The sequence below is a fragment of the Chrysemys picta genome, chromosome 2 (genome assembly GCF_011386835.1).
Source record: "Chrysemys picta bellii isolate R12L10 chromosome 2, ASM1138683v2, whole genome shotgun sequence".
Classification (NCBI taxonomy): domain Eukaryota; kingdom Metazoa; phylum Chordata; order Testudines; family Emydidae; genus Chrysemys; species Chrysemys picta.
In genome coordinates, this window is record NC_088792.1 from 162,496,780 (window position 1) to 162,567,995 (window position 71,216).

The window sequence follows — 71,216 nt, forward strand, 5'->3', positions numbered from 1 at the left end:
GCTTGCTTTTAAATCATGTGTAATATTTACAAAGGTACACTCACCAGAGGTCCCTTGTGCGCCCTCAGGGTCTGGGAGCACGCCTTGGGTGAGTTCGGGGGTTACTGGTTCCAGGTCCAGGGTGATAAACATATCCTGGCTGTTGGGGAAACCAGTTTCTCCGCTTCCTTGCTGTGAGCTATCTTCATTGTCTTCATCATCATCTTCCTCGTACTTCGAACCTGCTTCCCTGTTGCGTGTTTCTCCATTGAAGAATGCCGTAGAAGCGGCATGTCTGCGGCTCTGCCCCGGACCTTCTGTTTGCCTCTCTGGCTTTGTGGTAGGCTTGCCTTAGCTTCTTAATTTTCATGCAGCACTGCTGTGCGTCCCTGTTATGGCCTCTGTCCTTCATGGCCTTTGAGACTTTTTCTAATATTTTGCCATTTCGTTTACTGCTACGGAGTTCAGCTAGCACTGATTCGTCTCCCCATATGGCGAGCAGATCCCATACCTCCCGTTCGGTCCATGCTGGAGCTCTTTTGCGATCCTGGGACTCCATCATGGTTACCTGTGCTGATGAGCTCTGCGTGGTCACCTGTGCTCTCCACGCTGGGCAAACAGGAAATGAAATTCAAAAGTTCGCGGGGCTTTTCCTGTCTACCTGGTCAGTGCATCTGAGTTGAGAGTGCTGTCCAGAGCGGTCACAATGAAGCACTCTGGGATAGCTCCCAGAGACCAATACTGTTGAATTCCATCCACACTACCCCAAATCCGACCCGCAAAGGCCGATTTCAGTGGTAATCCCCTCGTCGGAGGTGGAGTAAAGAAACTGGTTTAAAGGGCCCTTTAAGTAGAAAAAAAGGGTTTCGTCGTGTGGATGTGTGCAGGCTTAATTCGATTTAACGCTGCTAAATTCGACCTAAACTTGTAGTGTAGACCACGCCTGAGTGTCTGGCCTGTAAAGCCTAACAAGGGTTAGCTGCCTCTAACGTATTGCCCCTTCATTTGTGTCTCCGTCTCATCCAGGGTGGACTGAACTGAATTCAGTTGCACTGGCTGGAATGTGTTTCATGAGATGCCAGGGCTTTGCAGGGCAGCGGCATGGACTATGGTTCTTTGCAACGGAACAAAAAGTAGTTTACGTCCCAGGGAGTACAACAAATAAAAGCCAAATCCTCCCCTTAGCTTATAGTCCCTGTATTTAGCCATGATAAAGACGAACATCTCGCTGTGAAAACAGGAGATGAATGTATGGGAGGGCTGTGACCATGGTGGTGAACATCAGAGACAACTGTAGGTATTTCTAATGTGCATGCACTCCAGGGCACCGCAAAGAACAGAGGCACCTCCATGGGATGTATAGAGGACATGGGCTGGTTCATTTACAAAGGGCCAAATTCTGAGAGCTGATGAGCACCCACGACACCCACATACTCCCCTTGGAGATACAAATGCTCAGTATGTTCTCAGTGCCGTTGGTGGATTGAGCCCATTGACTTTAATGATGCATTTCTTGCATTCCTGTTATGTTTCCCCAATCCGCTGTATGACAAGAGAAGGAGTTGTGAGTCCCATGCTGACTCCCAGCCTGCAGAGCTGTCTGGGTCCCGCTGCCCGACACAAGTGGGCAGATGTGCACCCCTACTAGCCCAAGCTGTCACTGGACATTTTGCTGCCTTTAATGTTGCCCTGCCCTAGGCCATCTGGTCTGTCCTAGGACAGAGCCAGACATCAGTGCATGCGCAAAAGGAGGATGGTGCAGTTTAACTTGGAGTAAAATTTTCAAAACACCTACGTGACTAAGGAGCCTAAGACCATTGGAAATCAATGGGACTTAGGTGCCCAACTCACTTAGGTGCTTTTGTAAATCTGACTAGGTACCTATCTGCATCTTTATTCACCTAGATATCTTTGTGAATTTGGATCTAAGTAATTTAGGAGTACAAATACCGTTGGCCTTAAACAGAAAGTAGGCTCCTAAATCACTTTGGTAAATCCCATCCTATGATAAAACTCACATTGATTTCAATGAGAGCGGAGATAAATCAGTGCTGAGCACTTTTGAAAATTCCACTCTGAAGTTCTAGGGTGAAATCTCTGCCCCATTGAAGCCATTAGAAGTTTTGCTACTGACTCAATGGAGCCAGGATTTCACCCCTAATGGTTGCAGAACTTGCACTAGTGTTTCCTGTTGAACATGATGGAAGACCGAAGCACTTGTCCACTGTCTCAGATATCCATCAGAGAGGTTTTCCTAAGGCTCATCCTAAATTTTCCAGCTAAATTCGTTGGATTATTTCTGGTTGCTCCACCCTAAAGAATGCCTTTCTTTTTTCTTTTTTTCCCCTTTGGAGATCACAGTTTACTGTAAGTAAGATGTACACTTCCTTAAGAGTGAGAAAAAGCAATACATTCCTAATAGATATATAAATAAATGACTAACAGATATTCAAGAAAAGGGCAAGAACCTAAAACAATGGATATTAAATAAATTAAAGGTCTATCAGATACAGAAAACAAAAGAAACTAGTAATCAAAGAATGTAACAATTGTTCCCATCAACATCTTGGAACTGACTGTACAAAATGAATGCAATCGGATCCAATGCCTTTCTTGGTGTTTAAACCCTTCACACACATGTAGTCTAGCATGTCCCCCCCACACCCTCGAGTTGTCACCTATCAACCTATCAACATTTTGCTTCTATTCCTTCCTCATGAGTCGCTCCCTTTCTTGCTGTTCTTCTCTGAACTCCCTCCAGCTTTCAATGTCATTCTAGTTGTGGAATGTGCTGAGTGGAAGGTACTATCCCAGCTGCATCTGGGGACAGCAAATCTCCATCCATAGGTATAGAAATTAATTGTTTTCTTGGAGCTGTACTAGAGCAATGTGCTACAGCAGCCGACTGGGATAAGCTCCAGCACTCCTGCACGTTCTCGGCCATCTCAGCTAGCCCTCTTTCCTTAGCCACATCACCCACCCTGCCTGGACATAAAAAATAACCAACCAGTTCTGAATTGCTCCCGCCGAGTTAGAGTTTTGAAAATAAACCTGCGAAATCAAACTTTTCCTGTAGCCTTTAAAGGAGCCCAGCATCCAAATTACCTAGCTTCTATTCTTAAAGGCTCCTTACAGCCCTACTGTGGGTGATTCATGGAACGTGTATGGGAAGAGTCAGATCTGGGGCCTCAATGGGGATTATCTGTCTGGGGATCCATGCAAATCCTTTGGTTCCTGAAGGTCAGCCTTTTTCCTGAAATATCTCTCTCAGCAGCCTTTTTTTAGGTTGTTTTTGCCTGGCAGTGCCTGCCCTGCCCTGCGTTATATATACAGAACAGCACAGATATGTAATACTTTTCCGTCGCTGCGTTACACAATGCCTTCTGTTACCAGTGGAAACATGGCTGATTTATTGCCAGCTACTGATCATTCCATGCCACCAACCATGTGGGTGGGGTCTTTTTCCCATCTGTGGGAAATAAGGGACAGAATTGAACCAAAAGGAAGAGCTATTGTTAGGAGTGTTGGGTGTACCATTCCAAGACCAAACTCGGCTTTGCTTGGAGCCAAGTCATTTCTTTGGCGGTCTGATGCACAAAAAAAGGCTAGCGATAGAGAGTGTGTCAGCAGGGGACAGAGAGGAAAGTACTACCAGCCTGAGATCCCATCATGCTCTCTGCCCGGGTGTGGGAGATTTTCAAGACACAAATATTAAGTAGTAGTTAAGCACCCAACTCCCTGCCTTTGAGTGGGAATTAGGCACCTCTCTGCAACCTGTGCCTTTGAATATCTCCCCCTTTATACAGGACAGTGGATTGGTTGGCCCCAGCACCAGAGAAAGGGGCCCAGCTCTGCCCATCCACATAGGTGTAAATCAGGAGTACCTCCCCCAAAGTCAATGGAGTTACACGGTTATGAAAAGGGGATGACTGACGCCACAGACTCAATGCATTGTGCCAGCGCACCCAATTCAAAGGCTCTGAAAGTTTGCCAGAGCTATAAACGTTCTGCCTAAGCTATTCTATCCGTCAGTTTGCCTGTGTCTATGTACAGGTGCTGGACATGTACCCAGTAAGAGACAATCCCTGCCCTGAAGAGCTTGCAGTCTAAATAGACAAGACAGAGGGGGAAGAGCTTTGCCCCTGGGTACACAGCAGGCCAGGGGCTGAGCTGGGGACAGAACCCAGCTCTCCTAAGCCCCCATGCAGTGCCCTGCCCACTGGCCCAACCCACCTCTCAGCCGAGCCCATAATATGTCAGTCCTCTGGGTGAGCGTCAAGCATCCTGAGGTTCCCCCTCCCTGCTGGGTGATAGGCTCACTAAGCTGGAGCTCAGGGGACACAGGGCCCCTCTGAGGGCTCCCTGCTCGTCCCTGGCATATCTTTAGAGTCTGACCTCGCACTGGCTCCTTGACCCCCTTAATGGTCCATTCAAGGGGAGGAGGAGGAAATGCCACCGGGCCCTTGTTGTTCAATAATATCAATGGTTTGCTTGGCTTGGGGGGTCACTGCTGATGTCATTCAGCTCAGCAGGATGTGTTCTTTTCCTGCACCAGCTCCCAGTAATCGGCTCACCAGCTGGGGCCAGGAAGAGCGGTCCCCCTATGGTATAGCCATGCACAATTAAGTACATGATAGCCAGGCTAATGCCTTCCTCTGAAGTATCCAGAATTGGCCACACTGGAGACAGGATATCAGATTAGATGGGCGACTGGTCTGACCCACCACAGCCATAGAAAGAATCAGCACCAGCCTGCCACTGGAATGGGGCTATAAGTCATGTCTGAACACCTGAGAACCCCAAAGATAAAGGTGTTCCACGACTAGCACAAGCTATGGCTGGTCACCTCACCCTCTAGGTTAAGAGACTGTTGAAAAATGTTTCAGTTAGCTGTTAAGTACTGATTGAGCAGCATCGTTATTACTCTTTAGTTCCCTTACTGTCTATCTTCCCTGAAGTTTGGTCCCAGCCTGTGAATCTGAGACATCTGGACTGAGAGGGACTTAGGGAACATTTATAACTCTGAATAGAATGCATATGAAATAGCAACATCAAAGCTCCTCCAGGTCGCTTATCTAAGCATGTCTGACCAGCCACGGTTTTCTCAACAGTCTATAGTGCCTATATAAATAGCTCATTAAAAGACATCACAAGCGCACCCCCCTTCAGAGCATTTTCCTACCTAGCCCCTACTCACACATACCCCAGCCCAAGGATGCCCTTTTATAGGAACTTTTTCCCAGCATGCCTTGTTGAGGCTGGCCCTTTAAATTTGGCAGGATAGGCATTGTGGCTCAGGTATGGGGAGTTTGTAACTGGTTTCTGTTTGTAGCAGTCTGCTCCATGCTAGCTGGTAAGTGCTCCTGTCTTGATAGGTTTTCCCTTTCTTATTCTGAGGGTGGTAGGCTGGTACAGTCTCATAAAGGGGTTAAAGCAAATGCCTTGAGAGGGTATGAGGTGGAAGATAAGGGGCTTGGTGTATAGTGACTGGTGCATTTCATGGTCTAGCTCAGCTCATATGGCACATGAAGCATCAAAGACAGCCATAAATCTAGGAAATGGTTAGAGATGCTGAAGTACAGCAGCTCCCTTGCCTGCCTAGAGCAGCTCTTCTCCTTCTCATGAGGTGATTCCACCAATGGCTTTGAGCTAGAAGCCAGAAGACCCCTTGTTCCTATTGCAAACTGAGAGGTGGTAAGGGGAGTCACTGCTAATAGTCTGCTATGGCCTTGTGGCTAAAGCAGGGTGTGGTTGAAAGCCTGTGATGGGTAAATCATTTGGCTAGTTAGAGCAATACTGAATGTCCCTGGGTCTCTCTGATGGTGCTGGCTTTGCTAATGGGCTCTGACCACCTTTCCTCATTTGCTCCTCAGATATAGCTGGCACCTCCTACTTTATACCTGCAATAGTTTGATGTCACATTCCCTGTTGGAAACTCACTGGCTGACTGACCCTGTAAGAAGAGTTGGGCTCAGCCTTGCCTGTGATGTAGCAGTTATCCCCCAGCTGAGCCTGATCTGGTGGCTTAATTACCATTAGTGACCCCAGCTGTGACTGGGTGAGGGAGGATTACCTAGAGAAGGGTGTCTGTTCCTTCTCCCCCTGTCCCTGCCCAGGAAGGGCCTGGTGAAAACAACAGGGAGTCCCTGAGAGAAGTTGCTGGAATCCCTGGTGAGGGGAGACAGTGGGCAAACATGCTGTGAAGAAGCAGCATAGAAGAATTCTGCAGGGCCAGGGAGTAAGGCAAAGTGCTTCCGTGTGGCCCAGGAGGGCAGAAGAATTACTGGTTTGGGTATGTATTTGGATCTTCAATTGCCCTCTTGTTACTCCTGAAGGGGTCTGAGCTGGAAAAGTCACGTGGCTGGAGGGTGCAGCCATGGTAGGCCTAGCCGGAGACAGGCCATTGCAGGGCTAAGGGGGTGCTGTGGTGTCAAGTGGAACCCTCCACAGAAACACAATAGCTCTGCAGCAAACTAATCATTAGGAGACAATAAGAGCAAGGTGTTTGCAGCTGCTGCTCCCAGGTGCTCCCTGGAATCCTTTGGGCTGTTCATTGCACCATTTGAAAGGTGTGTGAAGGATTGGTGCAATGGTTTATGGGTCTCTGACTGGACTGCAAGTAACAAAGCTAAGTCAGTTCAGGGCAAGACTAGAGAAAGGGACTAGGCAGATGAGGCATGAGAGTGACACAGAAGGAAAAAGAAGCTATGGGTAAATGGCAAACTTTAAAGTTCACCGAGCTGTGTACTCGGAGTCTGAAGGCCCATCACATAGTAAACAAGCGCCATCTATTGGCTTAAATGAGCGCTTGTGGATGCTGTCTGAGCAAGGCAGAATGCTCTCTAAGCACAGCCAAATCATGCCCTAAGTAAGTGGTTGGGTGTGTTTCTCTTGGAACAGAACTGCTCATGTTCTATTGATTTGTTCTTTAAGATCTGGAAAAACTGTTTCAAGTGCTGTGTATGTGCAGGTATCTGTATAAAGGCTCAGAAGTAGGAGACTGTGTATGTACCATGCCAAATACCTGCTCTTCTGAATGTGTCAATGGATAGGAAATAATTTTGTTTTTACACCTTGCAACTAAGACTCTTAAAGCACTTAATGAACAGTGAGCATCCCCTCCTCCCACAGTGCATTTGAGTAAGTGGTTCAGTTTCTTTAACTTCTCCAGCAGGGAGATGTTGCAGTGCAAACGTGTAGTCCAGCCAGCCGAAATGACGGCTCTTGGATGCCTCTGTTTTTAGGTGGCCTGTGTGAGAAGCCATCCTGCTATCAAGGAGTCTTAGCAGGAGCTCAGCGCCGTCAGCTGCTAGAGACCTGGGATTTTGGTGGCTGGGACCTGTGACAATCTAGCCCCGGGCTCCTCCGTCTCTAATGTTTCTGTGCACAGCCTGCTTTTTAATGCATAGCTGTATGGCCACTACTGTATGATCAACGGTACTTGCCCTAGTCAGGCAAAATGCATATTGAATTTGGTGGGTGCTTTGCCTGAGCAAGGGATAGCTGGCTAGGGCCTGATTCTCGTTTACACCTAAGGGCCCTCTGGGCCACTCTGGCAATGGAAAGGGGCTCCAAGGTGGGAGTAAATTACATTTACATCTACTCCCCGTGGTGCAATGGGGTGTGCACCCCACACAGGCAGTGAGAGGCCTCATGTGGGACTGGCTGCACCTAGGGGTGGGCCAGGCTTAAAGATGCAGCCCAGCTGGGAAGGAACTGGGTGCGGATTATCAGGAAGGGAAGCACACATGAGAAGGGGTGGCCGGTGTAGAAGAGGAACAGGAAGAAGCAGCAGGAGCTGGTGCAGAGGGTTGTGCATCACATACCCTGCAGGGCCTTGCAGAGTAAGGATGAAGAACCTGTTCACCCAGGCAGAGGCCAAACCCCAGAGTAGGAAGGTGATTCTGGAGAAGCTCGGCCAGGGTAGGGAGCACAGGCTGAAGGGCCTGCAGAGTGGAACAGAGGGTGGTGAATTGGGAATGCAGCCACAGGCAGGAACTGGACCTCCAAGGAGAAGCACTGGGAGGCCTTGCTCATTACAAGAGCCCACAAAGGGGCTGGGGAGCAAAGCCTGGAAGAGAGGCTACAGTAGGAAGGTGTCCACGGAGGCAGCAGCAGAGAGTCTGATGGAGCAGAGCTTGGCTGCTGCTTATAGGGTCCTTGGACTGGGAACTGAGTGACTTGGGTTCCCCTACCAGCTGCTGAAGAAAGTGGTGTGAAGTCCCTGGTGTATAAGGATATTTGAAAGCCCTGGGACAAGAGGGTTTAAGGACCATGGGCCCAGACTGAGGGCAGACCCCCAGATGTTAACAATTGGGACCATCACTTGTTGGACTTCTGGTTACCCCAAAAGGGGTGAGACTGAGTGACCTGGTTGGAGTTAGGTAGACAGACCACTGTGGGGCCAGAGCTGCTGCTCCCAGGGGGTGTGAAAGGAGAAGAGCCTGTGCCACACCCAGCCACAAGGTGGTATGCCTATGCTGAGTGCATTCTCCTACAAGTCCCTCTTACACTACCAGAGTGGTGGCAAGAGGCCTTGGTGTAAATACAAATCAAGTGTTAGAGTTTAAGGGACCATTATAATCACATCTGACTCCATCACTTAGCCCCATGTCCTTGCATGGAGTGTGGTACGCAGACCTATTTAAGGATATTTGCCAAAATGCAGTTAAATTCCAGGAACTAAAGAATTTTAACCCCCCCAAATATGTCTAATGCCTCTCCCGCCATGTCTGCTGGGGTGCGGCTGCTCTCCGTGGCTATGTGCATTCCAGACGGCACGCTCGGCCACTGCACAAGAACATGCTCAAGTCCTTGAAAAAGTCCCCAAGGAAAGGGGGAATTAAGCCCTTCAGGCGTGTTCTGTTTTCTCTCTGCCTGGTCTCACACGAACAGATGGGATGCCATACTTCAAGGGTGGCAGCTTTTGTAGTGGGGGAGGGGGAAGTGTGCAGGAGCTTTCCCAAGGTAAGCGATAATAGGGGAGAAAGCATGCATGCTCACTCCAGCTCTAGTGTGTTTGATGCAATGAATCAAGCTCTTAATTTTTCAGTGGTAGCATTAACATCTGTTTGCAAAGCTGTCCTGCAAAGACCCGGGAGGGCAGGTTAGCTCTGTTTGACAGCTGCTGGTACAGGGGTGTCCAACAAGGTCCATGAAGCGGCCAAACACTCTGCTGCAGCCAGGTTCTTGGGTCTGGAACTCTTATGGGAAGAGATTTGTAGGAGGTTTCTGGCATTGCCCAACCATGATAGGGTTGTTACTATTTATAGGCGGAGGGCTCCCACTAAGCCATAAAGTGTGGTTGTGAGAGACTTGAGAAAGTCTATGTTCCCTGCCATGTTTAACTTGGCTGGGGGCAGGACCAATTCTACGAGGGTGAGAGCAGACAGAGCTGTGGTTGGGCAGGTCATGTCCCTGCTCTTTCCCAATCTGTAAAATGGGGTTGTGGATGCTGCTTCCCAGCCTTAGCAAAGGGCTTGGTGTTGCCTAAAATACCCAACCATAGATCAGGCATTCTCTGTTTTATGTTCCGTGGTTTGGCAGGGTCCAACTGCATCTACAGCAGACCCTGAATTATTAGTTCTTTCTAGGATGAGGACCCCAATGTGCACAGGAGACCCTCCCCATGAGGAGAGACCTTGTGAATTTGTAATAGTTGTACTACCACAGTTAGCGAAGCCACACACATGCCAACCCAGCCAACTAGACTGAGAACACAAAATGACCAGCACTGTGTGCATATTCACATCCTCCTTTGTGGGGACCTAACACCAGGGAGACAGATGATCCATTCCACGAAGAGCCTAACAGCTTAAGCCATGGTTAATCCTTGTATAGGGTTATGTGGCCACCTTGAATATTCATGTTCAGTTCTCTATCCATATCTGTACTTCCACATCCTAATCACATTGGGGTGCTCTTCTCCCATTATTTGCTATGCTGTTTACCTCAAGCTCACGAGCATGTAACTCCTTTCGTTACCACGGTGCTCTTATGGCAGAACATCAGCACATGTTCCTATTATAAAATATCCAAAGCTAGCATCAAGTGGGATTTTGTAGCTCTCTATCAGCACTTTGGCTACACTTGTTTATGACAACAGTCTGTCTGGTGAGACCTTAGGAGCTAAGGCTGCTCCTTTAGGCTTAGGTCTCAATTAGTTTGGCTAAGCTATTGTCTTACAGGCTCTGGGGACTGTAGGCTTTCAGTGTTACTGCTTTAACTGATACCTATACCTGGCCTAGCAAATACCTATGCCTATCGGCTACAAGGGAGACACATGGGAGGAAAGCTCTATAGGAGAGCTGAGTTTCATGACCAAGGAGGTTTGAATGTGGAGATGAACCCATGGCATCTGGGAAGAGGGAGGTTATTCCAGGCACATAGGACAACATCATAGAAGGTGTGAAGTCAAGAATAGGAGGTGTGAATCCATGTCCCTGTACTGGGACCTTCTGACCGTCAATAGCAAGGAGCATGATTGGGCCTTTTATTGGTTGTGGATGTTCCGTGGGCAAGTCAGTAGCTCTGTGCCCAAGTCTGCCCAGTCTCCATTCCTCCCCCAGTGCAGATGACCAGTTCATGCAGCAACTCCTGCAAGAACCTGGAGTGGGAGGACAGTGGAGCACAGGAGCCCTGCCCCATACAGGACTGGGTAATCCACACAGGAAGTCGGTCACTGCCCTCTGTGCATGGATGTAGGGGGCACAATTGGGGCTAATATGCTCTGGGTGAAACTTGGGAGTGGAGTCTGTAGAGTCTTTCTGGGTTGTTTCAGTCCTGGTTGGGAATTTAGAGGGACTGTGTCCTCAGGACACTAAATGGGGAGAGGACTGGGTGGTATGTAGGCAGGGATGGAGCTGTATAAGAATACTGACCAAGCCTGCTGTGGGATATCTTGTCCTCCCACCACCTCCCTTGACTGAAACCAAGAAGAGCTAAGAAAGGCTTTTTTTCCTTTTAAATCAAGCTTATTGTTTCAAACTTGAAAAGGGTGGGTGCGTGCATGTGTGTGTGTGTGTATACATACAGATTCCCTACCCCCAGCAGTAATCTATTCCCAGGGCCGGCTTTAGGCCAATTCAACCAATTCCCCTGAATCGGGCCCCGCGCCCAAGCCCTGGTATGGCGTACCGGCGTGGCCCGGCTTCCCCAGGGAACAATTTAAATTGCCACCAGAGCCCCACTGCTGGAGCCCTGGGGTAGGGCTGTGGGGCTCTAGGGGCTATTTTAAAAGTCCGGGGCTCCCGCTGCCTCTACCGTCCCGGCCCTTTCAATAGCCACCAGAGCCCTGGGATAGTGGGGGGCTCGGGCTATTTAATGGGCTGGGGCTCCAGCTGCCCCTGCTGCACCCCCTGCCCTGCCTTCAGCCCCGCAACCCCTGCCCTGCCCGCAGCCAGCCCCTGCCGCACCCTCTGCCCTGTCTCCAGCCAACCCCTGCCGCACCCCCCTGCGGCCCTGCCCAAAGCCAGCCAGCCTCACGCACACCCCTGCCCGCACCAGCCCTGCACCCCCCTGCCCTGCCTGCACCCCCTGCCCTGTCTCCAGCCAACCCTTGCCACATTCCCCTGCCTGAAGCCAGCCAGTCCCGCACTCCTCTGTCTCCAGCCCTGCCAACCCCTGCCGCCAGGGCCGGCTCTTGTTTTTTGCCACCCCAAGCAAAAACATTTTTGGCTGCCCCCAACCCCAGCCCTGGGCTCTCGCCACCCCCCCCACCATTGCCCGCCACCCCAGCACTGGGCTCCCCCCCACCAATGCTGACTCCACCCACTACCTACTCGCCTCCAGCAGGTCTGGCCCTGGCAGGGTCTGGATAAACCCTCAGCCCAGGGTCCCTCCAGCCAGGGCTCCTGCCTCCAGGACCAGCCAGGATTCAGGAAGGCAGAGCCGGGGGACCGCCCCGGCAGGGGGCTGAGGAGCCAGGGCAGGGCAGCCCCGGAGAGTAGGATGCGGGCCCCGCACGGCAGCGCCCCGCCCTCTACGGCCCCACTGCTGCTTCTGGCCACCCTGCCGCAGTCCCTGGGTGGCTCAGGCTGCTTAGCCCAGCCCTGGCTGCGGCGCTGGGGGGGCGACCGCCCTGTGGCACCTGCAGGCAGCTCTGTGTGCCCCACAGGGAGGCCCCCAGCCCAAGTGTCCCCCACTTGGAGCCTGCCCAGCCACAAGGTGCAACCGTTGCTCCCCCAAGGCGCAAACCACAGCGGCCCCAGGGCACCCCCGCGCAGGACGCGCTGCTGCCAGGGCCGGCTCTAGGCTTTTGCCGCCCAAAGCAAAAAAAAGATGTCCGGAATGCCGCCCCTGAAAATGTGCCGCCCCAAGCACATGATTGGTTTGCTGGTGCCTAGAGCTGGCCCTACCTGAAGCCAGCTAGCCCGCCCCACATACCCCTGTCTCCAGCCAGCCCCACACCCCTTGCCCTGCCTGCAGCCAGACCCTACCTCCAGCCAGCCCCTGCCCTGCCTCCAGCCTGCCCCATGTCCACTGGTTCCCTGCAGTTCCCAGGACAGTAACCCTGCACACCTGCTTCAATGAGGGGGGCAGGGAGCAGCTGGGACCCAAACATGTGCACACCTAGGGTGACCAGACAGCAAGTGTGAAAAATCGGGACGGGGTGGGGAGTAATAGGATCCTATATAAGAAAAAGACCCCAAAATCGGGACTGTCCCTATAAAATTGGGACATCTGGTCACCCTAGCACACCCCCAGGGAGTGGCGGGGACCCACACATGTGAAACGGAGCTCATTAATAACTGATCAGCAGCATATATGATGCAATGTACATAATATGTAATTTTATTTATATTGACAGGTTTCAGAGTAGCAGCCATGTTAGTCTGTATCCGCAAAAAGAACAGGAGTACTTGTGGCACCTTAGAGACTAACATTTATTAGAGCATAAGCTTTCGTGGGCTACTGCCCACTTCTTCAGGTGCATATAGAGTGGAACATATATTGAGGAGATATATATACACACACATACAGAGAGCATGAACAGGTGGGAGTTGTCTTACCAACTCTGAGAGGCCAATTAAGTAAGAGAAAAATTTTTTTTTTGAAGTGATAATCAAGCTAGCTTTTTTCCTCTTACTTAATTGGCTTCTCAGAGTTGGTAAGACAACTCCCACCTGTTCATGCTCTCTGTATGTGTGTGTATATATATCTCCTCAATATATGTTCCATTCTATATGCATCCGAAGAAGTGGGGCTGTAGCCCACGAAAGCTTATGCTCTAATAAATTTGTTAGTCTCTAAGGTACCACAAGTACTCCTGTTCTTTATTTATATTGTTATGGAACAGGTTTTTTTAGTCATCCCTGCCAGGGCCCCGCCAAAAATGTTCAAATTGGGCCCCGCACTTCCTAAAGCCGGCCCTGTCTATTCCCATGCACCCACCCCCGGTTTTGTCCTGTACTCTCCAGGCCATAATGCTGATTGTGACTGCCAGGCACAGTCCATATAAAACCCAGTTAAACTCTAAGTTAGCACTAATTATTACCTAGACAGATGGGCCATGAGAAGACTTGTCCAGAAGGTGACTTTAATGAATACCCTTCCATCTCCCTGCAAATTTGGAGCTGAGAAGTCAATTAAATGTATCCAGGTTTCTCTTCTCTCCTATCAGTAGGTGTCAGCACTGATTCTAGACTTTCCTGCATGGAATGAGAAATGCGAGGAAGACTTTTTTGCTTTTGTGGATTGAAGCGTTTGTCTTTCATTGAAACCATGAGAACAAGGAAGCTTGTGAAATGCAGCTGTATGTGTGGACTGAACTGTTTGAGACTAGATGTTGCAATAGCCGCTGTTAACTTGCTTCTCCTGAAGTTTTAACTTGCTGCTTCACCCCAGCCATGAGCATCATTCTGAATCTCCGGTTGGGCAGGTGACTTCGCTCTTAGCACATCATGCTGTGGCTGGGTCTCTGCATCAGCTGCCTGTTGACATCTGAATGCAGCTGGAGTTGTTGATTGACAATATTGAAAATGTTGAATGACCTGGGACCCAGTCACCTGGCAGATGCCTCTCCCTCTCCCCCTTCTGTTTTCACTGCACTTAAGATCTGCTGGGAGGTTCTTGCTGTCAGATCTTGGGACTGAGTTCGCAGGTCCCTAGCTGGGAGGTGTATTTGCAGAGCTCCCGGAACTCACTGCCCCCGAAGGATCACTAGAGCCCCAGATTAGCAAATTTCAGGATGCAGTACAAGAAGCATTTGGGGGGCAGGGATAGCTTGGTGGTTTGTGCATTGGCCGGCTAAACCCAGGGTTGTGAGTTCAATCCTTGAGGGTGCCATTTAGGGATCTGGGTCAAAAAACATAATTGGGGATTGGCCCTGCTTTGAGCAGGGGGTTGGACTAGATGACCACCTGAGGTCCCTTCCAACCCTGATAATCTATGATATGCTTAATTTTCAAGCAGGTTTTCCCCACTCCCTGACAACATGGGTGCTTCTGAAAATCTAAGATTTAGGAGCAAATTCCCAAATGGACTTGCTCAGGCACTTTTGAAATCCCCACCCACATGGGTGTTAACATGTGCAGTACTGGGTTTGAGAAACACACTAGAGAGCCTTTGAGGACAGGAATACAGGCTCAAGCTTCATGTGGAAAAGGAGAAGGTACATCCTGAGACCGCCCCAGAGGATGTTAGGCATAGTTTACACAGCTAAATGAAAAGAGGATGCACCAGGCTTTTTTTTTTTTTTTTTTTTTTACTGCTATTCTTTCCTGGGTTACTTTCAAGGAAATATCAAGGTTTTGAGGAGATTGACTCCTTCCTTTTCAATGATGAGCCATGTCCTATCACTGATCAGAGAGGCTGCTGTTCCCTTGCATAGCCCTTCTGAACTTTCAGCATTCCTTGCTTTAAATTTTTGAGGAGCAATTTTGAGCCTTAAGACATTTTTTTTCCTGTCTGGCTGTTCACAGCTTTTTGCATTGCTGAACGGAGTACCAAGCCAACTCCCCATGTGCGTGTGTCATCCTCTGCACACACGTCCATGCTCCAGGGAGAGACACCTGGTTTGACTGCTGTGAAGAGAATCTTAATTACAGAGCATGTTGCTGCTACTTGTCTGGGATCCAGTTCCAAATGGTTAATTAGGCAAACTATAACTTTTTGAAAGTTATAATAACAGGCATTTGAACTTTGCTGTGTTCCTGTGAGTGCAGCCATCAGAAGCCAGAGGAGGACTTCTGGAGAAGGCAGTTTGCATTTACTGCTCAGCACCTGCTAGCTCCACGGTTGTGCATTAGCAAATCACAAGGCTCTAATCAGCACCTTCTCTTGCAGGTGCCAGACGTGGTAAACATGGCTCTCACGTTGCACACAATGATAGGTTATGTTAATGCCAAGATAAGAACAGCATAAATTGTCAGATACAAAATACTAACTTTGTAATAGAGCTCCTGAACAAAGGCAGAGTTTATCATGACAGATGGGGCCCAGGCATACAACCTGGATCTAGATTTCCAACACTCCATAGTTTGGAAAAGTTCAGAGCCAGGGGTTTGCTTCAGGTCCATCCCTAACTGTAATGGACTCCTTGAAAGGTGAATCACATGGGGCTTCCCAGAAGGGTGGGAGACTCTGGGGAAGCTTTAGGGTGTCCGCTTTTTTTAATGCTGGGTTTGGTGAAATATTTCCCAGGCCCTTGTCTTTCCCTCATTAGAACCCCTGATTTTAGTTTTCCCTTGGGGTGGGGGGGAATCTAAAATGTTTCTAAATGTAAGTCAAAAGAGGGTCCATCTCAGCCTTCTGATACAGGAGCACATCTTATTTTGGTTGTCAGGTGCATGCATCCAGAAGTATCCTAGCCCAGAGATGAATGCAACTACTTGCTCTGCTTCTAGGAGTAAACTTAGACCTACCGCAGCCCCAAATTTGCGTGTGTCTGAGCCAAGCAGAACTTGTACTTCCAAAGTTTCAAATTTTCTTTATTTAGAATCCATTTTTGGATGACATGAGTTTTTCCCCCTTCCTTACCTGCTCCACCAGCCTGACTTCAGAGGCACAAGCACCTAGAAATCCTGCTGAAATAACTGGGAGATGTGAGTGCTCAAACCCAAGTGCTAGAACAAGAGGGATCTAGCCCCCTTCAGAAATCCTCCTTGCTTCCTTTCTCTAGACATGCTTTGTCTTAGTAAAGCCCACCCCCAGGCCATGCTGGGAAACATTTTCCTGCGGGTTCACGGGCCACTTACAAAGCAACATGGCCTGATTGTTATCTTCTGCTAGGCTCATCTTGGTGCAGCATAATCTCCTCCTGTAGATGAGCCATTCTGGGTGGGTTCACTAAGGCAGCATGTGCAGTACTGGGATCACAATCGTATTGCTTCCCTTTAATGTTCACCTCTTTACCTTTCTGGGCCTCTTCTGCATTCCCCACTTCAAGCTCCCTGCCCCTCTGATTTTCTACAGCCATTGTGCATGTCAGTCTGAATTCAGTACCGAAGTGGTGGTTTTGTCTCCTCTGATCCCTAACATGCTTATATTTTCCTTCGCAGATTGAGAGCTTCTTGTGCCATCTCTTGAAATGTCAGATCACCGTTTTCTCTTCCTTGCCAGGTGCACATGACAATATTTGCTTGTTTTTTACAGCAAATTGTTTATTTTTCCCTGCCGGCTGGTTACGGGTGCATTGTGTGTTTGTGTTGTAAGTAACTAATGCAATGTTCTCCCATGTGCTCTCTAACTCTAGAATGTTAATCATAGTAAATGACTGTCAGTAAAACTGGGTTTGTTCATGGCAGAGCCAGAACTTCAAATGCTTTAGCACAGGTTTTAGAACGTCTCAGGCTTGCAGAGACTTTTCAGCTAGACTGTAAGCCTTTTATGGATGACAGTCTTTGTTATCTGGGTGCCATGCCTAGCACAATGGGGTGTTACTGATTAGGGCTGCAAGCAATACACATAATAAACAGACCAAGGTCTCAAACTGCCTGCAGCAAGCAATGTGGAAATAGATTGGATGTGTTAGACCTGCTGGCCTCTTACCTTTGAAAGATTTCAGTGATAGCTGTGTTAGTCTGTATCAGCAAAAAGAATGAGGAGTACTTGATGTACCCTAAGGTGCCACTACGATCGATCGGGGATCGATTTTATAGTGTTTAGTGTAGATGCGATAAATTGATCCCCGATCGCTCTCCCGTTGACTACTGAACTCCAGCTCGGTGAGAGGCAGAAGCAAAGTCGACAGGGGAGCCACAGCGCGCCGCGAGGATGCAAAGTAAGTAATTTTAATTCGATCTAAGATACGTCAACTTCAGCTACGCTATTCTCGTAGCTGAAGTTGCGTATCTTAGATCGATTTCCCCCTTCCCCACACAGTGTAGATCAGCCCTTAGAGACTATGCCCAAATAAATTTAAGCTTTTGTGGGCTAAAACCCACTTCATCAGATGCATGCATGAAGTGGGTTTTAGCCCACGAAAGCTTATGCCCAAATAAATTTTAGTGTCTAAAGTGCCACAAGTACTCCTGTTCTTTTTACCTTTGAAAGTTCAGCCTTAGGTGTTTCTCAACCAGTCTCCTCTTTCTGCACACAATCACTTGCACACATCATTTTTGTGCCCTAAGGCTTGCATATACGTGAACATAACCTTCCCCCCCAAGATCTTGTTTGCATGCACAAGTGAAAGGAGGTGGAAAAGATCACACACAAGTGATCTGCACACCCAACACACAGAATCTATGCTTTGAAAAATCCTCCCTAGTGTCTACACTTCTACAAAGAGCCCCTCTCTAGGCCTGCTATCCGTGCTTGGTTGAGAAGACTGGAGGTGTGGGTGGGTTGTTTGATTTTTATATTTATAAGCAGTAAGATGTTTTTGAAAAATCTTTGTAAACCGCAACACTTTGTTCTCTGCAATTTACAGGTATTGATGTGGCAGGAAAAAGAGGGAGGTAAGGGTTTTGTCCCTGAGAAGCATAGTCTAATAGATGAAAACGTTAATGAGCCACTATTCCAGGATGAGGAGCCTTGGTACAGGTGTCCTTGTAAGAGATGGACTCTGTTTTGTGGCAATTCACAGAGCAGAAACGGGATTTGGAAAGTCTTCAAAGGACCTGCCTGAAACCTCATTATAAAACACACAATCTGCTTGTTGGCATTGAGGCATAGCCAAGATCTGCCTGGGTCTTCAGTGAATTCTAATCAATGCTAGGGACCATCTTGGGACCCCAATTAATAAATAAAAGGGTGTTTCTTGTATTAGGCTACATTGTAAACAGTTGAAGGATGGTGCAGTTGCTAGGTGTGTTACTAAATGGTTATTCCATTTGTTTGGGTCCAACAGATGAATAATGTTGCTTATAACAATCATCACGTGACTCATCTGTGACATGCTGATGAAATTAGACCCTTTTCTAACCATTTATAATGGTATCCTATTAATGTAAAATGTCACCAATAAGACACCAAACCTGGCAGCCTGAACATAAGCACCTCAGGACGTAGACACTTGGGATGCGATTTCCAAAAGTTTCAAGGACTTGGGGGCACATAATTCCCTCAAATCAAGGGATTTTGGCATTCAAGACTTATTATTTCCTTCTGGAAATGCTACCCTCTAAATAAGAAGCCTCACTTCCAAAGTGCTGAGACCCACAAATTCCAGACTTCAGTGGAAGCTGTTGGGTTCTCCTTGCATGTGAAAATCAGACTGCTTTGATTCTAGTGCTGAAATAGGCTCTCAAGGGCATATCTTCAAAAATCTTGGCCTGGGCATCCATATCCTCTATGCAGCTCTGCAAATCCCACACATAGCTCATTGTGGTGTTCACCTCCCTTTGCAGTTCTGGGGCCTCTGCAGGACTTCTTCCTGCTGAATAAATCCTAGACTCTATATCCCATTTCTGTTTCTTTGCACCCTCATCTTCTCTGCATCTGCTTAGCCTTAAAAGGATTCCCCCTGCTGCCAAAGATCCAGACACACTCTTAAGCTCATTTAAAGCCCCCCAAAAAGAATTCGCATTTTCTGAAGGGTCTGGCAATGTTAAATCCCACTAGTCAATAGACTGGGCGAACTAGGTGGTGAAGCAACATTACTCACATCTTACTGCTCTCAGATGGGGCAGTGAGCTGAGAAATCCTGTATTGCAATATCAAGAGTAAAAGCACTCTGCATGCTGAGCTGGGGTGGGAGACTCATGTGGCTGTATTTCAAACCCTGCCTGTCTGTTGAAGGATTTTTTTTCCTCCCATTGCTGTAATAACTAAGCGCCTTCTGTAAATCAATAGCAATAACCAGCTCCTTAGTGGAACTCACGGTCTCTTCTCCCTTCTAAGGTAAAACCTTAGAGGTATTTCCCTTTTTTCCCCCCCCTGTAGCTCACTCCTTGATTTTTTTAAATGGGGCTTTTAACTCGTAAGGGGTCATGTTTGATAGGTAGGGATCAGTGTTGAACATCTCTCTTGCACTGGCGGAAGGGGTTTTTTTGAAGAGGAAGGTTCTGCAGTCTCTCCTAATGACAGTTGAATGCAGTGCCTGTCAGATATTTTTCTCTCCGAATATAAACATCGTTGTGGATGTTTGCCTGCTTGGATTCTGCTGCTGAGATGGGGCTATGTTTTAAAAACCACTCCTATTTCTTTGCGAAAGTGAATCCGTGGCACCCAGAGACGCTCAAGCTGGAGTCTTAGTCATATCAACATGAGGAAGCTGCTGCCCATCAGTGGGGGCACAACAGGGGTTTGGGATTCACTGCTCCCTTTGGTCCAAAATAGCTTGACTCAGAGGTCATCGAGGCCTGTTGCAAAGCCTCTTTCTCCAGTCACTTAGCCCTCTCCCCTCATTGCTGACTAGCTCTAAGGGTGTGTGTTGGAGGTGGAGCGGGATCTGAATGCTGGACTATAGTAACAAGGTGTCTAGTCTGACACTTGAAAACACTTAAAATGCACATTGTCTGTTCCAGACTAGTAACTCCCGGGAGCAGAGTGTTTTCCTCTCCAGTTTGTACAGCGCTGAGCAAACATCCAGGATGTCTCTCGGAATGAGGCGATGGCTCCATCCCCTTGTGTGGTTGTCAGTAGCTCTTGTTGAGCTCTGAGATGTACCAAAAGCGATATGAAACCCCAGCATGTTAGAACCTCCATGACCTGTGAAGCTCCTTTAATCTGAGTCCCACTTCTGATATGATTCATGGAGCTGGGGTGTTCCTTGGCTCTCAGATGTCAGATTGCAGGGGCACAGGGCATGCATAATTAGGAGTGGGGGGAGGGTCAGGTTTAGAAGAGGCAGGTGACAAATTAATTCTTTTTTTTTTAATGCAAGAGAGACACATCTCTTGCGTTTCCAGGCACAAGAAGAGAACTTCAGTGGATCACTCAGTGCCCTCCCTCATGCCCTGCTGTGTTAAAGATCCTCCGTGGCATAATTACCAGCTCCTCATTTAAACGTGATGGTTGAATGGAGCCTGAGAGACTGAAGAAACAGGACTCCAGTCCTGAGCAACACCTCGCTCCATGTTAGCTTGTTGTTTAAGCCTAGGTATGGCTGCCTAATTGGATCTGTTTGCCTGGCGATTTGCCCGCAGGCTGCAAGCATTGCTGAACACGTCTAGCTAAATCCCCAGTGACTACAGGCATCTTCCACTGCCATTGACTTACTGTCTGTGACTCCTTATCTGTCTGACTAGCGGGGAGGGGGCAGGATTTGTGTTAGCTGCTGAGGATTGGTAAAGAACTAGTCCCCTTGCTATTCTCCACCCAGGTTCCAGAGTGGAAAACAGAGAATAATAGACATGTAGGGCTGGAAGTGACCTCGAGGTCTTCTAGCCCATTCCCCTTACTGAGCCAGGATTAAGTATACCTAGGCCATCCCTGACCGATGCTTGTCTAACCAGGTCTTGAAAATCTCCAGTGATGGGTATGAGGGATATGGTAACTTCCTGCAATATCCTGGACAAACCTTAATTTAATAAGACTATGTATCACTGTTTACCAGGGATCGTATGTAATTCCATAGGGAAGGGGGACTACAGCCCTCCAGGGACTAAACCATGGGGGGTGATTGGGCAAATTGACTTGGGTTGTTACCCTTCCAGGTGGTGGTACCTTCCTGGAGAGGATTGCATATGCTGCTTGAAACTGGATTCTCTAGAGACCAATAGACCAAGAAAGGACTTTCAGTAAATAGCCTGAGTTAAAACTGACTCAGGATCTGCTTTCTGATCCACCAAATGGACAGGACGTTCTGTCCAAGGGAGGCCCCAATCCTTCCTGAGAAGGGATAGAAGGACTTGATCTATTCATGGGAGGGGGTCTTGTTTTGAGCAAAAGCCATTATGAACTTGTAACCACAGAAGAACCCTGTCGTGGGGTTTGAAGGACTGTTGACTTGCCAGACCCTTGTTGGGGGTTGGGTGACCTCCTGGTAAGCTGTATGCATGTTGGCTCTTATTGTTTTAAGGTAAAAGCATTACAGAGAAAACATTAAGAATAAATGTGCTTGCTTAGAAAGAGCTGGGTGGTGACTTCACTGTAGGCAATTAAGCTGTTTATAGCTTTTGAGGAAAAACCACAAAGCAGGCCTACCTAAACAGGCTGGCTCGCTGGGGAATTCACAGTATAGGCAGGGAACTGTGCAGCCATAGAAAACCCCAGCCAGGGGGGAGAGCTGCACATCTGCCCAATGAGGTGATGGCTGGGGAGACCAAGCCTGAGAGCAGGTGCCCTTGGTGGACCATAGAGGGGGAATATAGGTGTGATTGTTCTGAGCTGTGACAATGGGGATTCCACAACCTCCCTAGGTAACCAGTTCTCATACTTAACTATACTTCTACTTAGCCAGAAGGTAAAACCTTTCTAACTTCAATCTCCCTTGCTGCAGATTAAGCCTATTGGTGCTAGTCCTACCTTCAGTGGACATGGAGAAGAATTGAACGCCGTTCTCTTAGAACGGCCCTTACCATATTGGAAGACTACTACATTTTATTTCAAACCCAAAGGCAAAAAATAAGATGGCCTGGGCTGTATCCCCAGCTGGTTTAAGTCACTCCATTGAAATTGACACTGTTTTTACTCCAGTTTACACCAGCTGGGGATCTGACCCATGGTCTTGTATGCTTCCTGAGCCAATAGATCATATCCGCTGGAGACAGGCTCGCACTCAACCACTCACTCTGAGCAGGCCTGGACTTTGGGATGGCAAAATTCAGCCCTTTGAGCTCATCTCTAAATTCTTCACATGATTTTAAAAAAAAAAAAATCTTTCCCTGTACTCTGGACAAAGACAGCCAGCTCACCAAACACTTGATTGACTGACTTGCTATCACCTGTCAAATGGCAACTGTTTGCAACAGAAGCATCTTCTTCTGAGCTCAAGCACAGTTCCTGGGCAGCAACTTGACTAATACCTCCCACAAGTAACACTCTCTGCCATTCAAGTGTCCTGATGAGTGGATATGCAAGGATGCTTGAGCTGTTTCTGAGGCGATGCGTTTTTCCATTGCACTAGTCTCTCTAGACAATGTTCCCTTCCTAGCAAAATGCAGAAGGGCTGCAAATGCTTATTAATAAATCATTTGCATAAAATTGCAATTGCATCCGTGTTCTGAGCACTGAAGGCTGAAATGCTCCCCTCGAAGTGATAGTGTTTCTGGCCGCTTTTCCCTCCAAGGACAATTTAAATAAAAATCCAGCAGTAGCCAGCTGGCTTGGATCTTAAAGGACAACTATGCAATTCCCAGAGGGAGGCATGCTGTGGGTACTTGGACATTTTTAGGCACCTGTCTAAAACTTCCAAGAGGATCAAGACCATCTATCAAGAAACGTTCCTACTCCCCACCCCCCCATATAGCAACCCTGGATGCTTGCACATGCCTTGGAGCACGTGCTCACTCAACGTTCATGTGCAAATTATCTGTCCAATGCCTAAAGTATGCAATGTGCTGTACAGGGCAAATAGAAGGCCCCAAAGTGCTTATGATCCCTGTGTAGACAAGACCTGTTTAAGAGCAATGGTCAGTGGGAGAGGGGGAGAATAGGTCTTCCTGCCCCTTTTCCATGTGTGGATCTTGGACTTCAGAGGGAGGCCTTTACAAGCCCCAGGTGCGGGAGTGCTGTTGAGGACTCTCCGTGTTTGGATGGGGAGGAGGAGTCAACATGCAGACGTAGGGGGGCACAGTAATAGTTATGGGTCCAGACCATGTTGTGGTGTTCTTTGCTTGCTTGTGTGGCTAGAAGTGTGTCATGAGTATGTCTGAGAATCATGCTGTAACCCTGTTTGATATCTGTGTTAAGAGGGTTACGATGTGTGTTCTGTGTCACTATTCTAATGTGATTTGGCTTAAGGGCTAGCTTTTCAAAGGTATTTATGCACTAGAGATGCAACAGGGGAAGGGGCATTAGATACCTGACCTGCTTAGGTCCCTAATGCGATTTCAAAAGCTCCTGTGACAACTCCCTGACTATCTTTAGGTGCCCAAATAACTTTTCCAGTCCATAGTGACCAAATGTTGCAGTTTCACTAGGGCAGTCCTAGTTTTCCATATGGTGTGCCAGGCTTTTCTCTCAAACCATCTGACATGACCCAGTTTTTAATGTCGTCAGCCCACACATTTGTTGTAAAATTTTCTAAAATGCCAAAGTGAGTTAGGCTCATTTTCAGAAAGACGCTTAGAAGCTTATTTAGAGTTTATTGCTTGATTAGAATTTGCTCTGTATTTACCAGGGGTGGAAAGTGCAGTGGAACAAGTGTGAGGAACAATGTTTAGAATTAAGGTGCAGGAGAGACCCTCTCAGAGCTGTTCTTTTGCTCCAACTGATTAACTAGACTTGTTCAGTGTTACATGACAAACTCATTCAGCCACAGTTACTAGGAGTTAGAAGCTATTGTTTGTTTGTGCATGTTCTCCGTTGCTCATCTCATTTCGCAGGTCCATGCCCCTGAGATGTGATAGCAGGTGCTATCTTTCTAGTTGTTTTCCTGCATGCTGATCACTGTTTTGACCTGGCTTATAGTGTTTCTTGTGTGACCTGCCAGGGTCGAAAATGTATGTTGTTTCTCAGCTCCACAAAGACTGCATGAACATAATATCTAACCTCAGCCTGCTGTCAGAGAATAAAGCGGAGAATAAATTTGTAATTGCCTGTGTTCTTGACACATTCCCTGACACTACACGTACTGACTTCACAAACCCTGGTTTCAATTCAGGTATTCTGTTCTGTGTCTCTTTAAAACAACATCCCCACAAGTGCAGAGAAGACAAGTGATCCAGCAACCCTTTATCCTTGGAAACCCAGAATGCTACATAAGAGAAATGGGAACATGTTCAGTCAGCTGCACCTAAGCTGCTATTGGTAGAGATGAGTAGGCAAAACTATTCTTCCCCCTTGCCGGGGCAAGTTCATGGTTAAGTATCTGCCAACAACTCCCTGACTGTCTAACCCACCAGTGCTTTCACGGGGTGCCTTCCCTATCACCACCTCCTTGCTGCAGGGATGGTCCTTGGAAGGGTGGGTTTGGGGTGAGCGTTTCTCATGCTGTAATGATGAATGCTCCAGATGTTCTGCAGTGTTAACAACGGGATTTGTGCCCCATGAGGGCCTAAAGGCCCCACTCAAGGATCAGTGCCCCTTGGTGTAGGGGATGTACAATAAGAGTCCCTGTCCCATTGAGTTGAGGGCTAGAGTTTCAATCTAGCTCAGGGCATTGGGCCATAGGTGTCACAATGGGAGCTGCTGGGTGCTAAGTCTGAACAGGAGTTTGACGCCATGGCCCCTAACACATATTACTGACGCTGTCCTGTTTTCAGCCCTAGATCTCTGAGGACATGACAACCTGTCCCTTTTTTGTTATCCCCATTTCCAGAGGGATAGTCTAAGGCACAGAGAGGCTAAAGGTGTCTCTACAGTTGAAAAAATTAATCTGAATTAACCAACAGTGTATTAGTTAAACTGTGTTAACCCCATGTGGATGTTCTTGTTCAGAATTAAAGTGTCCTTAATTTGGTTCAGTTAATTTGTTTTAATTCTGAATAAGAGGGTCCACACAGGTTTAAGAGGTGGAAATGAGGTTTGACTAATCTGCTTTTAAAAGTTAATTTGGATTAACTTTCCTGAGTGTCCTTGGCAGCAGAATGAAACCTTGCTCTGCTGCTTATCTGTCCCCTGCCCTATTCAGTGGGCCCTGGCACCTAGCTCCCCCTCGTTTTCTCTTAGAACAGCTGGCCAATCACATTGCAATCTTTCTCATCTCTCCATCTAAGTATTTCTACAGCTCCTATCACTGTGGTACCTAAGTACTGGAGTCCCCCACTTTCTCCTCCCCCCTGCTGGGAATTATTTTAAATCACAGTAGGAAACACAGGTTTCATGTCTCCCAAATCTCTGCTCTGGCCAAGTAATGGCAAAAGTAGTGAACTATTTAGGTGATTCTCTGTTACACTGGGGTAGTGTAAAAGGGCCTTAAACTGTCTGCAAGCCGTCCGTCCGTCATATTGGACAGCTTCATCTTCAAAGCCACAGTACCTGCTGTTCTCTACAGCTAACTGAGAAGTGCAGCATCAGAAGGGAGGAAGAGGCAACATGCCAGAGCCCTGTGACCTATTCTGTACTGTGACATATCTAATTACTAGGGCTCTTTACTGTTATAACACATCTCCTAAGCAGATGCGAGGCTCCCGCTGTCGGCAGTGACAGCATTTCAGTGGACGGGGCAGACTGCGCAGGTGCTCAGCGTCTTGCCATTGTACTCTTTACCCGCAATCAGAGTTTCACCGTACTCTGGAAGTCATGGACCCAGGCACGTGCCCTCTTGAACATTAATTTAGTGGCTGTCAGGGAAATTCCTGCCTTCAAAGGGTTGACTATTTTGGAATTTTGTTTGACATGCAGACACAGCCTGACCACTGCCAGATAGCGGGTGGCACTAGTGGTGTACCACCGCTCCCAGGGGAATGTACCTTGCCCGGCTACCTGAGCAAACCTGATAGAGTGATCAGAAGAAGCCCACATTATTACACGTAGGGAACCTGCTTGGGAGGCTACAGGATTCAGCGCCCTAGGGAGACATACACCAACCAGATCTGTGCATTTATTAGTCCAAAGTGGATATGCCTGAATAATGTGGACGTGCTTATTTCCCCCTGACACCTTTAAATGAGTCAATTTAATTGGGCCTGGCTTGTTCAGACCACGCTGTATGGATGTATGCTTGTTCTTTAGATCTTATTGGCCAAATTCTGCCCTGGTGTAAGCAGTTCCAATCACTGATGTAAATGGCATCAAGTCCTCTTATACCAGTGGTGAATTGAGCTTTACCGTATATATTCCGCACTAGCTCTATCCCCCGACAGCAGCTTCCTGTGTCTGAGTTAGCAGCGGGAGGGAGGCTGCCAAAGCATACATCACTGTTTCCAAGGCCGTTCCCCTGGATGTTTTTCTAAAAGATCGGCTCTAGGAATTATTTTGGGGAAGTTCAATGCTGGGGTTATGCTGGAGGTCATGATCACACTGGTCCCTTCTGGCCTTGGAATCTATGAACCTATTCTTGTTTATAGTTCGTTTTTTGGAAGCCTGAAACTGGCCTGTTTTTCTTATCCATGTTTTCCTCTCTGTCAATGCAGGGCTGTCAGTGGGCTGGTTGGTTGCTGCAGGGTGGGCAATGCATTATTGTAGAGTTGCTGTGAAGAGTGTTTTGACTCGGGTACAAGAGGGCCAGGCTAAAGCCACACCTGGGAAATGGGATAGATCTCAGCATGCACTTGGGAGAGTTGCAAATCCCACATAACGGCAGAGGACTTGCCGCTGTGCTGTGAGGTTCGTGGATAGAATCTATTCCCAAGTCTAGGGGCAGGCTCAGAGCTCCAGTGCAGGCCCTCTGGGCCCACTCATGGCTTCAGTTTATGGGCTGAGAGGCACCTATTGCTTCTCACCATGCCTTGTGCAGAAACCCCACATCTTCACCCAAGCCCCCCCCCCCCTCACTGTACCAGCCCGCTAAGAGCCAGACTAGAGCCAGGCCTTCCTAGGGCTTAGGAGATGTAGAAGCCTCCCAGTGCAGCGGCTCTGCCCATGCACTCCTGGGGAGACCCCATTGAGCTGAGATACTATGCTGCAGGGATGGGAACATGGATAGAGCTTTGCAGCATCTCTGCCAGCTGGCAAATTCCACAACACCAATGAGAAGTGTCCTTGCTTCTCTCGCAGACGGTAGCTGCCAATGGAGGACACAGCATTCTCATTCCCTTGCATCCACGAGTTTACCATCTTGAACAAACCCCGGGGGCTGCTCAGAAATGACTGCTGCGTGATACATATTCAGCACTGCGATGAGCACAGCATATCAAGCCATGCTGGGCAGAGAGGAGCAGGCCTAGAGCAAGGACATTGCCTATCGGCGTTATTAGAATTGCAGCAGATTTACCTATGAATGACAAGCCTGTAACCGTGTTCTCCCTCTCAAGGAGCACATTTTCACAGGCTCACTCATCTACCAGACTGCCTGCTGCTCTGTTTGCGCAAATGACGTACGACTGGAGGGTGATAAATACACAGTAAAGGATTCAGGGAACGCCCTCTTGGTTACCTACATAACTCCCAAATCAGCGCGAGGGCCTTTCACGTCATTCTCGCTCTTTCTCCTTGACTTCCTCTTGCATCTGTTTGCTCTGGGCTTTACTCTTCCTTCCCTCCATTACAGTCAAGCCCTGCTCACACCGCTTTTGCTAGCAGGATCTTCCACATCCAGGGGGACGGGGAAGTTTCCCTGAGGCCTCTGGAACCCCATTTTTCAAAGGAAAATTCCCCCTCCATACAAGGTGGGAGATCCTGCAGGATCTGGCTTGTAGGGTTTGCTCTTGAACTAAGTTTGTGAGTTGAAAACCGAAAAAGCTCTAGCAGGCAGCTTGAGCAGCATGATGTGAATGAGACTGTGAGGGCTCAGATCTCAGGGGAGTAGACCCCTCAGCCACAGGGAGGGCTTCTCACTTGCATAAATATTTGCTAGCTTGGGACATGCCAGCTATGAAATTCTTTAATCCGTCATAAAATGGAGTAATTGGGTGTGATTAACTGCACACAACACAGCTGTTGCTGGCATGTTTACACGGCAGGGTGCACGGGCAGAGCACAGACAGCGGAGCTGCTTGCTTTGTCTGGAATGAATGGCAGGACCGATCAATCCATGTAGAAGCGGGTGAATCCAACATGCTGGAAACACCATGGGAGCTTTCAGTGCTATTTTGCCAAGCCATCTGGAGTCTCTGCATTCACTCCTCCAACGTGTTTGCTACCAAATGAATTTCTTAAGCTCTTGGTGCTTGAATTGGGGGACAGGAGAGTGCTGGCTGACAAGGCTGGCAGAGCCATATTCCCTGCTGGAGGAGCTTGTCAAGCGGCCCTGAGTATCCCTGCAATTAGCTCCTAGAACTGTGGATTTAACATTTGTGGCTTGGCTGCACTAGAGTTTTACCTCCATTTTCTCCAAACCTTTCCCTAGGGGAAGCCACAAACGTTTGGGCAATGGGCACTGTCCACACAAGCCTTTACAAGCATGCTGCTAACTACCTTGAGTGAAACGTCAGTCAGCTGGCTGGAGCTAAACGTACCCCTTGGGAGATTCATTATCGACATGCCAGCTATGAAATTCTTTAATCCATCATAAAATGGAGTAATTGGACTGCACCCAGCACAGCTGTTCCTGGCACGTTTACACGGTGCACAGGCAGCAGAGCATTTGCACAGATGCATCCTGATTGCAGAGAGGGGGCAAAGCACTGCCAGGTCAGAATGGCAGCACTTCACACCCACTGCACACTTGATTTGCACGCGGGCAAAGGGCTACAGGAGGGGCGGAACAGTGGAAAATCTGGCCCGTATGTTGTTCGTTGGCCAGAGCACAGGTCTGGTTCTCCGCTCTCGCACCCCAAGGTGAATGAGGACTAACTCCACTGAAGTCAAAGGAGCTAGCCTGGTGCAAGATCAGAATCAGGCCCCAAGGTTGTAATTTCTCATTCACCAACTTCACTACTTAGTCATTGACTAGTGAATAAGACGCAAAGCACGGAGTGGTCAGGATACGGGTCCTAGCGTGCCCGTTGTCCGAGTGCTGCACTGATGTTGACACATTCCCAGCTTTCTGCTTGCATTGATTCACTCTGCGTTCTGAATCTACCTTGCAGTGAAAACGATTTGCTGCTTTTTTTCCCCCCAGGTGACCCCAGGTTTGTAGCAAGTGTGATGTCCTCTGCCTCCGCTTTACCCCTACAGGACTGAGCAGTGAGGCGCTTCCACGCTTTGTCGGGGGCACGTTCGGCTCAGCCTTCAAAAACAATGACCCCCTTCAAAGTGGCTCACAGCCACACAATTCCCCACCTTGGCTTAGCCTGCTGCTGCCAAGATTTCCTTTGTTTGCTTTCTGCAATTATCTATTGCCCTAACTGAATGGCTGTTCGGAATTACAGGAGCTGGTGATAGCCTCTGTGGCAGTGCTGGGATTCCAGGTGTCTCTGAGCTGTGTGGAGATGGAAATTCCAGCTGATTGTCTGATTTCCTCCCCCCCATACCTGAAACCTGCATTTCAGTTACTCAGTGAGGATTCATGCTTCAATATGATGGGTAAGAAACCCCCATTTCAACAATATTCTTTCTTCACTGGAATGGAATCCATGGGCACAGCATGAGAGGAAGGATGCTGTGTTAACATACTGGATGGGGTTCACAAGGTGCTCAGTTAGACACCTGGCTCTGCCACAGACTAACTGTCTGACATTGGGCAAGTCACTTCACCTCTCTGTGCCTCAGCTCCCCATCTTTATCATGTGTGTGGGGGGGGGGGTACAGTGCTTCCTCTCTGCCTTGTCTATTTAGGCTGGGATTTTGAAAGGAGCTAGGCTCCGTTACGTTCCTTTGACAATCCACTGTGAGATTGTAAATTCTTCAGCGCAGGGGCTGGAGTTTGCACTGGTTTGGCTACTTCAGTAGCTAAAAAACCCATTGCAGGGCTGGAGCTCCAGGTCCAGCACCAGTGCAAGTTGACCCCCACCAATGTACCTGCACACTGCATACCCCTTAGGGCCGGTCTGCACTGGGAATGCACATCACTGTAGTGACATGTCTCTCCGGGATGTGAAAAATCTCTGAGACCACCAATAAAGGGCTCTGCAGGATGGGGATAGATTAGGTGCAGAGGCGCTGGCTCACTAGTGGGTGCCTGGGTGGGGGCACTGCCACGCTGTGGCTTCCACAGTAGCGGTAATGGGGACGTCACCTGCTCCTGTTACACTTGTAGCAGCTGGGACAGGGGAATGCAATTCCTTTGTTGCTGTGATGCAGATAAACAAGACTGCAGCCATCCCTCCTCCTCCCAGTCATTAAGTTTTTATGGCAGAGAAGAGACCGCTTTAAATAATAATGAGCTTGGCACAAATGTCTCACTTCCCGCTGCCAACAAAAACATCTCTCTGCCTGATGCTTGTCAGGATGGGCTCGGGAGATCTCCCCACAGCTCTCCTTTCAGAAGCAACTTCGCCCTTCTCATTAGATCCTATCCCATCCCATCCTTTGAGTGGCGTCTCCTGGGGTCCTCTCCCCCTCTCTGATTGCTCCTTTAATGACTCATTGTCTTAAGAGCCTATTGTCATTATCCCCACTCTGTCTTCCTTTGTTCTCAGCAAGGATTAGGTTCAAGTGCGATTTCACCAGTCAGAGCATCTATTGCCAATAAACTCAAGTCCCTTGGGCTCTGGACAGCTCACTCATTAGTTGTCAAAATATATGTATTTAAGAGCTGAGTTGTCAAAAGTTTTTGCCACGCCATTGCCGACTCCCACACAAAGTACATGCAGTTAAACAGGTCGGGATTTTGCACAGCTCCATACCTGCGTCCTTCGTTATCGTTTATAGCTAGGTAATACTTAGTCACCTCAACCATGTTGGGGCCCCATTGTGCTTGGCGCTGTACAAACAAAGGAAATGTCACTCCGTGCCCCAAAAAGCTAGTAATCAAAGGTTCTGACCCTGCCAAGATGTATGTGTGCCAAATTTTAACCTCATCGATAGTCCAATGAAGGTGGCTCCTGCACTACTCCCGTGCTTGAAGTTAAGCCCATGCATAAATCTTTGCAGGTTGCAGCAGGAGTGCCGCCAGCTTTTCTGCCGCCTCGAAATGCCGCCCCCCACAGAGGCGGCGGAAGGTCCCGCCGCCAAAATACCACCACGGTCGCCGCCCCCCAAATTGTAGCACCCTAAGCAACTGCCTAGGTTGCCTAATGGGTTGCGCCAGCCCTGGGTTGCAGCATTAAAAACCAGGCAGATGGAACAAACAAGTGGCTGGGGAGGAGGGAGGACAGGGTAACGAAAATAAGCAAATGCTTAAACAGAGACTAGGTATGTGAGCAGTATCTATCCACTCGCCATGTGTCTGGCCAGATGTGCAGTCTCCCCAAGCAAATATCCAATTGCACATTCAGGCGCTTTAATGGACTGCATAATTTTTCCCTTGGTGAATGATTGATTTGGGTTTTGGTAGTTGCAAAGCTTCGCTCTCATTCCTCCTGCCTAGACTCTGATTCTCAGGCATAGGTGCTGGTGGAAACAGTAAAAAAGCCTGAGCAGAGAACATCCATGCAAGGAGCTCAGGGTCTGCACTTACTTCTATCAAAGTCAGTGGGAGTTTGCCATTATTCTGTGGTGCTAGAAGGGACTCCTAGTTATCTCCGTTCTTTGGATGGCAGCTAATTAATTGAGCAGTAACTGCATTAAAGTCAGTGCTAGAAAATCAATTCAAAAATTGCTTAACAAGCCTGTGTCTTTAGGGAGTCCATCCACTGCCATCTGAGACCCAGACTTTCCACTCTGTGTTTGGAAATGACCTTAATTGAGTCTTTTAGTTACTAAGTGGCTTAGCTGGTCTGAAGCTGAGACTCCCCTGGCTGCGGAGAAGTGGCTGCTCTTTGTACTTGTATATCTTGTGTTAATACCTCACTCAGGGTGGCTTCAGCAAGGATAAGAAGGGCATGAGACGGCTCCATGGCAGAGGATGGTCCAGCAGGGGGAGTTCAGATTTGGGAGTGGGGAGCGGTAGCTAGAGGTTGTACCATAGGAAATAACATTCAGAAGCATAGAATGGGCCAGAGTCATCCCTGATTATAAATTAGGCCTAATACACCTCTACCCCGATATAACGCTGTCCTTGGGAGCCAAAAAATCTTACCGCGTTATAGGTGAAACCGCGTTATATATCGAACTTGCTTTGATCCGCCGGAGTGCACAGCCCCGCCCCCCCCAGAGCACTGCTTTACCACGTTATATCCGAATTCGTGTTATATCGGGTCAAGTTATATCGGGGTGGATGTGTATATGTTTAGCGTCTGATCCAGATACCTGGGTAGTTGCTTGACAGGGATTGGAGGAAGGCTGCGAGTATGTTCCATGTTAAAGGTGCTTTTCTATTGCTTTGATTTACTGCATGACTGAGCTAAGTAGTGACCCATATGTGATTATTAACACTGCGGGCTGCCTGAGCTAGGCTACCGTGCGTGAGTGCCTAATGCTGCTGAGTGGTCGTCGGGATGTTACTCTATGTTTTATTAATTGTTAGACTTTCTCAAGGCTTTGGTGTGGACATTTTTATGTTTAAATCCAACTAAGTAAATAAGCTGGACTTGATGACGAAATGCACGGGACTAGATAATCAAGCCAGCTTAGAATGGCAGATCTGCCATGTAGACACTCACATCCGATCTGTTCAGCTGCCTTTGTTACTGTGCACAGCACAGTGGTCTGATCACAGCTCTGAGAGCCAGGAACTCCTGAGTTATGTGACTCTGAGAAGGGCAATTTCCTTCTGTGCCGCTGTTGCTGAGGGATTTGATTTGTCAGTGTTCACACAGTTCTTTGAAAATGCAGCGCTATAGATGTGGTTGTTATGTTGCTGTTTCTGACCTCTTAATCTTTCATGCATTTTTAAGTGCAGTGGGTTGTTTTTTTCTATCACCTGATTGAAGGGAAGGCAGGAGCCTCTCAGAAGGTCACAGGCACAAGAAGCTGCACTCTCTTTATTGAGGTGAGTGCTTCTGCATATATTTTTATTCATGACCTATCCACTAATGGACAGCGAAATTATTGTCTTATATCTGAAGCAACCAAATATCTCTAGTCTCTTCCTTTCAACCCGCACCCCCGGGCTATGGCTATATACCAAACATAACAATGACGATCATACCTACTTCATATTTAGTGCTTTTCATCCATAGTTCTCAAAGGGTGCGTCTGCACAGCAAGCAGAAACCTGCGGCAGCGAATCCCGAAGATTGGGGTCCACAGATTCAGGCTTACGGGGCTCATGCAACGGCACTAAAAATAGTGTGTGTCGACATTCAGGCTGGAGCTTGGGGTCTGACACCTACAGACTGGGGCTGCTTTTAGCACCACAGAGCTAGCCCTGTGAGCCTGAGTTTGTAGACCTGGGCTCTGGGACTCGCTGCAGCAGGTTTTGGCTTGGTGTCTAGAGGTACCCAAAGGGCCCAAGAGAGGAAGTAGGCTGCCAACTCTCCTTACTCCAGGGGACTTAGATTCCAGAAAGGACTGCTAATGGCTTAGAGAAGAAATAGGGCTTAGCTGTGATGGATATAAAGGGAGTTCTTTACGTAGTCTGCTGGGCACAGATCCGTGGTTCCCACTGGCCCCTGATCGACACAGCCTAGTGCTACCCAGTGTCACCACACAGTGTCTTCCTGGCCTGGACTCAGCAGTCATGGAAAGGGCTGTTGATGACACTGCAGTGGCTCCAGTCACATCTGCCAGTGACCTCTCTCCAGGACATGCATTTCTCTGGGCACAGAGGGTGCCTCATAACACAGAAACAAGGGTGCATCCACTGACAGGAAAACACAGCAAAGTCAAAACTGACGAAAGGAAGTGCTTTTTTTACTTGATGCATAATTAGACTGTGGAACTCAATACTACAGGAAACGGCTGAGGAAAAGAACTTAGCAAAACTTGAAGAGGGACTGGATATTTATATGTATAACTAGAATAGCCAGAGTTAATGTTATAATTATCATAGTTGATTTTTGGAGGAGCTATAAAGGCTCCTAATTCAGGGTTTCCACTAATCTCTAATTATTAGGGATTAGGTTGAGACCTGTATGGGGGCAGATTATACCTGTGGCAGAGTTCTCACACCTTCCTCTGAAGCTGCCCGCTGTCACTGACAGGATATGGGACTAGATGGACCTGGAGCTTCATCTAGTCTGGCAGGGCCTGTGTTCCATTGAAGTCTTTGCTCAGGCAACACAGTGCAAGGGAAGAGGAAGTGGGTTGACATTGGGTCAAGAAGGGGGACTGAACAGGTGAAGTGGTGGGAGCCAGGGAAGGAAGGAACCTTGAGCTCAGGAAGGAGTGGGAGACTGTCGGGCAGGACAGCAGGAGTCCTGGGAAGCACGGAGTTTGCAGTCCACGCTGCCCCCGGTTATTCTAAGGGAGTAACGTGTTTCCTTTTTACAATAAAGGCCACAAGGCTCAGCCAACTTGTCCATCGCCACACATCACCCTCTCGGTAGTAGCTCGTCGTATGGCTGTGAGGGACCCTGAGATGATACGGGCGGGGCCGATTGCAAAGGCCCCTTTGTGTCGCCACCATCTGCACAACTGAGCGCAGCCTGGAGAACATTCGGCTGGTTTGTTTCACTTCCGAGAGCTGAGGTTTTCCCCCTCCCCTGCCGCAAGAAACACACGAGAGTTTACCCTGCTCCTGAGATGTGGTTCTTAAAATAAAATGAATTGCTGTTTCAAAAACAGGCTGGCACGACTGGAATGCAAATGAACAGGCCACACCGCCTGATTGAAACGTACCAACAAAACGACTCCTTCATGTGTCAGGAACTCAGCCCAGTCAGAGGAAAATGTGAATTAACGAGTCATTGCAATAATCCCAGGAGGCCAGGCAGCCGTACGAGTGACATGTCCAACTTGTCTCAACTCAGACAGAACCGCTCCGCCCTCCATTTCCAGGTGCATCCTTTGCAGCCTCCTGCCATGTCCTTGTCCAGCATACGTGTGAGCCCGGCACAAACACCAGCTCCTAGCCCCAGGCACATCTGGAGTGGACCTGCAATGAGGCTCTGACACAGGTGGGATTGGGAACGTGGTGCTGTGACTGTGTGTAGCAGCTGAAGGACCCTACCAAGGAAGGCTGGCCTTGTGGTTAAAGCACTGGATTGGGACTCAGGTGATCTAGCTTCAGCTCCTGGCTCAGACACTGGCTTCCTGTGTGACTCTGGGTAAGTCTCTTTGGGTACAATTTTCAAAAGCCTCTAAGTGACTTTGGAGCCCGAGTCCCCTTTTCATAAGTGACTTGGGCCCTGGAGCCTGAGCCTAACTGAATGGCAAGGTCTCCTAAGTCACCTAGGCATTGGGAGAATGTTGCCCATTGTGTTTCTGCGCCTCAGTTCTGCAAAGCAGGGATCCTGCATTGCTGTTTAGGTTGTCGGTGCTTCGTGTCAGGGACTGTCTCCTATTACATGTGTGTACGGCGCTAGCAGAGCGGGGCTGGGACCTCTAGATGCTGCGTCGCATAATAGCTCATTGACACATGCACCCCAGAGACTCCCTCAGAACCTGCTGCAGCTGTACATGCGGCCTAGGGTCTCAACGGCATACGCGGGCACACTGCATGGTGCACCCTGTAGAAGGAGCTGGGCCTGAATCCTTGGCGTTTGGGCTGTAAGGCAACACTGGCAGATTTCTCAACCTCCCTTTACGCGTCCCTTGGTTTTTGAGCCATTGATCGTGATCCTGTCCCTGTGCATCAGGTACATGATTGAAGCCAGTAGAAGCTACCGGTGCTCAGCACCTGTGAATATCAGGCTCTAAGAGTCTCTGAGCAAGGATTTTTCACTAATAATAGTGATACCTAGGCTAGGGCTACACTACCACTTATGTCGGTGTAACTTACGTCACTGAGGGGTGTGAATAAGCCACCCCCGGGAGAGACATAAGTTACACCAACCTAAGCGTCAGTGTGGACAGCGCTATGTTGGCAGGAGAGCGTCTCCTAGCACCAGAGCTACCGCTGCTCCTTGGTGGATTAGTAAAGTCGACAGGAGAGCTCCCTCCTGTTGGCTTAGCGCGGTTACCCAGAGAGCTCATAGCTGCATTGGTGCAGGTGCACCGCTGTAAACTCTCCAGTGTAGCCATCACCTTCGCGCTTCCGAAGCAACTCCCACCTAGGAGTCTCCAAGCACGTTCTTCATTAAACCTCACAGTGCCCCAGGGAGCTAGAAAAGCATCATTGCACCCATTTCTCAGATGGGGAAACAGAGCAAGGGGCAGGGATTTGCCCAATGCCTCCCTTGAACTCGTCAGGCCCAAGGGAGTCGTTGGAATTCATTATCTGTGTCACTCAACATGGTACCATGGCTCCTGTGTGAGGTGTTGGGCTCTGCTGAAATGCACATAATAATAGTCAGAAAGCCATAGTTTCTGTATTTCCCTTGACAAGCTACAGATCACGACATGTTGTGACTGCTGCTCAGCCAGACCTAGCGAGCACTCAAGCTGTATCATGATATGTCACATGCTTCCTGTTCTTAATGGAGCTGTGCTCTTGTCACAAGAGGAAGGCATGTGGTGCAGTGACAGCTGGCAAGATGTGCCAGCTATTCCTTCTTCTCCATCTGTACAGAGAACAGCTCTACAGCTGAGCCGCTCCCCTTGCTGAAGGAGCCCAGCCGTCCCAATGCACACTGCTAAGTGCTTCTCGACTCCCCATTCCACTTGTTCTGTCAGGCCCTCCATGTGTGTACGCCTGCTTTCATCTTCTAAGTGGGGAAATGCAGTTTGCTTGCATCTGATATGGCTGTGATCAAAGTCATTCAATGGTGATTTATGCCTTTGAAACTTCAGACAGATGCAGACTGCCAATGGGCAGAAGTCTGATAAATCGTGGGATGAAGAGGCAGCTACGACAAATGCCCTGGTGCGCGGGATGGGTTTGCTGGATTGGTCTTGTATAAACACGCCACTAGAACTCTCCAACCCTGAGCTGCATTAAGGTCTGAGTCTGCTGCCCTTATGTTCCCTGGTACCCTCCTCTGCCACCCACCACCCTCAAATCATTGGGACTCCGGTGAAATCCAGGGGAGGGCTTGAATACCAGATACTACTCTGTGGGAAGGCAGCAGGAATAGACACATAGGGCTGCATTATGGCATTTCAGATAGGACGGGAGTGTCACATTTCTAAGTTGCTGGCTACTCTCATTTGCAAGACCAGATGTGCTGGGATATCAGTCATTGGGCAAACCAGTTCAAAATGACAGGCCTCACTCCTAGCCAAGTGCAGCCAAGATTCCAGTCTGAGCCTGGCCAAAGCATATGCAAAATACCAGTCACTAACCGGGAAATGGTATGTGCTAAAATCCTAGAAAAGTGGAGCAAGGAACACAGGGCTGCTCGTGCTCTCCCTCACATCTACAGCTGCTAGTTTTCATTTGGAACAGGTTTTGGAGGGAAAAATGGCTTTTTTATCAAAAAGTAAAATTCTAGGGGAAATACCCCTTTCCAACTACATTTTCTAGGTCCTGGTCAGGATTGGTTTCAGTTAAGGGGGAGAGGGGTTGGGTTTTCAATGAAACCTGAAAATTTTTGAAGCAAAACTTTGACAAAACCTTTTTTTCACATGACCAAAAACTTCAAACACCAATGTCGATCCATCAGCGCCAGTGGGGTTACTTCTGATTTGCACCAGCATAGGGCCCATTCTGTGCAATATCCATCTGAAAAATCATTTCCCTCCTGCTGCGTCCCTCCGACCCATCTCCCTGAACTCAATGAGAGACTGAGACAAAAAAAGGAACTGCTCAAACTACCTCCACTAGCACCTCTCTGCCTGGCATTGGCTGCACTGATAACCCCCTTCACTCCTTCCCGCAACGGCAGCAGAATTCTGCACTGCCCCAAACAGCCAGAGGTTCATTAGTATGCTTGGCTTCCCACCTCAAAGTCATGATAGCTGCCGACCCTGAGCCTTTCCCAGCGAATCACATCCCTTCAGATCCTGTTTGCACCCTGGCAATGGGTTTGAGAGTGAAGCTCGAATGGCAGATCCCATTAAGGTAATAGTTGTCTAACACGTAAAGTGAAAGTGAGAGCCATCTGGTGCTGCTGGAAACCCATGATCTGTCTACACTGCCTTGTAAACTTGGGCTCATGCTTGGTTTTGAGTCCAACCCCTCCTCCCACGTCCACACACAAAAGAACATAAGAACGGCCACACTGGGTCAGACCAAAGGTCCATCTAGCCCAGTATCCTGTCTTCTGACAGTGGTGCCAGGTGCCCCAGAGGGAATGAACAGAACAGGTAATCATCAAGTGATCCATCCCCTGTCGCTCATTCCCAGATCTTCTGGCGCACAAATCTTTCTGACTTGGCCCTTAGGTCTTAGGGGGTGGGTTCAAGCCCAAGTCCCACTGGGATTCAGGGCCAAGCCCTGTCATTTTGCAGTGTGGATGCAGCTCAAGCCTGGGTGTTTGTAGGTGACTTGAGTTGGGTCTGTGTGTAGTATTGTCACTCCAGCCTAGTCCAGCAATTGTAAACCCGGGTTCACAATGCAGGGAGGAGCACAAGTGCAGTCTTGGAAAGACCAAGTCTGCAGCTGTGGGTCCCACAGACCCCAGTGTACACTGCAATGTAGCTGCACCCTGCGTGGTCTCCAGAGAGTCCTTGGAATCGGCCAGTCCAGTAAACAGCCATGTTCTCATTCCCTGCTGCTCTGATCTGAGACAGAGCTGGGGTGAGGTGGATAACTCAGTGAGGATTTCAATACGCCACGTGGCCTATTCACGATCCATCGCCTGTTCCGGTACTACACAATCCATAGGGGGAGCCCTGCGTTGACTAGAAAGGAGGCTGAGTGGACTTCCCATCTCAAATGTCTATGATACGAAGTTATAAACAGAGATGTTCAATTAATTCTTTTCCTGAAGTTGTTTTAATGGTAACTCTTCCTTGCATAGTCTAGTCATGAGTTCTAATCCTGCCTCTCTGTGCCATTCAGTATATTAGTTGGCCACTCCGTGCCTCAGTTTCCCCAGAACACTACCTCCCTAGGGCATTGTGCAGATTACTGAGTTAATGTCTATGGGTAATGCTTTGAAAATGGAAATGTCTATAAACATGTTCGGTGTTACTGGTCTTCGTTGTTCTGCTATGTCAGGTGAGCTCTGAGGGAGGAGAAATCAGCACATAGTACTTAACGGAGGAAGGATGGTCCTGTGGCTTAGGTATAGAACAGAATTTAGGAGATCTGGGTTAAATTCCCTGCTCTGCTACTGACTCGCTGTGTGACCTCAGGCAAGTCACTTCACCTCTCTGTGATTCAATTCTCCCTCTGTAAAATGGGCAGGATATATCTCTTCACCCACCCTCCTCTGTCTTGCTAATTCAGACCCATGAGCTCTTGGGGGCAGAGATGGTCTCTCACTATGCATATGTACAGGCCCCAGCACAGAGGGGCCCCAATCTCAGCTGGGATTCCTACATGCTACTATAATATTATTGCCCCTTGAACTCACGCTGGACCAACAGACACTCCAGCAAGCTGGTTCTGAGTTATGCTAATAAGCGTACATTCACTTTAAGGCCCCTTTCCCCTGACAAAGGGCAGCATTTCCATTCACTGGGAAGAAGGTGGAAGGAAACCTCCCAGGGAACAAACCCTTCTTGGCATATGAGAGCACTGGGTGTGTGTGTGTTGTCATACTAATTGAATAACTCTCTGATACGATGTGCTGGCAACAACGCAGAAAAACAACAGTTTTTGCCACTGTAGACAAAGTGATTTCAGAGGTGTTAATTAATGCGTTTCTAAAAGCCCCCTGGGGATAAGTCGATAAAGCAAGCAATATATCCAGCACTAATTGCCTGAGCGTGGAAGCCTTCATATGGGATTGATCTCTGATTTATGTAGGAACCACCCTCTCTGCACAATTGATTGTTTTGTTCCTTCCTCTGTCTGCCAAAAGAGCTAGTTATACATGCAGGTGATGGATTCAGTTGAGAACAGGGCCTTTGGCTTTTCTTCCAGGAGACTGGACAAATGAGGATTAAGCTTCAAGTTTAATTTACTGGATTGCAGATGAAAAACAAATTCACAACATCCTCCCTGAATCAATAATCTGTCAGTCATGTTTGGTATGATGGAGCAGCCAGGGGAGTCCCTGTAACAGAAACAGATGGCCTCAAGGCTTTCACAAAATACACCTGATTCTGACCTTTCATTAGCAACAGCCATGGAGAGGGTTTTCCTGGGCTCCCCTTCCCTGACTCCTCTGGCCTGAGTGGGGAAAGCGAATCCAACCTGATGTCTTATGGTATGATCATGTGGTTCAGGACACATTGATTTCAAGAAAAAAGAACAGGAGTACTTGTGGCACCTTAGAGACTAACAAATTTATTAGAGCATAAGCTTTCATGGGCTACAGCCCCACTTCTTCGGATGCATATAGAATGGAACATATATTGAGGAGATATATATACACACATACAGAGAGCATGAACAGGTGGGAGTTGTCTTACCAACTCTGAGAGGCCAATTAAGTAAGTGAAAAAATTTTTTTTGAAGTGATAATCAAGATAGCCCAGTACAGACAGTTTGATAGGAAGTGTGAGAATGCTTACAAGGGGAGATAGATTGAATGTTTGTAATGGCTCAGCCATTCCCAGTCCTTATTCAATACTAAATCAAGGCCGCTCTTTGGTGCAGGATTCATTTGCTCTTGGAATAGGAGGATGCTGCAAAGATGGGAATGGGGTGGGTTGGTGTTCTGGAAAGCTCCCATTAGCCTGTGAAATGGGTCACCACTCACGTTGGGGCAAAATGCAATGGTCTCTTTTGGCCTGTAACACACAAGGGCAGGAATTTCTGTTGGCATCCAGGATCTAGTTTTCTGCATTTAAATATTGGGATTCCCTGCTAGATTAACTTAGTGCTGGGGCACCGCACTAGTTTGGCAGCTCATTTTAGACCAGGGGTCAGCAACCTTTCAGAAGTGGTGTGCCGAGTCTTCATTTATTCACTCTGATTTAAGGTTTTGCGTGCCAGTCATACATTTTAACGTTTTTAGAAGGTATCTCTCTATAAATCTATATTATATAACTAAACTATTGTTGTATGTAAAGTAAATAAGGTTTTTAAAATGTTTAAGAAGCTTCATTTAAAATTAAATTAAAATGCAGAGCCCCCCGGACCGGTGGCCAGGATCTGGGCAGTGTGAGTGCCACTGAAAATCAGCTCGCGTGCCGCCTTTGGCACGCGTGCCATAGGTTGCCTACCCCTGTTTTAGACTATCCTCTTTATGTTCAGTTCTTTCTGCCTCTGCCTCCAATCCCCTTTGTTCTTTGGAGTCCTTCTCATTTCTCATTGCCGCAAATCCCTGAAATCCAGAGAAATGGCACAGAACCCATTAAAACACTGTAATGAATTTCCCTATGTATCACAGGAGCAAGACATGGGCGTGAGGAAAAGTCACTGATTCACAGTGCTCATGATTTTCCAGCAATGTGATTATGAATAGACATGAGCTGATTTAGCATGGGCTTTGGAACCAACAGGAAATGGTTAGGCTATTGTGTGTACAATTTGCATGAGCTAATCTACATTCAAAGAATGGGTACAGATGGATCAAAGAGCATAATAGACTCATGTTCTAGCAGACCTGTGTGGCTGACTGCCTGCTCAGGATGTGTTGCCAGTGAAATCTCCAAGGGCCAATCACTGGAACAGGCACACTGTGTATTGCATATCACAAGCTCTGCTGAGGGGCAATGCCCTTGGGGGACATACAGTTCTGCATTGTCCCCAAGCAGCACCTGGCAGCTGGGGAGATGATGTGGTAAGCTCTCTTCTCCGACACAGCAATGTGCATCTGGAGTAACTGCCCTGAGAGAAATGGTATTACTCTAAATTTACACAAGTGTAAATGAACAGAATTTGGCTGACGGTCTTTGGTGATGTCTGCTATTCCATTGTTTCGGTAGTTCATCGTGTCCACAGGAGGAATTTTTGCTGAGCAAAATGCCAAGCAGTAACAAAGGCCTAGTCCGTACTAGATGAGTGCACTGGTTGAACTAAATCAATCAGAAAATTGATCCATTATACTGGGGAAAATTCCTAATCCAGAGGCGCTAAACCAGTTTAACCCTTGCCAATTTCACTGTAACGTACTGACTCAGCTGAACCTGTTTAAATAAAGGTTAAACCGTCTTAAGTGTATCTATATTAAGGGTTTGTACTAGTTGAATTAGATTATTTTTTAATCTATTTAGTGAAACCAGTGCATATTTCTAGTCTAGACAGGGTCAAGGAGCAGGAATGGTGAAAAGCATCAGGATCTGGCCTACTCCCATGCTTGAAGATAAGCATCTGCTTAAGTGCTTTGCTGGATTGGGGCCTAGATGGGTTTTCTTTTTTAATCCTTTCAGTTTTAAAGTGATCTTAGTAACAAAAGTGTGGAGTGTTTATTGTGGCACTCTCCCTGGATACAGCTGCGATTTCTTGTGTTACACTGCAGAGCTGCTGGAATGGTTTTTGTGTCCTGAAGTACTGACCTTGGAACCTTGCAAGAGCATCCAGAGAGAGACTTCGGCTGCCCTATCAGCTTTGGGATTCTCTTCTGCACATATAACAGATGGGGCGGCCCAACAGCAGTAGGAGCTTGACAAGCAGCAGTTTGCTAACATAAGAAGACAAATACTCATAGATTTTTTTTTTTAAATGCAAAACTGAATCCTGACCTGTGAAATACATTTTTCCACCCCCAAAAGAACCACATTCTGATTGCAAGCCAAGGAAACTCTGCATGGAGTTGTAGCTTTAAGACATAGACATTTTATATGACAGCTAGCCTCAACTATACACTGAAAGTGATTGACAGATATTTGTGCATCGATAGGAATATTGAACAGCAGCTCCATGCGATTCATTTTGCATTTACAAAACAGAATATGAATAGCTAGGTACCAGGCCTGAGGGGAAAATACTCCTCACTGCACACGCATCACTGTAACAAATAAAAGTGACGTTTGCAAATGGAAAGAGACAGCATTCCCATCTCGCCAGCCGTCTCACTCATCCCATGCTTTGCAGACTTTGTTCAGAGGGGTGATTTTATCAATATCCTGCAGGTGAAGTCCCTGTTTCTGGGCTTGTCCATTCTGCACGGGGCAGGAGACTTTGGCATGCAGGTTCTTGAGGCAGACGGAGTCGGAGGATTCCCTGTCCGTGAAGATCTTGTTGCGAGTGCTGAAGCCACTGGTGCTGCCCGTCACCTTCTCCGAATAGGCCTCATGATGCCCTATCTCCTCCGAGCAAACTTGGAACTGGAAGGCTGCCTGGAAGCCCCGCTTGAAGTTCTCATTGAAGTAGCCATAGATGATGGGATTGACGCTGCTGTTGGAGAAGGCCAGCCAGTGCGCGAAGGGGAAAATGTAGCCCGTCAGCAGGTCGATCTGGTCGTCATCCAGCTTGGTGTAGTCTGTGAACAACATCAGGGTCCACAGGGGCAGCCAGGAGAGCATGAAGAGCAGGGCCACCAGAATGAGCATCTTGATTACCTTGACCTTCCTCCTGGAGACAGCAGCACTGCAGCACTCCTGGTTCTCCACCCTGTGCTTGCTCACCGGGCCCGATGACCTGTAGAGTTTGACGCCAATCCTACCGTACATGACCATGATGAGGGTCAATGGGGCCACGTAGATGTGGGCAAAAAGGACAGTGGTGTAGACCTTGCGCATCTCGCTGTTGGGCCAGGCCTCGTAGCAGGAATACAAGGGGTAAGCCAGGCTCTGGTTGTCATTGTACACCATGTAGTGATCCTCAATCTGCACCACCGTGAGCATGACAGCAGAAGGGCACATGATGGTGATGGCCAGGACCCAGATGACCACGATGGTGTTCAGGGCCTTGAGCAGACTGAGCTTCGATTTAAAGGGATAAATGATGCAGCGGAACCTGATGCAAAACCAACACACGGATAGGTGAGTTCTACTGAGAGAAACTTTCACAGAGCAAGACCCAAAAGCAATCTAAGCACAAAGCAGTACCAGGTTCTCCTGGGACATGGTGCATGATTACCTTGGGCCAGGAAGACTGGTAGTTAACTCCCAGATCATGTCTCTTTGGGCCCATGCCCACAGAGGTGGAAAGGGGCAGAGGTCCCAAGTATCTAATCCAACCACTTGCTGGGTTTTTCAAAAGCTCTTAGTATTGGCCTAATTCTGCTTCCATTGAAGTCATGGTAAAACTTCCATTGAAAGAGAGAAGGGGTGAAATTGTGGATTGGTGCTAAAATGCCAAGATTGACTTCAACAGAGCCAGAATTTCACAGCTTGTGTCTTTACACTGTACCCCCATTCTGCAGTGGAGGTACCGGTTATTGATTCCATAGCACCAAGGAGCCCCAGTCCTGGACGAGGCCCCTGCTGTGCTAGGCGCTGTACAAACACAGAACAAAGGAATGGTTTCTGCTCTGAAGAGCTGATGATCTAAGTGTAAGACAAGCACAGCAGGTGGGGACAGGCAAGGGCGGAGCACAAGGAAACACTGAGACCGGGCTGATTAGGAGGATAGGCAGTGGTCTCGGGACACCAGCAACATGACCGTTGTCAGGTGAATGTAGGCTTCGTGGCAAAGGAGATTTGAGAAGGAGGATGAGTAAGGTTTGTGGCTGTGGAGGGGATGCTCATTCCAAGCGTGAGAGGCAGAAGGGGAGAGAGCTTTTAAATGAAAACCTAACCACTTTTTGACAAAAATGGATATTTTTCAAGAATTTCTGTTTGATCAAAAAATCCATTTTCCATCATTAAAAAAACAAAACAAAAACACACCACCCCGCCACCTTCTGGCACCATCCCCCTTTCAGAGGAAAACGTTCAACCAGCTCTAAAAATACCTTTTTTTCTTAGGACAGAGGGGTTGCCAGATTAGCTCAGACCAGGAGTCCCTCTTGCCCAGTATCTCACCTCTGACAGGGGCCAGTACCAGCTGCCCTCAGAGGAAGGGTCAAAAAAACCTGCAACAGGCATTTATGGAATCACCTGTGCAGAGGACCATTTTCTTCCTAACTCTGATCAGTTAGAGGCTGGCATGTGCCCGGAAGCGGGAAGGTAGAACCAATGGCCTACCTTTCCATTCCAGTTCTTATCTGGAGTTTGCAGGTTCACTCATAAAGTCAAACTCCCCCAGTTAACCTGCAGCATAAGATTGCAAAACAAGGAAGCCTGCATTTGATTGAGGTAATTGTCTGCCTTTGCCACATTGTGCTGATGTGAATGGCTGCGAGGAGGCACACGGCTCTGAATGATTAAAACGTATGGGAGTGGAAATAACCTTTTGATTCTGGCAGTTTCTTACTTGAAACAATTTTGGAGTTATTAATTCAACAGTTCCATAACTGTTCTCCAAGTAATGGGGTTTTTAATTAAACGTAGTTGTCTTGCAAAAATATCAGCCTTTGAAGCCATTCACGCTCAGCGTAGTGTCACAAATTTCAGACATGAAAAGCCTCGCGTTGGGACCGGATGGCTCAGGGACTGATAAAGGGAAGAGGAGCGGCCCCAGCAGCACACAGCTCTGTCTTGCCCCTCGTGCTAGCAGGTCCTAGCTGATGGCTGCTCAGGGCCCATTGTGTGGAAGGAGCTTGGGGCTTGCATGTGGGCAGGCATCCACTAGGCAAAAGCCACCAGCAGAACTGGCCTGGACTGGCCACATAGCACCTAAGGGCAGGCCTGCCCTTGGAAGGCTTGGCCAGTCCTGCTCTGCTGATGTGCTATAGCAGCCAAGCGCTCCCAGTGTGGACACAGCTTACACCAGCGCTGCGCTTTAGATGCTACTGTCTAGCCCATGCCTGCCTCCATCCCCACCACTCTGGCTTTTGCCAGCACACCTCTGTTGGCCAAAAATCTCATCCCTGACCAACAGAGCTATGCAAGCAAAAGTTCTGTGGTGTCGACCTGGCCTAAAGGCCAAATGCTTGCACCGAGCAAGGTTCCCCCTCAGCACCTTGGCAGGGCAGTGTGGAGAAGGTGGCGCGGCTGCACCAGATACTGCCGGCACTGTGGATAAAGAGCCTGCTCCAATCTATCTTTCCCCGTTGATCTTAATGAGAGTCGGAAGGGGGTTCAGAGCCCTGTGCTTTGATTTTCTTTATTTAAAGTCAGGGGGTGGGGGAGCTTCCGTTTATGCTGCTGCAGCTCCACTTTCCCTTGTGCAGCCTCTTCTCACCTGTCCACAGCAATCGCCACCAGCGTGAAAACAGACGAGGACACAGACATGCCCTGAACCAGCCCACTCATCTTGCAGATTCCATTGCTGAAGGGCCAGCCTAGCAGAAAATAATCAGACATGAGTCAGTGTGAGTCTGGGGGAAGCAGAAGCTCGTCAAACCCAAGAGGTGCAGTTGCAACTCAGTTGCTGCACCATGAAACGCCAATGCAGTTTGCTTTGCCCAGGGGAGCTCACATGATAGAGAGATTGGGAGAGGATGCTGTGGCCGAATACAGCACTAATTGCGGGCTGCAGCTGAAAAGAGTCCATGCAGCTTGCACATCAAGCCCCTACCCTGCAGAGAAGCTGTTGGGGGTGATTTCATTGTTAGCGGCTCTTCTCTGCCAAAGCAGCAATCGTCTCACTACAGGAACTCAGACAAGTTACAGAGTGGTAGCCATGTTAATCTGTATCAGCAAAAAGAACGAGGAGTCCTTGTGGCACCTTAGAGACTAACAAATGTATTTGGGCATAAGCTTCCGTGGGCTAAAACCCACTTCATCGGATGCATGCAGTGGAAAATACAGTAGGAAGATATATGTACACGGAGAACGTGAAAAAATGGGTGTTGCCATACCAACTCTAACGAGACTAATCAATTAAGGTGGGCTATTATCAGCAGGAGAAAAAAAACTTTTGTAGTGATAATAACTAAAGTTTTTTTTCTCCTGCTGATAATAGCCCACCTTAATTGATTAGTCTTGTTAGAGTTGGTATGGCAACACCCATTTTTTCATGTTCTCTGTGTATATATATATATATATCTTCCTACTGTATTTTCCACTGCATGCATCTGATGAGTGGGTTTTAGCCCACAGAAGCTTATGCCCAAATACATTTGTTAGTCTCTAAGGTGCCACAAGGACTCCTCATTCTTTTTTCAGACAAGTTAGCATCTTATATTTGTATATGAAATGTCCAACTGAGAACAGTTGGCAGATCTGGGGAGTGATGGGGTGCAGGCCTGGGCAATCATAGGGTGCTGCAGGTCAGGATCGAAGGGCACTGGCAGAGCTGTGTGAGGGGGGCTGCAGGACAGATATTAAAGGTGTTGTCAGAGCAGTGTGGAAGCCCAGAACCGGAGCAGCAAGCCCTGTGGGTCAGGATTGCTATGACTTAGCAGGGCTGTGTGGGAGCTCTGGACTTGCAGTAGCAGAGAGTTTTCACTGGCAGAGCTGCCAGGGTCAGTGGGCTGGCAGGGGGCACAGCAGGTCTGGACTGGTGTCTCTTGGCAGAGATGTGTGTGGGAAGTTTATACAGAATCTCCTCTCCCTGCACCTGGGCAGCACTGTCAGTCCCTCACTCCAGCAAGCGGAGAATTCACTTACCAGTTAGAGAAAATGAGATGCATTTCTGTGGCCCATTTAGTGAGCGTGTCTCAGAGCATCCCAGTATCCTTAACCCTCCAAGAACTTTGGGTGCCAGCAACCATAGAAGCTTCAATGTGTTAGACAAAGTCATTGTTTTTTCCAGGCTCCAAGCCCGAGACCATACAGATGCCAGCTGCCTCCTGCCTGATCCCTCTGGCAAGGGCATTATTCCGAGTTGTTCCTGGTTCAGAGCAGGAGGCGCTTAGCCAGTCACCCCTACCCAGGCCTAGGCAGCACAGGAGAACAACCCCGTGTGCTCTAGAGGGGAGGGAGCTGCTGTGCTCAGCAGACACTTAATGAAGCCTGAGGGAACAGTACTGATCCCTGTGGAGAGTCCTGGCCTGGGGACGGGCCAGCTCAGGAATGCAAGAAGAGACTCTCCTGACCCGTTCTACCATGTGCAGCAGCCCCACAACTTTCCTTAGGGACCAAGGACCTGATCCAGAGGTCGCTGGAGCCAACAGTTGACTTCAGTGGGCTTTGGATCAAGCCTGTAGCACACACAAAATGCCCTGCACAATTCCCCTCATCTTGCCAACAGCATGGAGCAGAGCATGCTAAGGTGCTAAGCAGCTGCTGATCCCATGGAAGTCAGTGGGAACTACAGGCCCTCGGCCCCTTTGCAAACAAGGCAGCATTTATTTAGAAGTCTGCCACGAGGCACCCAGGTTTGCAAATGTTGGCTAGCTTTGCAGCACTTTTACAACCCTAAATGATCCCTGTCTCTCTCAGGTGCTTACACCTTTGGATGCTCCCAATGGAGCTGCATTGCCTGTGTTCCTAAGGCTGCTTTAGGTCTTAGTGGTTTCCTTACTCTTAGCATTTCCTTCTTCAAAGGAATTAATAAGTATTAGCTGACACCTCCCCTCTGAGGTAGGTGCGTATGTAAATGGCCCAGAGCAGTGGAGTTATGTGCCTGAGAACCCAGAGGAAACTGGGATTGAGTCAATTCTGTGCTCAGGGCCTCTCTTCTCATCAACTCTTGTAGGTGGGACACTGCTGGAGGTCTGGCCAGCACAGAGAGCGCTCAGTGTCACCCTCTCTCCTTACCTGTGATTAAATTGTCCACGAGTGTGGTAGGCACACAAAAAATCCCAACCAGCAGGTCGCTGATGGCTAGGTTGAGGATAAAGAGGTTGGTGACTGTTCTCATCCGGCTGTTCTTCAGCACAATGAAGCAAACCAGACTGTTCCCAACCATGCACAAGGCGAAGATAAACAAGTAGGAGATTATATAGATAGCGGCAACAGGCGGGGAGTGCTGGTAGTAGGGCAAATATGTCAAGTTTCTTTTATGGCTCATTAAAGAAAAGATCGTCTTGTTGATTCTGCCTTCTGACTCCATCCCGGGGCCATCCATGGGCTGGCAGGGATTTTGCTCAGCTGTGAAAGACCATAGGAGAATTATGGGAATTTCAGTGTTTTGACAACAGAGAAGTTTCAAGTTGTGACAAGACTCTCAGAAACAATGGGTATCAGAGTGGTGCAGATATAGAGACTGAGATGGGCGTGTGCAGAGATAGATAGATGTCCCCGGGGATAGATGCAGAAATGAGTATAGGTGGAGTGGTGAAAGATAGAGAAATGAGAGAAGGAATATTTGTACAAGACAATTTCCCCAGATATGTACAAACCAGCTTGGAATGTGTCAAGTGAAGTAAACAACTTATTAACTCATAGGCAGAACATTAATGGGAGAGGCAAGGCTGAAGGGAAAGTCCACCCAGCAGAAAAGTCATCTACATAATTGGCATTCCATTATTGCATTTGTGTAATTAGTTTATGTACATAATGAGGGGGAGCACAATGACACCGCGGGAGCAGGCGGCGCAGCTCTGCTGTGTAATTATTATGCCTTTTAATGAGCAGGTGCCACAATAAGACAGATCCTCGGCTGGTGTGAATTGCCAGAGCTCCACTAAGCCAATGCAGCTCTGACTTTCTACACCAGCTCAGGATCTGCCCTTCTGTTTTCAGACTAATTCCATCCCTTGTGTTTCGAGTGGTTCTCTTCCCTAAAGGAGATTTGCATGCAAATTGGCTCTCAGTGCCTGAGTTATCCACCAATGCGCCTTGCTCAACAAGGGAGAGAGTTAGACTCTCAACAGCCCAATATCTTCTGCACAGCAACCAGCAATGAGGCCCTCCGAGGGGATGGAGCAGCAGGGTCAGTTGACCTCTGAAGGAGCAAAGGGCTTTGGTTTTGGGGTAGCTAATAAGGGCATGCCTCTACTGCAATAGAAGACACGCAGCAGAGCTGAGGCTGGCCTGGGTCAGCTGACCTGGGCTCAGGTTGCAGAGCTATAAAATTGCCGTATGGACGTTCAGGTTCAGGCTACAGATATGGCCTGGCCCATCCTTTCTCCATGGCTTGTCCCACTTTTATTGTCACTGCATGTTAAAGAGCAAAGGACTTATAATAATGGGCATGTAGTGAAGAAAGGAACGCAAGCATCCTGCTCTAGTCCTTCATCAAAAGAGAGAGTGCCTCGCTACTACAGTGAGAGATGATTTACAGAAGAGGTAAGTAGCTAGGGAGAGATTTTTTGTATTGCACATATCAGCCTCAAACAGTGATCAGGGCTCCATTGCGCTAGGCACTGACAGCCCCTGACCCAAAGAGCTTGCAATCTAGATAGATAGATCTGTATGGGGAGGGAGGGAGGCTAGATAGATACCAGAACAAATTATTAAACAATCAATTTGTTCAAACATAGAGGAGAACAGGGTTATAAGAAATAGCCAACAGGGATTTGTCAAGAATAAATCATGTCAAACCAACCTACTTTCCCCCTTTCACAGGGTAGCCAGCCTAGTGGGTAAGGGGGAAGGGGTAGCTGTGTATCTTGATTTTGACCCAGTTCCACATGACATTCTCATAAGCAAATCAGGGAAATATAATCTAGATTTAGTTTCTATAAGGTGGGTTCACACCTGGTTGAAAGGAGTAGATGGCTGTCACACTAGGTGGGAGGACTTCTCAAGTGATGTCCCACAGGAGTCTGTCCAGGGTCCGGTGCTATTCAATATTTTCATGAATGACTTAGATGACGGATTGGAGAGTAGGCTTATAAAATTTGCAGATGACTCCAAGGTGGGAGGGATTGCAAGCACGTTGGAGGAGGATTCGAATTCAAAAAGATTTTGATAAATTGAAGAATGGGTCTAAAATCAATAAGATGAAATTCAATAATGACAAGTGCAAAGTACTGCACTTAGGAAGGAAAAATCAAATGCGCAGCTACAAAAAGAGGAATAAGGAGCTAGGCAGCAGTACTACAGAAAACATTTGGGGAGTTAGAGTGCCTCTCGTGCAGAAGGAGTCAATTTGGGGGCTGTATTAACAAGAGTGGTGTTCTATTGTTCCTGTGTGTAAGACACGGGAGGTAATTATCCCAGTGTACTTGGCACTGGTGAGGCCATGCTGGAGGACTCTGTCCAGTTCTGGGTACCCCACTTTAGGAAAGATGTGAACAAATTGGACAGAGTCCAGAGGATAGTAACAAAAATGATAAAAGGTTTAGCAAACCTGATCTATGAGGAAAGGTTGAAAGAATTGGGAATGTTGAGTCTAAAGAAGAGAAGGTGGGATTGGGGCGGGGGGGCTGATAACAGTCCCCAGATATATCAGAGGTTGTTATAAAGAGGATGGTGATCAATTGTTCTCCATGTGCACTGAGGGTAGGGCAAGAAGTGATGGGCTTAATCTGCAGCAAGGCAGACTGAGGTTAGATAATAGGAAAAACTTTCTAACTCTCAGGGGAGTTAAGCTTTGGAAAAGGCTCCCAAGGAGGGTGGGGTGTGGAATCCCCATCATTGAAGGCTTGTAAGAACAGCCTGGACAAACAGCTGTCAGAGATGGGCTAGATCCATCTGGTCCTGCCAAGGGCAAGGGGCTGGACTCGATGAACTCACGAGGTCTCTTCCAGCCCAGTATCTCTGTGGTGGATGGATGGATAGACACCTGCATGCGTTTGAATGAGATTTTCTACAAAGTTTACATCCAGCGAAAATACAAACTGGATTCCTGCCCCCTTACAGGAGATGGGCTACATGGGACATAATAGGCCCTTTTCATCTCTGTCTCTTATTCGCCAGCTGACTTGTCCCTGAGCAAAGCTCTGTGTTACAGTGGGAACTCTATGAGCATCCTATTGAGGGGCACTAGAGGGCAGTTCTGGGCTGAGAGAAAGCCCGGAAAGCTTTGGCTGGACAAAGGGCGTGTTCTGGGCTGTTGGGTGCTGTCAGTGCTGAGTGTCGGTTTTAAGCTGTCAGGCTCACTCCAGGGAGATTTCCAGACGCTTGCTGTAAGCCCTGTCCAAACTCCCTCCCCCAGCCACTCCTAAAAGCTGAGGGTGGGGTCGCACTTTCAGGCACACCCCCGAGCAAGGGGGGATGCACAAGGAGCCTGGTCCTCAGAGAGGTTGTTCTGTGGCACAGTGACTCCCATCATTCCCCACCTGTGCCTGCTGGGGCGCCATCAGCGAGAGCCCTTTCCAGGTGCGGCATAGTCCCCGTGCAGCCAGACAGCTCCCACGGGCCCCTCGGGGAACCAGGGCTTCGCCCTCTTGCCCACTCGCTATTCAGTTACTGCCAGGGAAGCATCCCTGCATGCCAGGGCCCCAATCCATGTGACCCTAATGCAGGCCAGGCACAGAGGGTGTGATAGTCCTTACCCCCCATCCCCAATACACACGCACCCTTGTGCAGAAGGCCCCGGCATGATCAAGCCATTGATCTTTAACTTTTTTGGCCATCCTGGTGCTGCCCACGTGCTAAGAATTGTCTGCCCAGCACCTCATCCAAATGGCTGAATTCCTGGCACAGACCATCCCAGTCTGATCCCCACTGTCTGGCGTGTGTAATTCTCCCCCACTCTCTGGAGCTACAGTGCTTTCCCCTGGGGAATGCCACACACCCCACTCTGCAGGGCAAAGCCAACCAGGCAGGAGCCTCTTCCCCTTCATGTGACTGTCTCCTCCTTATGCCTTGTTCCAGGGCACTCAGGAGTTCATCTAGACTGTCCAAGCTGCACCTCTTGTTGAAGTATCTCCCGCGTGCACACATTTCCCTCCCGTTGGGAACAGAACCGCTACCATCGGCACCAAAGAATAAGGTTACAGGTGGCCTGGAGATCAAGACATGCAGACAGTTATCTGTTCTCACTCAACCACCTGGAGAAAAAATGTTCTGCTGAGATAAGCCTAATCGATAAACACAGAGCGGTCATTGTCACATCCTTCAGAGCCCTATTCAGCTGTACAAGAATACAAGCAGTTCTCTTGTCTCCTTAGACTCCTTCCACATCTAAGGCTATAGCTCCGCTCAAACAGCAAGCGCCAACACTCATGCTTTAATTCTATTCCCAGGCTGAATGATACAGAGCCCTGTCATTAACCGGTTGCTCCAGTGAACTGATTTGGACCCTGGAGGAAGTAGAAATAGATCATGTTCATCTGATAGAGCTTTCAAAGTTCCCTGCAACATTTGGGGCATGTTTTTGTCTGATCCAGGCAGGGGTTTGTTCTGATTTTGAGACATTATTAGTGCAAATTCTTTCACTGAGTTTCTTCCTGCTTTGTTGATCAATGACCCCTCACTTACCGGGAAACATAAAATACCTACAATATCTATTTCTTCATATTGCGAGGGGAGACAGATTTTGCATCCATTTCAGCCACCAGGAGAATAGCACCCCTTCTCCATAGGGCAGCTCTGCAGAATATCAGGAATTATTTAGTTTCTTACCTGTGTCCTCTAGGAGTTGAGGGAATCCTCTTTTCAGGCTGGCAGAAGAAGCTACCAACTTCCCATTTAAAATCTTATATTTCCAGCACAAGAAGACTGGCCAGTAACAAAAGAAAAAGAAAGACAGGTCTGATCTCTAAATTATCTAAGCTTAACCCCTCAATCCATGGTGGAAATAAAATGCGAGCCTGTTCTGTGGTGATAGATGGGAGGTGCAGTTGTTTCTAATCTGCTAATCTGCCTGAGCTCAGACTGAATGCAGACTCCTAGGTCCCCTTTATTATAAAGACAAGAACAGTGATGTCACTGAAAAGGCTTCAAAATGCAGAGACCAGTTGGAAGGACCTCTTGGTGTGAGTCTCTCTGCCACTCTCTCGCTTCTCCCTCCTCCTCCTTAAAGAACCCATTCCTTCTCACTCTGCACTTGTTCAAATCTTTTGGTCTAACCACATTTTTTTTTAAAACGTCCCCCTTAAAGAGGCAAGATGGTCTAAATTGACGCATCGCATGGAATCACAGTGGGTTAGAAAGCTCAATCCTGGCTCAATCATGCTGACACGTTTATTTTGGCATGCATGGAAAGCGTGGGGATGTGATTATTCTTTTGAATAACAACCCCTTGCCTGCCTCTTCGTCCCAGCCTCTCAAAGCACTTTACGGACACTCATCGAACACCGTAGCCCCGCGGGGAGGTAAGTATTATCCCCTAATGTACAGAGGGGGAACTGGGGCACAGAAAAGTGCCTTGCCCAGTAGAAAGCAAAACCCTTGTCTCCCAGCCCTCTGCACTGAATGAATGAGCTCATCAAGCTTATGATTGATGATGAGCCAAACAGCTCTATGCAGCTTGTGCAAGGGGCAAGTCCAGTATTTTCACCCCCTGATAAACACAAGTGCCCCTGTTCTTTCCTCCTCTTCCCCCTCCCCTCCACCCCACAGAGCGTTTCAACAGCATTAGCTTTGGATTGAAATCTGCTGCACATTAAAGGTTGTTTGTTTAAATGTTGCATAGCGTCACAGCATCCTTGAGCTTGTCTAGCACACACAGTCACAGCATGTTGTTCACTCTGATTTCGGATGCTAATTGAGCCTGGGAAGGTGCAACTGTATCATTCACACAAATTGGGACGTGCAGCTCGGAAAGTTCCTTCCACCAGGAACGTGCTGAAGAGGAATGCAGGCTCGGTGGAGGCATCTGGGATGGGGAAAAGGCACATTTAAAATGTACACATTCAAAGTCCTCTAGAATATATACCAAGAAAACAAATACACTTAAAGGCTCCTTTCCTTACTACCTCTGAGTCTCTGCATAGTTTTGCACCCAGCCTTCTGCCCCTTGCAGTGGAGTCATTTATGGACTTAGGTGGAAGTGAAGTAAGGGAGCAGCACTTAGAACAATCATACCAATGAGTGTTATTTAATTAGGTTCCGCCAGCCTTGGCAAGGCACGCTAATGGTTTGGCTGGTCATATGGGCATTTCCCAGGGGAAATTACAGCCAGACCTGTCCTCTTAAACTCGGTATATACTGGAATGAAATTTAGCAAATAAATCTGAGGCAAGTTAGGCACAACACTCATTTTTCTCCTGGCTGTTTTAACAACAGAAGCCTACATACTGAAGTGAAATATCTAGGCTAGAGAGATGCTATTTGTCTATAAACAAATGCAAGAAGTATAATGAATAAACTGGAAGAACTGGAAGTATTAGTACAATAAGATAAATTATGACTTAACTGGCATCCCAGAGACTTGGTGGGATAAATCTCATGATTATAATATAGATATAGAGGGGTCTGGCTTATTCAGGAAGGACAGGCAGGGAAAAGAGGGAGGCAGTATTGCATTATAGGTCAAGAATATACACACTTGTTCTGAGGTCTAGAAGGGGGTGAGAGGCAGACCAGTTGAAAGTCTCTGGGTAAAGATAAAATGGGGAAACGCAAGGGTGACATCCTATTAGGGGTCTACTATAGGCCACCAAATTAAGAAGAGGAGGTAGATGAGGCATTTATAGACTGGATAGCAGAAATAACCAAAATGCAAGACCTGGTAGTAATGGGGGGACTTTAACTACCCAGACATCTGTTGGAAAAGTAAAATAGCACAATACAAAATGTCCCATAAATTCTTGGCCTTTACTGGGGACAACTTCTTGTATCAGAAAGTGAAGGAAATAAGCAGGGGGCAGCCCTTTTAGACCTGATTCTGACCAACAGGGAGGAATTGGTAGTGAATCTGAAGGTGAAAGGCAGTTTGGAAGGCAGAAAGTGACTGTGAAATGAGAGATTTCATGCTTCTAAGGAAAGAACGGAGTGAGAGCAGCAGAATAAGAACAATGGACTTCAGAAAAGCTGACTTTAACAGACTCAGAGAACTGGCATGCAAGAGCCCATGGGAAGAAACTCTAAGGCATAAAGGAGTTCAGGAGAACCAACAGTTTCTCAAGGAGACAATATTAAAGGCACAACTACAAACCATCCCAATGCAAAGGAAAGACAGTAAGAATAGTCAAAGGCCAATATGGCTCCATCTGGAGCTTTTTAATGACCTGAAAAGCAAAAGGGAATCCTACAAAAAGTATAAACATGCATGAATTGCTAAGGAGGAGCACAAAAAAGATCACAAGCTTGTATGGACACAATCGAAACTGCTAAGGCACAAAATGAGTCATGTATAGGAAGGGACATAAAATGCAGTAAGAAGAGGCTCTTTATACATTAGAAGCGAGAGCAAGACAAGAGCTCCTCTACTTAGCCAGGAAGGGGAGATAATTACTGATGATATGAAGAAGGCTGAGATGGTCAGTGCCTATTTTGCTTCAGTCTTCACTAAAAGGGTTAATGGTGAACAGATACTCAACGCAATTAATATTAAAAACAAGGGGGAAGGAATGCAAGCCAAACTTGGGGAAAGAACAGGTTCAAGAATATTTAGATAAGTTAGAAGTATTCAAGTTGGCAGGGCCTGATGAAAGTCATCTGGGGTACTTATGGAACAAACTCAGAACGGTTAGAATCTTTGAGAACTGCTGGAGGACAGCGGAGGTCCCAGGGGACTGGGGGAAGGGAAAAAACAGTACATCTCTTTAAAAAGGGGAACAAAGAGGACCTGGGGAATTGTAGACCAGTCAGCCTAACTTCAGTACTGGAAAGATACTGAAACAAATAATTAAACAATCAATTTATAAGCACCTAGAGGATAATAGGGATAGCCAGCATGGATTTGTCAAGAGCAAATCACGTCAAATCAACCTTATTTCCTTCTTTGACAGGGTTACTGGTCGAGTGGATGGGGAGAAGCCGTAGATATGAGATACCTTGATTTTAGAAAGGGTTTTGACACAATGCCATATGATATTCTCATAAGCAAACCAGGGGAAAGTGGTCTAGATTAAATTACTATAAAGTGGGTGCACAATTGGTTGAAAACACATGGTCAAAGAGCAGTTATCAATGGTTTGCTGGCACACTGGAAGTGTCTCTAGTGAGGTCTCACAGGGGTCTGTCCGGTACTATTCAATATTTTCATTAATGACTTGGCTAATGGAGTGGAGAGTAGGCTTATAAAATTTGCAGATGACACCAAAATGGGAGGGGTTGCAAGCAATTTGGAGGACAGGATTAGAATTCAATGACCTTGGCAAATTAGAGAATTGGTCTGAATGCAAAAAGAGGAAATTCAATAAAGGTAAGTGTGAAGGAGGGAAAGAAGGAAAAATCAAATGCAAAACTACAAAGTGGGAGATACTTGGCTAGGTGGTAGTACTGCTGAAAAGGATCTGAGGGTTGAGTTGAAGACAAATGGAAGATGAGTCAACAATGTGATGCAGTTGCAAATCAGGTTGATATTCTAGGGTTTATTACCAGGGGTCTCAGATATAGGACACAAGAGGTAATTGGTGCTGGTGAGGCCTCAGCTGGAGTACTGTGTCCAATTCTGGGCATCACGCTTTAGGAAAGATGTGGACAAATTGGAGAGAGCCCATAGAAGAGCAACAACAATGATATAAGATTTAGAAAACCTGACCTATGAGGAAAGGTTAAAAAACTGAGCATGTTTAGTCTTGAGAAAAGAAAACAGAGGGGACCTGATAATAGTATTCAAATATGTTAAGGGCTGTTGTTATACAGAGGACGATGATCAATTGTTCTCCATGTGCACTGAAGGTTGGACAAGAAGTAATGGGCTTAATCTGCAGCAAGGGAGACTGAAGTTTGATATTAGAAAAAACTTTCTAACTCTAAGGACAGTTAAGCTCTGGAACAGGCTTTCAAGGGAGGTTGTGGAATCCCTGACACTGGTGATGTTTAAGAACAGGTTGGACAAACAGCTGTCAGGGATGGTCTGGGTTTACTTGGTCCTGCCTCAGCTCGGGGGAGTGGACTTGATGACTTCTCGAGGTCCCTTTCAGCCCGACAGTTCTATGATTCTGTGCTATTCTTATTCATCTGTGTCCACACCTTTCTTGAATCTTACCAAACCAATTGTCTTAGTAATATCAATCCATAACAGTCTCAGAGCTGACTCTGTATACTTCATTCTGAAAATATACTGACCATCAACAGGGTAAAAATAATGGCCTGACTTTCAAAATCACTCCGCATCCAACAGCCCCCACTGAGAACAATTGAGAGCTCCCCAGCCAGACACACACACCCCTACTAGGAACAATGGGAGCTGCTGGGTGCTAAGCATTTTTTAAAATCTTGCCATACATATAATTCCCCATCATGATAATACATGGCAAAACCTGAACTAACCTAGTAACCTTCATATGTCCTTGTAAATTGGGCATTTTACAGATGGGGAAACTGAGGCAATAAATGGTTAAGTGGGTTGCTCAGAGTTACAAAGGGTCATTCAGAGTCAGGATTAGAACTCAGGAGTTCCTACAGTCTAGTCCTGTGAGTGGACCACTCAACTGCCATTCACACACAGAATACACACATGCAGGTCGGCTGGCTTCTGCCCCCTTTACACATGCCCCCAATCCACATGAAATACTGTTGAACACACAAACCTCTCGCCATGTCTAATCTGGGGTCTGAGCCAGGGGTCGCTAATGCCAATGCTTTTATAAAGTAAGTGCATAATTGCCATTTTTCAAAGCTGGGAGAGCTTGTGCTAAAGGATCCAGAAACCAAAGGAAGCCCTAAATAATGAAAGAGCTCATCTGCATACCGCATCGCAAATGCAAATCACCCTGGTGTCCTGGGATTTTTCACTTAGACCATTGACAACACCATCAGTTTGTCAAGTTCATAATTAAAGGTCAGCTGAGATCTGCGTGCCAGCGATGGGCTACCAAGTCACAGGGCGTATTGACACAGCCTTCAGTGTAGGCGGGTCTGAGGCCAGCAGATGCTCGGAGTCTGGCAGTAGTTACTCTCCGCCTGATGCCTGTGGGTTGCTAGAATCACTTGCTTTAACTGCTTCTTACCCAAGGGTCCTCTTCCTGCAAGACAGAATACGCTAGCCTCCTATCTAACCATGTCATCTTTATTCCTTCCCTATTCCCACCCTGTACTCTGTGCCCCTGCTGTCCTGGTCTTTACCTCCATTCTATGCTGTGTGGCAGGACAGCTGTCGTTATTTAGATGTGAGGTCTGTTCTCATTAGATATTACGGGAATTTGTAATGCCGGTAGCATTCAGTGGTCCTAGTTGAGATCAGACCCCATTGTGCTAGCTTTCTGTATATATACTTAGTGAGAGACAGTCCCTGCCCCCAAATGGCTCACAGTCTAAATAGACAAGACTGAGACAATTGAAGGATTATCACCCCTATTTTACAAAAGCGGAGCTGAGGCACAGTTAGATTAAGTGATTTGCCCAAGGTTGTGTGTGTGTGTGTGTGTGTGTGTGTGTGTCACAGGGAGAGAGAGAGAGAGAGAGAGAGAGAGAGCATTATTATAGTTCAGGGGAGCAGTGAGCACTGCAGTCTTTGGTGCTTTTCCAAACCAAACCCTAAGCGCTGAACCTTCGTGGTCCCCCTGTCACGCATTGCTAATGGCTGCTTTAAACCATGGTTATCAAGGGGCTTTACAATAAACAATTTGTTCCTAGAACCAAAGTGTCCTCTGGCGGTTGGGAAAGGCCTATCACGTAATGGGTGCTACCACAAATAAAGATTGTAAAAGAGGGTGGGAGGGAATCCCCCAACTCTGCAGCACGTGGCCCTCAATCTGCATGGCTGCACCAAACCACACTGCCCCTGCTTGCTTTACTATGTGCTGCCCAGGGACTAAGGTTTGCACTCAGGTGTGTTTGTGAGATGAATGCAAAGCTGATTCCGAGGATACATGTAGTGCCTGGGAGGTGCGGGAGATCAGGCAGGGAGGCATCAGGCTGGCAGGTGCTGTTTGTGGCTAATTGGTATTAATGGAGTGGGTGTCTAAATGTGACTGACTGGAGCTGGGCTCAGTTGTATTTTCCAGCAGACTCAGAATGCCATTGGTGGTGAGCAGGACGTGGTATGCCTTAAATCACCAAGGATGAAATGCTGCCTGGTGCAAAAGTCTGCTTGAGGCCCATGAGCCCCATGTAAGCCTTCAGACTCCAAATCTGTCCCAGTCCATGCATATTCTGTCACTGACTCCCACAGTATCAGGGTTTGGCCTTCATCGCTGGGCTCAGCTGGTTCCCAGAATCTTGGGTAGGTTCTTGGGCAGAGGTCGCTACACCCCATCTGCATGGCCTGGATGCCACAGAGTGTAATATCCTTGTGGGGAGCAGGAAAGTGGAAAGGAATAAACATGGCTATTTCTCCTTTACAAAACCTGATTCTGTGTGTGAGGAGCAAACATCTAAGGGATTTAACCATGTCTCTTGGGGGTCACGGCTGTGGCTTCAGTTTGGGATTAGCTGGGAAAGAACAGACACAAATTCTTCTGGCACACGAAGCAAACCTCTGTCTGCAGGTTGCTACTTCCCCACCAATGTGAGATTTGCATTAAGTATGGGCGTGATTCCTCACAGCCTTTCACCTTGGGCCTGTGCAAAATGGGTGTAAAACGCTCCCATGCTTCTGTGGGAATGTTTTACCTTCTCTTTGCACAGATATTAATAACGACACAAGGGCGTGCTATGCTCCATTGCCCAACACCATGGTGCAGCCCTTTGCCCTTGTGCAGAATGGGTGTAAATGCTCCCATTCTGGTTTGTGCACACTATGCACAGGTGTAAACACCTACCTGTGGGGCAAGCCCCAGGTGCAAGGCAGGCTAGTTGCAAAGCCACCTCCTTGTCCTCCTTTAACTCCCTCCTTAAAGCCCTTCTCCAGCATGGGCCCTACAAAAAGCTGGGCAACGGACAGGCAGCCGGTGCTTGTTGTGCTCACTGGCACTTTGTGCCCCCCTTCATTTGTTTGTTGTTTGCTCCCAATCTCCACTCTCTTACACTTACATGGCAAGCGCGCCTTGTAGGAGAGAACGTCCCTTTGCTCTGTGTTTGTGCAGCGCCTGGCACAATGGGGCCCTGATCCATGGCAGGGGCCTCTGGGTGCTACCACAGTACGGGGGGAATCCGACCCAATGTATGCGCTTGATGTTCACCCTCGTGCATTTTCACTCTCCTATGTGATGGAAACAAGACTGCAAATGCTTCTAAGGGCCACGATTGCATGACAGTGCATTAGCTTATTTAACTGTACCCACTAACAAAGGGAAGTTAGTTTTATGTTTTGCTAGCCAGCCTGTTGCTAAGGTGGCTAATTGCAGTTATTTCATTCCCCACCCCGTGCTAGTGGGGGAGAGCTCACTCCATCCTTTAAGTCATTTGGATTTGAGTCATTGTTTTCTTGATGTTTTTCTCTCTGTAATCTGAAATGTGCAGCCAGCTCCTCTAGTGCTGAAGCTCCCTTATAAAAAGATTGCAATAAATAATAATTAATCCGATCATATTTCAATGCTGCCTAAATCCTACAGGATTTCCAAATTGGTTATAAACATAGGTGCTAAATACTAAACACCCTCCTGCAAAGGTGTTCCTGTAGGATAGCTGAAATGCCAGACCATTTTACTGTGTTATTATTTATCGGCATTTCCAAGGCACCCACCATCAGCAGAGGACAGAGCACCTCACATGCAGCTCTCTCAGCCCCAGCCAGGTACCATTACCTCCATCCTGCCGCTCGAGTAACTGAGGCCCTGGGCAGGGTAATGACTTGCCCAGGGTAACAGAGAAAGGCTATGGCAGCACATTGAGCAGAATCTAGATTGCCTGACTTACCGGCCTGATTTGTTTTGAGAGTCATCACTGACATTTCTAGGACCTGATTCTCCATATCCCTGCAGCTTGTGTTGTCATTGAGACCAGTGCAGGGTGAGTGTAAACTCTACCGTAGCATTTTGCATGGACTTTGCACTGGTGTAAATGACTGCACAAGGCACAGGGCAGTGGAGACTCAGGCCCACAGTGTCCAAAATGCTGCAGTTGCAAGAGAAGATTAACCTGACTGTATTATCCCGGTAGCCTAGGGCCCTGCTAGAAAATACAGTAGAACCTCAGAGTTACAACAGTAACCTCCTTGGGACTGGAGGTTGTTCATAACTCTGAAATGTTCCTAATGCTGAACAAAACATTATGGTTGTTCTTTCAAAAGTTTACAACTGAACATTGACTTAATACAGCTTTGAAACTTTACTATGCAGAAGAAAAATGCTGCTTTTAACTATGTTAATTTAAATGAAACAAACACAGACAGCTTGGCTAGGCCCCAGGCTGTGCAGCCCAGGGGAAAGCGCCCTGTTATAGGCCTGCTCTGCCCTCTCCTACTGTTCTTGGCCTGGGGTCCTTGCTCCCCATTTCAGACCTGGTTTCCTTAACTTCTTTTAGACTTTTTTTAGTAGTTTACTTTTAACACAGTACTGTACTCTACAGTATTTGCTTTTTTTCCCCCCTCCAACTCTGCTGCCTGATTGTGTACTTCCGGTTCCAAATGAGGTGTGTGGTTGACCGGTCAGTTCGTAACCTTGGTGTTCGTAACTTTGAGGTTCTACTGTAGCATCAGGTGAGCTTGGTACCAACGGCAGATCATGATCTGACCAGAGTGCTATCTGTGCTAATGATATTGCAACAGAGAAAGACCTGGATGTGACACCCTGGCACCCGAATATTTACCACTGTCATGTAATTAGGATATGTTTTGTACAAAGTATGCTTTGTGAGGTATCATTCTAAAAGTCTTGATCTTCTAGACAGTAATAGCTCGTTGGATTGTATGTGCTATCATCGTACGTGAAGTTATGAAGTTTGGCTACATACGGAGGGAGGGATAGCTCAGTGTTTTGAGCATTGGCCTGCTAAACCCAGGGTTGTGAGTTCAATCCTTGAGGGGGCCACTTAGGGATCTGGGGCAAAAATCAGTACTTGGTCCTGCTAGTGAAGGTAGGGGGCTGAACTCGATGACCTTTCAGGGTCCCTTCCAGTTCTATGAGATAGGTATATCTCCATATATTATTATGTGTTACTGAAACATGTTGTGAGGTTGAAAACACCCACAAGCAGCCTTTCAGGTACAACAGTAAAAAGGCCAAACAATGTTAATGGTTATGAGGAAATGCACACAAGCACAAGGATTACCCCAGGAACCATGTATAATAGAAACCTCTCAGAGATAGCACTACACAATGGGAACCTGTTTGACCCAGGTTACAGCAAAAAAGCTTTTCAGCAAGGGGGGAGGGATAGCTCAGTTGTTTGAGCATTGGCCTGCTAAACCCAGGGTTGTGAGCCCAACCCTTGAGGGGGCCATTTAGGGATCTGGGGCAAAAATCTGTCTGGGGATTAGACCTGCTTTGAGCAGGAGGTTGGACTAGATGACCTCCTGAGGTCCCTTCCAACCCTGATATTCTATGATTCTGTGAAGTGGGGAGAAAATATAAAGGGGGGAAATGACATCCTGGGGGGACTTCACTCTCCCTACAACACCACACTTGGAAACACCTAAGGGGCAAAGACTGAACTGTGGGAAGTGATGGTCCTAGGCTAGAGGGATTCCTAACCTGTGTGCGAAAACCAGAAAAACCCAAGCTGCAGAGCCAAGGCAGCTTGTGCCGTAAGACTCTGCTGGCCTGTTTATCACTCAGGGTGAGAATTTGCTAATACATATCCTACCTATCTAGTGTGTTAAACTCAGTTTGCAGTTTTGTTTATTTACTTAGGTGCTCTGCTTTGATCTGTTTGCCATCACTTATAATCACTTAAATCAATCTGTTTGTAGTTAACAAATTTGCTTTTGTTTTGTCTAAAACCAGTGTGTGGAAATTATAACTCAGGGCAGAAAGCTGGTGCATATCTCTCGCCGCATTGAGGGAGGGGGCAAATTGTATGAGCTTACGCTGTACAGTTCCCTGTGCAGTACAAGATGGTATCATTTTGAGTTTACACTCCAGAGGGGGGTGCGTGCCTTAGCAACTGGGAGGTACCTTATCTGAGCTTTCCCATGCAGAGCTGATCTCAGCATCTGTGTGAAGCTGCAGCAGGGTGTGTCCCTACCTGTGTGTATGCTGGTGAAAGAGCAGGCTTGGAGAACTTGGCAACTTATCACAGCACCACAGTGGTAGAGGGAGCCCAGGCTGGCGGGTCAGACAGGCTCAGTGGCACCCCAGTTCCAAGTGGCACCCCAGGTGGAACCTGTCACAGTGCACCCCCTTTAAAAAAGCCCCAAATCCCTCTATTGACTATGTGCAAGCCGACAAGGAGTGAGTGAGATATAGATGCATGTTGGCAGAGGGAGGGAGCTGGCTGCCCTGGGGGAGTTTGTGGAGTATAGTCAGAGAGGCTGGATTTACACAGCAGCTGGGAGGGTGCTTCCCAGCTCATGTAGACATACACGCGCTAGCTCTGCTCGAGCTAGTGCCTAAAAATAGCAGCGTGGCCACACCACTTGAGTACAGTCCCACCTGACCCTCTGGGTACATACTTGGGGGCTAGCCCCTGATGTAGACTGTGCTGCCACAGTCACACTGCTATTCTTAGGTGCTAGCTCAAACAGAGCTAGACCACATGCATCAGCCAACGCTGGGAATTACGCCTCTCAGCTGCAGGTTAGATGTGCCCAGGCAAAGCTGCCTGCCCTGGGAGAGTGTGCAGAGTATAGACATATCGAGGGACCGCCTGGGTTCCATTCCCAGCTCTGAGAGACACCATTAGAGTACGGTACTGGAAGTCAAGATGCCTGGTTTTTATTGCTGGCTCTGCCACTGGCAGCATGACTTGGGCAAGTCAGATAAACGCTCTGTTTACTTCTTTGTCAGCTGAGGATAATGACACATACCTATCTCCAAGGGCAGTTGTGAGGGTCTGTTAATTAATGTCTGCAATGTGGTTTGAGGTACTTGGGGGAAAGGTACAATAAGCATGCAAATGAAATGACTCTTCTTTTATTATCTTGAAAGGCACCCTAGTCTGTGCACAAACCTAGGCTTGTGAGTGAGAATAACTTCTACAGCTCACACTGACTCGAATGGACCCCCCAGTATTTCAAACCCTGGGCTAAATCATTCTCTTGTCTGTTGCTCCATAAGGTCATGTGAACCCTGTGGCAGAGAAATGACAAGAAACTTCTATTTGCTCCAAGAAAAAGCATTAGTTACCAAGCTGTGTTTCAGTGCAGAGTATAACGGAGCCAGTCTCAACCCACAGTAGCTCAGGAACCACAAAGAACGATCCACTTCAAGATAGCGCAACTGGGGACAAGCATTTACCTGAAGGCACTGAAAGGGCTGAGTTCAGTTTGATTGCTCTGAGTCATGAGACAAATGAATTGGAAGTGTGAGCTGTCCTCGTAGGCCAAAGCGGTGATGGATGGAAAAGGCGGCTCCATCTGATGCTTTAATTTCCTTTTAAGTGTCGTGCTAGTTGCATAATGTTAAAAGCAGAAAATGTTCTTGTGTGCAGTGAAGAGGGACTGTGAAAAATAAATAAATAAACCCGGGTGGAAAATTCCCAGCACAACAGCAGGGCTGGCAGATATCCACCACCCGTCTCCCTTTCTGAACCCTTTGGTCCCGGTAGCTCAAGAGTTCACTCTCTGCACTAAATGGACAACAGCCGGCAGCGCTATTGCATGAAACAGAATAATTACTGTTAATAAAGAATAACCAATATGTGACTCAGGGACTTTTCAAGAGAGCGGAATCAATTATTGCATCTCTTACATCAGACACACACACCCCACACCGCAGTGATTCCATCTTGCTAATGCTATCTCGACTTGCTGCCGGAGTATGACTCTTTGCGTTACCCTAAAGCACAGGCCCTCCTCAGCTGGGCACATTCAAGCGGGACCATGAGGACCATTATATCTGCGGACCATTTTCCTTGCGTCAGTAAGACACAATACCAGCCGAACAGAGACTTCAAAACTCTTTCCTTCCATCACACTTGCTAGCGGTGATTCTTCTCAGTGGATACAGAATCTTGTTTTCTGGCTACACTGAGAGCTCTGAAATCGACTAAGGCACATGAATCATCCCCAATGGGGGAGAGAGTTGTGGGGTTCTTCAGAGACACCCTAGGAAATGAAGTTGTAAGTTTTGATCTTCCACTTCCATGAGCTCATTGTTAGAGAAAGTTGGGGGGAAGACAGGGGGAGCTGAGACAGGTCACCAGGAGCTGAAGAGACAGACCAGAGGGCAGATTCCCACAGGGATGAATGCTAAGAATGGACTGTGACAAACAGAAAGGCTACAGCACTCTGGGGAGATTTTGTCCAGTGCAAGGTGGAAAATTGGGTCCCTTGAGTTTGCCAACAGACTGTGCATCTCACTGTATCCACTTTCATTGCTCAGTCTTTGCAGCATGGATCAAGATGGATCCTCATTGATGCTGTTCCAGAATCCACCTCCCTAGTCCATTGAGAGGGTGTATTCAGTGCATTAAATATTTTTTAGGCATATCAAGCCTGAAAAATCTCACCAAGCCAATTAAAACTGCTCCCTGATTGCTGAACGTACGCGTTTCATTCGGAATTTGCATAATTTCCAACCTTCTCTCATCAAACTAATTCTCTTCAGCTAACGCATCTTCCTCAAGTCTGCTGCTGTCTGACTGGAATAAATAAGTGTTTGGGTGACATTTCCAGCACATAGAAACTGATTACTCAGGGAATTTACACTTAGAACATGAGAAGTTATTTCCAATCTGGAGGGCAGTTGCTTCGGATTTTGCTCCTTTGGGATACCTAGAGCAGAACTCACTCACTTGGTCTCAGACTGGAACCTTTTTCCTTTGCTTTAAGGACCTCTTAGTGATCATTAAAAAGAAAAGAGCTTTTCCATATTTTGTTTTCATGTCAGGACTTGTGCAAAGAATCTGTATATATGTATTTAGTAGAAAATCTCTCCGGTGAGAGTCCTGGATTTTTGGGAATGAGACTGTTGATTTTATTACACCTTGCTTTATTTCGGCTTCCTTCAGAGGTTGCATGACACTGGGTTTGGGTCATCAGCTGCTTTTGAAAAGGTTACAAGGTCCATAGAGCTCAGATTGTCATATATGAGTGGGGAGAAGAGGTATTGGGCCTAATGCACAGGACTGCGGATCAGGAGAACTGGGTACTGTTCTAAGCGCTGACTCACTTGGACAAGACACTTAACTATTCTTCTCCCTTATCTGTAAAATGGGGACAATTTTGGCCTATTTCACAGGAGAGCCAGGAATCTAAATTAATTCATTATTTGTTCTACTTATTACTTGTATTCCCGTGTTCATGCTAAGCACTGTCCAAACATATATAAACATACAGTGCCTGTTCCAAAGAGCTTATAATTAATGGCCCTGATCCTGCAGAGCACTAATGAATCTGACTGTAGGGTGGGGGCCAGGGTTTGTAATGGGCTTTGAGACCCTTAGATGGAAGGCTCTGTATACTGCAAGGTAGGGTTGCTATCTTTATCATCAGTACACATCTGTATTGCAGGGCGCACTCTTTCCAATGGCGTGTTGCATTTTGCAAAACTAGGTAAAGAGCATGAAAAGCAATTTCTCCTGGGGTCTTAGGCACAGACTTCGATAGAGAAAGTCACAGAAAAATCTCAAATTTATTGTAGGTGCCGTCGGGCACTTCACTCTTCTCTTACCACTCTTGGTATTTTCCTCTGGCACATGTCTCCGTTTAAGCACACAGAGTGCAGTGGGGGAAGTGGGCTCAGGAAGCAGCAAATCCTATAGCTGGCCTCAGTGCCAGTTTATCTCCTAATTTCAGGGCAGCGAGACTAATCCGATGCTATTACTAATGCATTTGAAATGTTAATGAACTCGGGGGTTACTCACACTTTTCCTAGTAAAGGCTAGAACTAAAAACACGTGCCAGGGTTGAGTGTGGTATTTTACATTCCAGGTACAGCAAGCAAGGCATGGAGAAGGTTCCCAAAGCAGAGCAGATGCCCAGCTGCGCCAGGGGACACATGAACTCCACATCACAGAATCACCAGCACAGCTGAGCTGCACCTGCTCTTTGAACTGCGCAATGGCCTCAATGGAGGGTAGACTATCAATGAATCTTTGCAGCTCGGCCATGAGGTAGGTCACTAGAATTATCTCCATGATATAGAGGGGGAATGGGCGGCTGAGAGGTTACGTGACTTGCTAAAGGTTATAGCAGAGGAGCCTGTGTCAGAGCTGGAATTAGGACTCAGGAGTTCTGACATCCGGCGTGTGCTCCGCCCGCTAGACCAAAAAATCAGTGGAAGTTTCATCCTGCAGAGTGAAACACCAGGTCCCAGGTCTGTCTCCTCCCACCATTTCCAAACTATGGGAATCATAACCTTCCACTTGCGCAGCCAATGGGGACCTAGGGCCTGGCTTGCATTCGCACTACAGCCCCTGTCCACTGCTCTGGCAGGGTACCGTAGGAGTGTAGGATTTATGTTAATGTCTCATCCGTGGGGCTAGCCCGGAGCTCACAACCCAGCTTGCAGGGAACGGCTGCTACTTGCTGAGCACTGATACCCGCCATCAGCCAGCACAAGCCCGGCAGCTGAATGATGTGGAGTGTGGGGAGAGCTGGTGGAGATGTGGTGTCTGGGGAGAAGGCAGCGAGCCTGGGGAGGTGATGAAAGCTCCAGCTCCTTCTTGCACAGAGAGGGAAGGTCGACCATCTGGCCTTCTCCTGATTGCCAGCTCTTAGAGGATTTCTTCAGGCTCAGATTTGAATAGGACCATCTGCGCTATAATTAAAGGGACTAAACACTGCTCCTCAGCTTTATAGCCTCTCCAAATATATCTATACACACACTCACCCCTTTCAGTTGCTCTCAGATGTTCAGAAGGGTCCTGGCGCTGCTTAGAAGGAAGGGTGCTGCGCAGCATTTCAGAGACCTCTCTCCCTTGTCTACGTGCTCTAGCCTGCTTTGTGTTGCACAGGTGGCATTTATTTAGCAAAGAGGTGCTGTGTTGGTGTCACAGAGTGTGGGGGAGTCAGGGCCCTGCACCCCTCTTCCTGGGATTCACCGTGACCCTCAGCCAGCCAGTAAAATGAAAGGTTTATTGGACAGTAGGAATGCAGTCTAAAACAGAGCTTGTAGGTACAGCCAGGACCCCTCAGTCAAGTCCTTCTGGGGGGCAGGGAGCTTACACCCCAGCCTCCGGGTTCCCTGCGTTCCACCACCCAGCACCAAACTGAAACTAAAAACTCCTCAAGCAGCTCTCTTCCTCCCTTCCCTGCTCCTCCTCTCCTTTGTTCAGTCTCGGGGCAGAAGGTGTCACTTCTCCCAACCCCCCTCCTGGCTCAGGTTACAGTTCAGGTAGTTTCCTTCAAGGGAAGTCCCCCATCCCCAATGTAACTCCCCTGCAACAATCCCAGGTCAAATCTGCCCCGCTCCCTGCTCTGTCACAGTTGGTATGCCAAAGCATAGGGGAGATGCAGTCCCTCAAGCACCGATGGGAGTGGGGGGTTATCTCACCTAACTTAGAGCATAGGGGAGGTGCTCTGCTGGGATCAGAAATGGAGACAGGAGTACGCAGGGACTGGAGAACCCTTACAGTCGGAGCTTTGCGACTGCAGCATTAACCCCTTTTGGGATATGTCTACACTGCAGCTGGGACCATGCTACAACACAGGTAGAACTACACACGCTAGCTCTGCTTGGGCTAGCGTGCTAAAAATAGAAGTGTGGTGGACTACAGCAGCCTGGGAAGTGGCCGGAGCTACAAACCCGCCTGGCCCCCCGAGTACATAGGCAGGTGGCCACAGCCACATTGCTATATTTAGCATGCTCACTAGAGCAGAGCTAGCCTGTGTCTGTCTGCCCATGCTGAGAAGCACCCTCCCAGCTGCAGTGTAGATATACTCAAAGTTAGTTACAGCTCAGACTCCTTACGCCGCTGAGCGTCCAGGGGATGAAAAGGTTCAAACAACTTTTCAAAGAGAATGGAAGGTGGGACTTTCCCTAAAGCGTCTTTTTCAGATCAGCTACAGGACACCAGCTACATTGCAGGTGAGAGGGAGCAGAATTGTCTCCTGTTCCGATTACTGTGTGCGCCTTTGGCATCTGCACGCACGAGCTGGGCTAAATACCCATTGCCCGGGTAAATGGCCAACTGGACCATGCACATGCAAAGCAGATGAGTAGCTGCACACACACAAATGCACGTGGCTCACTGGCCTCAATTCCCAATCCCAGTAAGTTATCTCCCTCCTGAGCCCTGGTTAGAGTTCGGACAGCAAACAGCTCAGCCTAATCAATCCCGGGCGGTCACAGGGAAATGAGTTAAGGCCGATGCGCCATCCTGACAGCGTGGCAGGGGAGGCGTTCCAGGGAGCTCATGACAGTGGTTTATCATGCCTCACCTTACAGCATGGGCTTTGAAATCTGCAAGAGAGAGATGGTGGAGTCATCATGAGACTATTTCAGTCTTAAAGCATCCATGTCCCTAAAGCGCTTATGAGAGGCCCGGCGGGTGTCTAGTGGATAGGGTGCTGCACGGGGACTCAGGAGACCTGGGTTCTAATTCTGCCCACTGACCTGCTATGTGAGCTTGGGCAAGTCATTTTCCTTCCTGCCCTTTGTGTCCTGTCTGTTTAGGGGTAAGCCCTTTCAGGTAGCGGCTGTTTCTCAGCGTGAGTTTGTGCAGTGCCCAGCACAACAGAGCCCTGAGATCCGCTGGGGCTTCTAGGCACTACTGTCAGATAATACTACTGGGCCCTGGTCCTATATGACGGGGTAGTCGCAGAGTTACAAAATTGTCATGCAAATGTATGAGTTCAAGCACCAAACCTCTTCACGCCCCCCCCACCTCCGGCCATAACAGCGACAAGAACAGAAATGCAACCCCTCCTCTCCCTGCCAAACCGCTGAGACTCACCCAGGCAGGTGGGTGAGAGGAGTGCTGCCGGGCTGAGCTAGGGAGCAAGACCTTCAGAGTCACTTCAGCACGAGCTGCGCGTCAGTAAGAATCTTAAAGGCCGGTGCGAGGGTGCTGCATGTGACTGTCCTGCCCTCATGGGCAGTGGTGACAGGGGCTTCCCAAACATTCCCAAGGAGAATCCCCAGAAGAGGAAATCCCATCCTGGGGCTGGATTCGTTTCCCTGTGTGCCTTTCTCTGCCAGTTCAGATGTACGATCCCCATAGCCCACAGACCTCGCTGGAGCAGCAATATCCACCTAAGCCTGAAGATGAATTTCCTTCCAACAATCTGTTGTTGATTCCAGTCCCATGCTCCTGATTGTTCTGCGTAGCACACAAATGATGAGAGTCTGCTCCAATGAGCAGTTCTGTTTCCAGGCATGGCAAAATCCCTCCAGATGAACTTTTCTCCTCCTCTCTTGCTATTTTCTCAGCCTGCTCAGGAATACAAAGCGCTGATCTCTAATTTCCTTGCTGGCTACATCTCTCACCTTAATTGTGAGTGC

The 71,216-nt window shown here is 47.9% G+C and overlaps 1 protein-coding gene and 1 long non-coding RNA gene across 9 annotated transcripts; one reads left to right on the top strand and one right to left on the bottom strand.

Annotated features, from left to right (window-relative positions):
- The first annotated feature begins 5,266 nt into the window (after window positions 1-5,266).
- Window positions 5,267-22,255, top strand: LOC135981566 (uncharacterized). 8 transcript variants are annotated; one of them, XR_010598641.1, is made up of 6 exons: window positions 5,284-5,332; window positions 5,853-6,271; window positions 16,479-16,539; window positions 17,849-17,876; window positions 20,246-20,461; window positions 21,803-22,255. It is a non-coding gene; the product is annotated as an uncharacterized LOC135981566 (long non-coding RNA). The 8 variants fall into 8 exon arrangements; XR_010598645.1 differs by lacking the exon at window positions 5,853-6,271 and having other exon boundaries at window positions 5,275-5,332; XR_010598642.1 differs by lacking the exon at window positions 17,849-17,876.
- Window positions 22,256-40,505: 18,250 nt separating this feature from the next.
- On the bottom strand, window positions 40,506-53,629 carry LOC101935047 (neuropeptide FF receptor 1-like). Its single transcript, XM_005286522.4, has 4 exons — window positions 53,359-53,629; window positions 48,661-48,993; window positions 46,199-46,298; window positions 40,506-43,927 (listed from the first exon to the last, which is right to left on the bottom strand). Exons 2-4 carry the CDS (start codon window positions 48,968-48,970, stop codon window positions 43,042-43,044), a joined length of 1,296 nt encoding a protein of 431 aa, XP_005286579.2. The 5' UTR covers window positions 48,971-48,993; window positions 53,359-53,629; the 3' UTR covers window positions 40,506-43,041.
- Between the last annotated feature and the right edge of the window lie 17,587 nt (window positions 53,630-71,216).

Excerpts from the sequence above, each read along its gene's own strand:
- LOC101935047 (XM_005286522.4), bottom strand. The coding sequence starts at position 48,970 with ATGGATGGCCCCGGGATGGAGTCAGAAGGCAGAATCAACAAGACGATC. Across the intron at positions 46,299-48,660 it reads CGTGGACAATTTAATCACAG|GCTGGCCCTTCAGCAATGGA; the intron begins GTAAGGAGAGAG and ends ATTTTCTGCTAG. Across the intron at positions 43,928-46,198 it reads GTGGCGATTGCTGTGGACAG|GTTCCGCTGCATCATTTATC; the intron begins GTGAGAAGAGGC and ends GTTTTGCATCAG.